This window comes from Capsicum annuum, chromosome 6, assembly GCF_002878395.1.
Source record: "Capsicum annuum cultivar UCD-10X-F1 chromosome 6, UCD10Xv1.1, whole genome shotgun sequence".
NCBI classification, from domain to species: domain Eukaryota; kingdom Viridiplantae; phylum Streptophyta; class Magnoliopsida; order Solanales; family Solanaceae; genus Capsicum; species Capsicum annuum.
This window is the reverse complement of record NC_061116.1, coordinates 220,695,232-220,767,320: the sequence shown is the minus strand read 5'-3', so window position 1 is coordinate 220,767,320 and position 72,089 is coordinate 220,695,232. Positions and strand designations below refer to the sequence as shown.

General features: G+C 37.0%; 3 protein-coding genes across 5 annotated transcripts; 2 read left to right on the top strand and 1 right to left on the bottom strand.

Annotated features, from left to right (window-relative positions):
- The first annotated feature begins 5,242 nt into the window (after positions 1-5,242).
- On the top strand, positions 5,243-8,541 carry LOC107874640 (heavy metal-associated isoprenylated plant protein 3-like). Its single transcript, XM_016721402.2, has 5 exons — positions 5,243-5,402; positions 5,491-5,692; positions 5,814-6,019; positions 7,415-7,502; positions 7,926-8,541. The coding sequence occupies exons 1-5, from the start codon at positions 5,394-5,396 to the stop codon at positions 8,246-8,248; spliced, it is 828 nt and encodes a 275-aa protein (XP_016576888.2). The 5' UTR covers positions 5,243-5,393; the 3' UTR covers positions 8,249-8,541.
- Positions 8,542-15,985: 7,444 nt separating this feature from the next.
- Positions 15,986-22,096, top strand: LOC107875590 (ABC transporter F family member 1). 3 transcript variants are annotated; one of them, XM_016722354.2, is made up of 6 exons: positions 15,986-16,233; positions 16,782-17,012; positions 18,844-18,917; positions 18,995-19,205; positions 19,305-19,539; positions 20,618-22,096. In XM_016722354.2, exons 2-6 carry the CDS (start codon positions 16,782-16,784, stop codon positions 21,673-21,675), a joined length of 1,809 nt encoding a protein of 602 aa, XP_016577840.1. In that variant the 5' UTR covers positions 15,986-16,233; the 3' UTR covers positions 21,676-22,096. The 3 variants fall into 3 exon arrangements, with proteins under 3 accessions (XP_016577840.1, XP_016577841.1, XP_016577842.1); XM_016722355.2 differs by lacking the exon at positions 15,986-16,233 and adding an exon at positions 16,258-16,470; XM_016722356.2 differs by lacking the exon at positions 15,986-16,233 and adding an exon at positions 16,564-16,591.
- Positions 22,097-25,951: 3,855 nt separating this feature from the next.
- Positions 25,952-26,305, bottom strand: LOC124899639 (auxin-induced protein X15-like). The gene has a single exon (XM_047414600.1). The coding sequence runs from the start codon at positions 26,303-26,305 to the stop codon at positions 25,952-25,954; it is 354 nt and encodes a 117-aa protein (XP_047270556.1).
- Between the last annotated feature and the right edge of the window lie 45,784 nt (positions 26,306-72,089).

Sequence of the window (72,089 nt, the reverse complement as noted above, 5' to 3'; positions counted from 1 at the left end):
CCTTGGTTTCTTCTTTCCGCTCTAATCCAATCTCTGAGGCAAACTAGAACATTCATTGCATTGCTTCCCAATGAGTGTCGGTTGTCTCTAAGCTGCTGTCGTCCCTGACTAAAGGCGCTCTCTGATGCAACGGTTGACATTGAAACATTCAAGATATCTCTAGCTAATCTTGAAAGCATAGACTATTGTGTTTCATTACTCCTCCACCAATCCAACGTGTTGATCCGTCATCTGCGATCCTCTGGTGCCATCCGAAGATAATATTTCAGCTCTTTCCGATAAGTTGATGTGTAAGTTCTCTCATCAACACTGTTCCAACAATTTAAATCATAAAATGAATCAGAAAAATCACTATGTGTCGGCCTTTTAGAAGATGATGGCTCCTCGGGAGGATGAGGAGCGACAGTTGGAGTGATATTTGTAGGTACGGCTAAATCAAATAAATCAGCATAGTGATTATATAATTTTTCTATGTAATCTTTTGTATCAGCCGTAGCCGTCCACAAATCAGGTTGTACTTGTTCAGAATCATGGTTAGTATTTATTTTTAAGTTAGTATAAATAAGAGTACCAAAGTGGCACATATTATTATATTCCATGCACGAATTTAGCATAGCACCAACCAAGTAAATAGGGGGAATCGAGAAAAAATATTTTTAAAATTTCGTAAACATGGCGCCAACAACTTCTTTATAACCTTCTTTATTTTATATTCTTTGAGCAAATCAGAAATATCGGCTATATATGCCAAAATATTACAAACAGTAGGATAATAAGCACCGAAAAATTCAACCGTAGCTACATAAATTTGATCTAAAAACTTAACAAGATCATTAATTATAACCCAATCAGAATTATGTAGATTGCAATCAGCAGAATCAGCAAATGAACCGCAATGTTGGTTAAAACTAGTGTAATAGGAATTCTATATTTATAACAAGTTCTTAAAAATTCATACGTAAAATTCCATCTAGTATCAATTTCCTCATGCATCAAAATCGGTGTAAGTCCATTTTCTTGACATTTAACTTTAAATTCTCTAATTCTCGATCTACGATTATTTCCTTGAATAAAACCAACGGCAAGACAATTTTTTTCAATATAAAGCTCAAAAATGTCAAGACCATCTTTTACAATTAAATTATATATATGACATGCACACTTAATATGAAAAATTTCAGGCAAGGGCGAAAATAGCGTAAATTTTAGTTTTTTTATAGCAGTCTTGCTGTTAGAAGCATTATCAAAAGCAATACATAAAATTTTATTTTCGATACCATAATATCCGGCAATTTTAACAATAGAATCAGTAATAAATTGTCCAGTATGTTTATGATCTTCATCATATAAAAAAACAAGAATACGTTTTTGCATCACGAAATTACTATCCATCCAATGACAAGTAACGGTTAAATAATCATTTTTATTTACAGTACGACCAAGATCAGAAGTTAGGACAATCTACATTGAATATTTTTTAACAATGTTGATAAATAAAAATAATATTGTGAATGGAGTCTAAAAATATCAGACTGACAAGTAGTTCTAGAAATACCATTAAACATAGGATTATAAATTGCTTGTATATAACAAATAAAGGCATCAGAAAAAGGAAAACTAAAAGGCAAACAACCCACAACTACCATTTTAACTATTTCTTCCCTGTCCCTCAATCTATTATACTTCTTCGCTACGTGACTGGTTGCTGGATCCATTCTAGTTTGTGTTGGCCTACCAACATCCCCACCACCTTGTGCAATATTTAACTCTCTTTTGTGATTTTCAGTTATATGTCTCATTAATTTACCCGTACCCCCTTGCTTGCCTCCATTTCTATGTTTATATATTTGTTGACAAATATTGCACTGCACCTCAATATCTGATATACGTTCAAAGGTTGCGACTTTAGAAACTTTCGCTCGTACTTTGTAAACGAAAAATTAAAAAATTAAAGTGAACACTTTAAGAAATTAAATATATTGAATATTTGGGAATTGAGAATTGAGAGTTGAGAGAGAATGAGATTTGAGAGAGTGAAAAATTGTGTGAAAAATGATTTGAAGTTGTAGGGTATTTATAGATTTTTTTTTGGAATTAAAAAATATTTTTAAAGTTATTTTTTTTTTTAATAAATGGGTCCAAACTAGCCGTTTGGACCCAAAAACGGCTATATAGCCGTTGGGCCAACGACTAGTTTGGCCCAAAATTTCATTTTTTTTTTTTTTTTTTAAAAAAAGATATCCGGGCCGATTAATCGGCAGGCTTGGACCGGACTTGATCTGGACCGGATTAGCTGGGCTCATTTTAAAAAATAACTGGCCGGAACCCAAAATTCTAAAGCCCTAAAGTTATCGAGCCGGATCAAACCGGACCGAATTAATTACGAGGGACGGATCGAACAGGGTCGGGTCAGGTCGCACCGGACCACTTGACACCCTTAAATCTAGTAATAAGATAAATGTGTTGCCCTTCGTTCTGTATTCAGATGAATAAAAAAGAATAGACATTTCTAGCTTGTTCTTTTTCTTTTTTACTCAACACGACGTCATGAAGTATTTTAATACTATCGGATCGATTGAGACACACTGTTGACTCTTAGTTGGTGAAAAGGATGTGCAAATATTTTTTTTTTTTCAATTTGATGTTACCCTTAAATTCACACGTATTAATTTAATTACCCTTAAATAAGATTATGCAGCTGTAAAAGCAAATTTAGTTGTGATACAAAACTACTAAACTAGTACCTTTTTTTAGGTTACATTATTGAAATATTACTTTTTTTTTTAAAAAAAAATTATCACTATTTCGTGGTAATTAACTTTATTAATGTAAGGAGTGTGTGTGCTTATGCGCTAAAGTTATCGAACCTAAAGTTGCTTCATATCACTATGTGTCAATTCAAATCGAAAGATATTGACACTTAAATACATGTTCCTTTTATTTGCCCAAAAGTGTTTCTATTCTTTTATCTTTGCATTTGTGGGGGATTGAAAGCATTTTTAATGGTTAGAATGCAAAGTCAAAGTTTAAAGTTTCTTTAAGCTTATCCAAAAAGAGGAGTCTAAATACATTGTTATCAAAAACCATTTACAAGATACATTGTGAGAAAAATGAAGTAACTTCTTAATTCTTTTGTAATTGTGTGTTTTCAATTCTCATTGAACGTAAGAATTGATTTGATGAGTTAATTCATTCCTTGAACGGATGAATTCATTTGGTGAGGAGTTAAAACATTCAATTCACCATCAACTACTCTTGTAACATCATTTGTTCTTCACCTATATAAACCACATTATTTGAGAACAAAAACACCACCAACAAAGTAAAAGAAAAGAAATATATCCTCCTCCTAAGTTCTCTACTTTTGGGCAATAGCTTTAAGCAACCTCCAAACTTCCAGCCACGAGTGCACGTATTTGGAAGTAGCTGTGGAACCTTGGGGAGCGACCGGCTAGAAGGATTTGCACCGGAGTCGGGCCGAAATCGCTTTCAAGGCAGTGGCTTGCCACGACACAACATTTGTGACGATTCTCTTACCATTACTAATTCAGTTCCAATATTAATATTGTATTAATTTTTCCAACAGGGCGTAACCGTGACTAACGAGGATCGATTCACATGTGGAGCCGCGACTTGGAGTGGTGGCCTGGACCCAAGAGAGGGTGCCAGACGTGATCAACTGGGCCCAACTGTGACTAACGAGGTCGTTGGTTCTCAAGCGAAGACGGTTGTTATGTACCAATTGTCCCACATTGGAAAAATAGGAAAATGCTAATGTTTTTATAGGTTAAATGAGTTCTCTCACCTATCAGGCTAGTCTTTTGAGTTGGGTTCTCCCATTTGATTTATAACATTGGTGCTTTCATTAAGAGTCCCACGCATGGGGCCGTGACTTGAAGTGGTAGCCTGGACCCAAGAGGGTGCCAGCCGTGACCAACGAGGTCTCCGTTGGTTCTCAAGTAGAGGCGATTGTTATATATACCAATTGTCCCACGGGGCCGTGAATTGGAGTGGTATCCTGAACTCAAGAGGGGTGCCAGCCTTGACCAACAAGGTCCGTTGGTACCAATTGTCCCACGAGGCCGTGCCTTGGAGTGGTGGCCCCGTTGGTTTTCAAGCGGAGGTGATTGTTATGTACCAATTGTCCCACATTGAAAAAATAGGGAGGCGAGGGAATGTGAAGAAATAGGGAAATGCTATAAGAGGTTTATATTATTATGTATCAATTGTCCCACATTGAAAAGATAGGAAATGTGAAGAAATAGGAAAATGCTAAGAGGTTATGTATCATGTGTCCCACATTGGAAGCTAGTCTTTTGGGTTGGACTCTCGCAGATATTTTTCTCATATCAAACACATAAAAACATCTTTTTCTCGTAATCATTTTAGGTGGGAACGGGCAAAGGTTGTGAATTACACCGGGAATCTAGGCGAGCAGATTAATTCGCACAAGATGAAAAATGATTTTATCATTTAATTCTTTCGGTCATCCGATGACATCTCGTTAGGGGAATTCATTTTTACACATTTTTAAGTTTAATAATTTGAATAAATGTGTAGTTTTCATAGTAATAAAACACCATTCAATATCATGTTTAATTAAAAAATCAGCTTTGTGTACTATCACTACTACAGAGAAGAGCAGGACATTTAGCTGCAAGGGTGGACAAGGCTAAGCCCGCACAAACGTTGCTCCTGAGTGTCCTTCTAGGGTGCAATCCAAAAGAAGTGGAAGTGCGAAAGGACTCGAGAACCCACTCCATATTCTTTCAAGGAATTTTAACACAATGATAAACCACCTTTACGTTAGAAGAGCAAAAAGCCCAGAGCATAGCAGAATCAACCAACGTAATTGAGTGTAAGCTTTGTTGCCCGAATACGACTGATGCTGACCACTCTAGGCGCTACCGCGGTAGCAACAGAGGCCAGGTGACAATTAAGAGGTTGACACCGAGCATTCTTATAGAGTCCACTATACTTTTATCGTATTGGTATATTACTGCTTCTTTTATAGTGCTATTATTAACTTGTCCTAACATGTATAACAATGTCCAATTAACAAGTAGTTATCTTATTTTAATGTTATTAATCTAATAAGTACTATATTAGTAATAAGTTTGGAGTAATAATTATCTTTTGCTGTTCAAAATCACTGTTTTATCCCTCTGAATATGGCATATAAACTGAAAATATAAATTCCAACTATGCCATATGTATGCCAAATGCCGGTACCATATATCATTACACCTATACACTCTCCGTACAATATCGTTCCACTGATCCACTCTCATCCGTACAGCTCCACCCCTCTTCCTCACTATACCTAGCACTACGCCCCACCCCCCTATAAATACACTTCCACCCCTTCTCAGTTTTCCAATTTGAGAGCTACAATGGGTAAGGTAAGGGTCATTTTCCATTTTGATAATTTCTCTCATTGTTTAGACAAATACGGCTAACTGTCATTGTGTGTTGTAATGGTGTTTGCAGAAAAAGAACAGGAAGAATGCTGAAGGCGAGTTGATGATGAAGAATGTTGAAGGCGAAATGATGAAGAGTGAAGAACAGCAGGTGGAGAATGAAGTAGGAGGAAAAACTGAAGAAGCTAACAACCGAAGTGTTGTTTTGAAACTGGATCTCCATTGCGAAGGCTGCGTTCGTCGAATAATCAAAGCCGTTCGAAGCTTTAAAGGTAAAATCCATCACTATTCCTTTCATTTTTTCCTAGAAATTCTTCCTTCTTTTCACCTAATTTTTGTATCTATGTTGCTCTGTTTTCACCCTTAATATTCTGGTTTATTATGGCTAAAAAGGTGTGGAGAAGGTGACTTGCGACGGTGATACGAACAAGGTGACAGCGATTGGAGAGGTTGATGCATTGAAGCTGAAGGAAAGAGTGGAGAAAAAGTTGAAAAGGCCAGTGCAACTTATCTATCCATTACAAAAGGATTGCAAAAAAGAGAAGCAAAAGAATGAAAAGGGTACCAATGGAGAAGACAAAAAGGCCAAAGAGAAAGAGGTAAAATTGTTATTGCTGCACATTCTGCTGTTTGCTTCGTTTTCATGCTCTTTTTCTTCCCGTCTTCTTTTGTCTTTTTATGCTTTTGCCACAGTTTTGCTTTTTATGGTGAATCTGTATCATTATTCAACTCACAGTATATTCAGTATTTGTCCAAACTTAACGTATATTTAGTATTTGCAGGGCCGACTCAATGATAAAGCCATTGAAGCCACTGCTTTAGGCCCCAACATACTAAAGGCCCCAAAATAACAATTCCTATGTATTAGCATTCTATTTTATATGATACTCCCTCAATCTCTAATTATTTATTATGTTTCTCTTTAACACTTTTCTTAAGAAATTATTAATTAAAAGGGTTCAATTATTTTATCATTATTTATGTATATTAATATATAATTTTTATTTATTGAATATTTATATTATTTATGTGTCATCTTTAGGTGTTTGTAGTCTTTAAGAACAATTACTGTTAAAGATACAATGAGAAAATATAATTAATTTTATATTGAATTTCAAAAATGACAAATAATTTGAGATAACTAATTTTAAAATTCGCGATATACAATTTGAGATAAAGAGAGTATATAATTGATGAAATTATTATTAATAAAAGATTTTAAACTTTATGCTTTTTTTACTTAGCTAGAGTTATTATAATGAGTAAGTAAATTAGGATGAGTTATCAACATAGATTGTGGTGCAGTAGATGGGGCTGCTCCACACTTAACCAGAGGTCGATGGTTCGACCTTGGGTACAGAGAAAATTCTGTTGGGAGCGCTGCCACCTTAATGGACCCTACAACGCGCGATCGGAATTAGTCGGAGCTCCGATGCGGGCATCGAACACCGGATGGAAAACCGAAAAAAAAAAATTAGGATGAATTTCCTTCTTTCTTATCTTTCAAACATTTAACTTGCCAATTCAATTTTCTGAGTGAGCTATTTCTCTTGACTTTATATGATTGATCCATGAATCAAAAATTAAGTTATTTTGTCTCTTTAGTATATGAATATTAGTATTGATAGTGGTGCATAAAATATCTCGTATTTATAGGTTCAACAAAGAGTCGTACCTCAAGAAATATGATGTATGAGGCTTATACTAATGCAAGCACTTAAGCATACTTTCATAATTTGAATCCATGACTTATACGTCACATAAAAACAACTTTACATTTTCTCCAAGATTCCCTTTTAGTATAACACAAAATAAGTTTAAGGCCTCTTTTTGTGGTTCGGCTTTAGGCCACCAACTCCATTGAGCCGCCCCTGAGTATTTGTCCAAACTTTACGTTCGATTACATCGTATTTTAGTGAAATTAAACATAACAATGGTGGTTTTCCGATGAATATGCTTGGACTATTACTTACTGTGATTAGTTATCCATGTAGCCTCCGGTTACCACTGCTGTGCTGAAAGTGCATCTACACTGTGAAGGATGTATCAAGAAGATTCAAAAGATTATCACTAACAACAAAGGTGAGATTGATTATTCAACATTCTTCTTCTGCTATACATCCATGTTTTACTAGTCCCTCCGTCTCAGTTTTACGTGACACCTTTTGGATTTTGGAGATTCAATCAAGTGTTTCGTCGGCTGTAATTTGTTCATATATCGTTTAAATATCTCGCAAGAGAATAACTAAGAACAAAGGTATAGATGGATTATTCAAATTAAGTCTTCGTGTTCTGTTGAATTTCACGTGACACCTTTTGGCTTTTTATATTCAATCTAGTCTTTCCTCTATTGTAATTTGTTCATATATTGTTCAAATATTTCATAAGACTTATCACTAAGAACAAAGGTAGAGATGGATTGCTCAACATTAGTTCCTCTTGTTCTGTCCATTTTAGCTTTGTTTTTTTTTTTCATCTGTGATGTATTATTCATGGCAATTGCAGGTTACAAGGAGATGAAAATGGACTTTGAAAAGGATTTAGTGACAGTGACAGGTGCAATGGACATGAAGGAATTGGTGGAGGCACTGAAGAAGCAGGGGAAGAAAGAGGTCCAAATTGTCCCACCAAAGAAGGAGAAGGAAGGTGGAGAGAAACAAGACGGAGGCGGCGGTGGGAAGAGAAAAGGGAAGGAGAAGGATGGGCAAGGCGGCGGAGATGGCGGTGACAAGCAGGTTCAGTATGAGCATCAGGATATGGAAGCAACTGCAGTTTATGTTACTCAGATGCTCAGTGATGAGAATACTAATGCTTGCAGTATTATGTGATTAGGTTGAGGAGAATATTCTGAATATTGAGACAGTTTTTTGGTTTAAGAATGAAAATTGTAAATAAGCAATAGGGGCTGGAGGTGAATGTTAGATTAATTATCTATGGTATTATATGCGATTAGCTTATGGGAGGCGAACTAATTATTGTTGAATTGGCTTAACTATGGACAGTGTCATTCCCTTTTTTTGCTAGTAAAACTTTTGTATGAAGATTAGTGGGTGTTATTGAGGCTAGTAGGAGACATATTTTTTATTTATCTTACTAATTGGAGTACTTGATTTTCTTGTCTGCTTATGGTGTCATTGGTGTATATTGGTCCTTCATTTGGCAGAAGTCCAGTTAATAGTTCATTTTCCATCTTATGAATGATACAAATTGGAATGAAGTCCAGTGTATGGTTCATTTTCTATCTTATGAATGATACAAATTAAAGTAGGCTGCCCATTTTCCCATGCAATTGGAGTGCCTATAGAGAATTTTATACTGATCATTTTCTTTCATTTAAATGGTTAAGTATCATGTTGAGCCGTTTCTTAGATATAGAATGCTTATAATTTCTCGGAATTCGAGAATTTTGAAAAGATCATTTTCATAATTTTCACTTCAAATCATTGACGAGTTAAAAAAACAATCGCAATGTGTGTATATACCACCCAAACGCAACAATTTTCGAATACCATCTCTGCCTTTCTTTTCAAGTTTCACAATTTTAAGTGCCCACCAAGTCTCATTAACCTTTGCTGCAGATGAAAACAAGAGATGTTATTATCAAGAAACAGAAGAGACAATAACTATCAATATTGCAGACATCAATTTGTTGGAGTTGCACCAAATCTTACAAAGAAAAAGTAAACCTGAGCAATTTTATACAAGAAATCTCTTTTAAGAGTGGAGACAATTTCTTGTGTGTAGACAGAAACTGGTAGACACTGCATGCAGATTATTGGTTCAGAGCCACACAAACTGCCAGACTCTATTTCAACTTTCCTTTGTCTATTTTTGTAAATTCATTTCCGCAATAGGAGGTGCAGTCCAATACTATTATATACTGAACATTTTATTTCATTCAAATATTGAATTCTTACTTAAAATATGCCTAAACACAACTCCAATTTTCAACTTTTATCCAAGTTTCACAATTTTTTCGTGCCCACCAAGTTTAGTTAACATTTGCTGCACATATAAACAGAAATGTTACTATCAAGAGACAAGAGAAGAGACTATAACTATCAATATATTGTAGACATCAATTTGTTGTAGTTGCAAAGAGGAAAAATAAGGCTGAACAAGTTTATACGAGAAAACATTTTTAGAGTGGAGGCAATTGCTTGGTGTGTAGACAAAAACATAGACACTGAAATGCAGAGTACTACAGGTTCAGAGCCATACAGATTGATGGATTATTTCCACTTTCCTTAGTCCCATTTTGTGCATTCTTTTCAGTGGTCCCTCTCTCTCAATGGGCCAAATATACAAGAATTGACACTTCATGTTGGTGATATTACAAATAAATTGCAATAATATTGCAGTGATATTACAACTGAAATACAATTGAAAATTACAAATGAATAAAGAAAAATAAATTTCTTCCTATATGGTTGAGGCGCGGATATCTTGTTCTTTTTAAGGAGATTTAAGCCCACTGCGGTAATTGTTTCTCCGGTCCAGCAGTAATACTCATTAACCTATCCCCTCCAGAATACAACAACCTATACACAATAACTCAATGCTCTGGACTAGAATTGAGTTCAAAGCTCTCAAAATAAAAACACCTCCCTTTAACTTATAAACTCTCTTATTTTTCTTATTTGTGAACTCTATATTAATCTTATATTGATCTTTTTTCCTCATTGAGAAGAGCTGAGAGCTCTCTATTTACAGGAAGAAGTATTGAGCCTATTAACGTATTTCTGCAATATTATTTCATTTGAAGTCAAGAGTTTTGTTGGCCAACCAAAGAAAGAAAACCAACCACTTTGAAAAGCATTGAATTTTTTCTAGTCAGCTTTTGGCAACACTGACAAAATGTTATCCCTCCACAGATTGTAGAAAAATGGAATGGAAATGGATCTGATAATACCAAGAAATAATAAATATTTTAATTTTTACAGTATAAAGTCTTAAAGAGACTTTTATAAAAAATTAATTTGGCATTAAAAAATATTTTTGGCATTAATAATAATATTAAAATATCATAAATCCATCAATCCCTCACTTATTTTAATATCATTAAGAGAGTTCACTTAGGTAAAGGAAGATTATTAAGCCTAATAAAGGTGTGCTCTGCATTGAACCTTTACTTAGTAAAACAGTAATTTTTACTCCAGAATCGTAGTGGTCTCAGACTTGAACTATGACTGCTTTGAGGAAATAAAAAGTTACTGCTTACACATAATAATTAAGGTGTTGAAATGAGCTTTATAGCCAGTACGTTATGGTCTTGTGCTATCCCGGTTTTAATGAGTGTCTTTAAAGAATGAGCCAAATTCTCAATAGGAAACGGCCTACTTCCATACTCACATAGGTGAAATCCGTCGAGAGTGCTCATGTAATTTAGCACCCCACTCATACGAGCTACAGATATTCATTAAGAGTTTAATAAAAACTCAACCTCACAATCATTACAAGTAAATGCACTTACATCATAGGGAGGGATAAATAAATAGTGCATTTTTCACAGCAAGTCATCAGGTAATTCGTTTTTCCCATTGAACCTGATTATAGGATCTCTAGTCCCCAGGTTGGGTTTCCTCACATATGACTGATGATTTAATAGGTTTCAATCCCATCCCCCTCGATGTACTTCAGACCTTTTCTCTTGCTAAGGCCTTAGTCAACGGATCTGCAAGATTATCACAAGATTTGACATAATCAGCATTAATGGTACCATTTGTCAAATATGATCTCACATTACTGTGCTTTCTCCGTATAGATCTGAATTTACCGTTGTAATAACGGTTTTGAACTCTACCAATTGCAGCGGTGCTATCACAATGTATTAATAGAGGAGGAATTGATTTTTCAAAATAAGGTATGTGAAATAATAAATCTCTTAACCAATTCGCTTCCTCACAAGCTGAAGCTAAAGCAATTAGTTCAGCCTCCATGGTAGAGTTAACAACTATTGTTTGCTTTTTATATTTCCAACAAATAGCACCACCTCCCAAAATAAAAACACAACCAGTAGTGGATAAGGAATCACCTGATAAAGTATTCCAATCCGCATCACAAAATCCTTCAAGTAATGCAGGATATTTAGTATAAAACAAACCACAATTTTCGTTCCAATTAAATATCTCATTACTCTGTTTATAGCATGCCAATGTTCATTACTTGACTTGCTAGTAAACCTGCTAAGTACTCCCACTACATAGACAATATCAGGCCTAGTGCAATCAGTCACATATCTCAACCTTCCAATTATGCTAGCATATTCCTTTTGATTTATTACTTCTGTTTCACTCTCAACAGGAAACAGGTGAACACTAGAATCAAATGGAGTTACAACATGCTTGCAATCAAGGAAATTATATTTTTCTAATATTTTCTCAACATACTGTGACTGGTCAAGGAAAATTCCATCACATGTTCTAGTAATTTTTATTCCTAGAATAAAATTTGCCTCACCAAGATCTTTCATCTCAAAATGGCTTCTAAGAATATTTTTAGTCTCATCAATAATGTTCATGTTAGAGCCAAAGATCAATAAATTATCAACATATAGGCAAATAATCACATGCGAATTATTCCAAGACTTATGATATATGCACTTATCACACTCATTTGTTTTAAACCCATTTTCAATCATGCACGAATCAAACTTTTCATGCCATTGCTTCGATGCCTGTTTTAAGCCATATAGGGATTTATTAAGTTTACACACTTTGCTTTCTTGGTCAGCCTCAACAAAACCTTCGGGTTGTTCCATGTAAATTTCTTCGTTTAGATCTCTGTTTAAAAAAGCAGTTTTTACATCCATTTGATGAATTTGTTAATAAAAAATTGCCGCAAAAGCAATTAATAGTCTAATGGATGTAATTCTCATTACCGGTGAAAAAGTATCAAAAAATTATAGGCCTTCTAATTGTTTAAAACCTTTAGCTACAAGCCTAGCTTTATATTTATCAATAGATCCATCCGGTTTGAATTTTTTACGTAAGACCTATTTACAACCAATTGTTTTACAATCCGGTGGTAAATCAACTAACTTCCAAGTTTTATTGGAAATTAGCGATTCCATTTTATCATTTACAGCCTCTTTCCAGAAAATAGCATCATGTAATGACAAAGTTTCTTTTAAAGTGATAGGGTCATCTCCAACGTTAAAAACATAATAATCAGGACCAAAATCTTTTTCTACTCTAGCTTGTTTACTTCTTCTTAACTCAAAATCATCATTTTCTTTATTATTAAAAATAGAAGTAGAAGAACTAAGTAGTGGCAAAATATTTTCTTTAGTCCCATGACCCCCACTATTTTTAGAATTAAAAGGTAATTTATCTTCATGAAAAATAGCATCACTCGATTCTATTATCACGCTATATTCAAGATTAAAAAATTTATAGGCTGTACTTTTTGAAGCATAACCAAGAAAAGCACCAGTAGTAACTTTCTCACCCAATTTAGAGATTTTAGGATCCATTAACCTTACATAGGCTAAGCAACCCCAAACTCTTACATATTCCAAATTTGGCTTATGACCTCTCCACAATTCAAAAGGCGTTAATTTCATCTTTTTATGAGGCACACGATTCAACACGTAACAAGCAGTTAAAAGAGAGCTTCACCCCAAAAACTTAAAGGTGCACACGACTCAATTAACATGACATTAGTCAACTCAACCAAAGTTCTATTCTTCCTTTCCGCTACACCGTTAGATGCAGGAGAATAAAGAAGAGTAGTTTCATGAATTATATCCAATGATCTTACAAAAGAATTAAATTCAAGTGACTCATATTCACGGCCTATATCACTTCTTATTCTTTTTATTTTTTTATTAAACTGATTTTCAACTTCATGGGGGTAAGTTTTAAAATTCTCAAAAGCATCACTTTTATTTTTCATTAAGTAAACATATGTAAACTTAGAACAATCATCAATGAAAGTGATAAAATATCTATTTCCTCCATGAGTTAAAATTTCACCAAGTTCACAAATATTAGTATGAACTAATTCTAATAAATCAGTTTTTGTTTCAACGCAGAAGTGAGACCTTTTTGTGATTTTAACTTTACTACAAACTTCACATTTTTCAAAATTCTTTTTGATCATTGGAATTAATCCTAAACTACTCATGATTCCCACGTAACGATCATTTATATGACACAAATGAGCATGTCAAAAATTAGTAGAAGAAAGCATATAAACAGAAGTAGATGTTTTATGCATTTCAACACTCAGCTTGAACATACCATCACATGCATACCCTTTTCCCATGAAAATATTATTTTTCACAATTAAATATTGGTGAGATTCAATAATCTGTTTGAAGATTAGACATCAAGTTTTTCTTCATGGAAGAAGTATAAAGTACATCTTTTAAGATTAATATGTAAATCTCAACTCGACATTCCCCACTCCAAGTACTTGACTTGTGTGTGAATCTCCAAGCATGATGGTTATGGGCTCCTCAAAATTTTTATAATTTTTGAATCAATCTTTGTCATAATAGACATGATGGTTTGCACCAGAGTTAGCCCACCATCTATCAACATTCACCACCATATTTATATGTGTTATCACTGCCACAAAAGGTTCTTCGATAACATTTGCCTGAGGTATAGGCCCACATTTTCGATATATGCAAGATCGAGCAATATGCCCATTGCCATAGACAAAGCATGATCCTTTTAGTTGTACATATTGATGTTTTGCTTGGTTATTATCACCATAATTATTATTGGGATGTCTACCATTATTTTTCTTGAATATTTTCTTCTTAGGCTTCAAAGTAGTATTTTTGTTATTTTCAAGGGTAGCATTATTTGAAGATAAATTTACCTTCGGTGTGATGTTGTTCCCTTCTGTTTGCATAAGTGCATCTTGACGTCTAGCCGCATATTTTTTAGCTCCCGCCTCCTCAGTGTCATACTTACTCTGCAAGACTTTCCACATCTTGAATTGAGTACCATTGAACCGGAATGACTTGTTGAGATATCCCATCTTGACATCCGCAATATTTTCAGTTGTTGCCATTGAATCTCCTTAAAATTGTTGGTGATATTACAAATAAATTGCAATAATATTGCAGTGATATTACAACTGAAATACAACTGAAAATTACAAATGAATAAAGAAAAATAAATTTCTTCTTATATGGATGAGGCGCGGATATCTCACTTTCTTTAAGGAGATTCAAGCCCACTGCGGTAATTGTTTCTCCGATCCAACAGTAATACTCATTGACCCGTTCCCTTCAGGATACAACAACCTATACACAATAACTCAATGCTCTAGACTAAATTAAGTTCAAAGCTCTCAAAATAAAAATACCTCCCTTTAACTAATAAACTCTCTTGTTTTGCTTATTTGTGAACTCTATATTAATCTTATATTGATCTTTTTTCCTCATTGAGAAGAGCTGAGAGCTCTCTCTCTTTTATAGGCAGAAGTATTGAGCCTATTAACGTATTTCTGCAGTATTATTTCATTTGAAGTCAAGATTTTTGTTAGCCAACCAAAGAAATAAAACCAACCACTTTTGAAAAGCATTAACCATTAATATTGAATTTTTTCTAGTCAGCTTGTGGCAACATTGACAAAATTTTATCCCTCCACAGATTGTAAAAAAATGGAATGGCAATGGATCTCATAATACAAATAAATAATAAATATTGTAATTTTCACAATATAAAATCTTAAAGAGACTTTTATAAAAAATTAATTTGACATTAAAAAATATTTTTGATATTTATAATAATATTAAAATGCCATAAATCCATCACTTCCTATTTTCTCTATGTTATTTTCTACTATTAGACACTTCCTAATTGTACAGGAATTTCATCTACAAAGTATAAAATTGAAAAATATCACTAATTATTTTCGAGAAATTAAATTCATAGTCTGAATTTTAACTATGATATCATAAATTAAATTTAAAACCATTATGTTAGGATATTAACTTTCCACTTCCAAAAGGAATATGATGATGCATTTGTAACACGATGATACATTTTTTTTTTTTCTAATTGTACAATGTTTCTTCATTTTAAATTAAAAAAAACAACTACATATTCAAATGATTGGACCCTTTTTTTATATTATATTTTCTTTTAACTAATGATTAGATTAAATCACTTGTTTACAGAAAAAAAATATTTTAAAAATCTTTTCAAAGTATTATTATGCACCGTATTCATCTAAAATTTTCATTAATAGGAAAGGCACGACAAAGAAGATGCATATGCAAATTCTGCTAACTATATTTCAGTTGATAATTGTGATAGTAAAGTAGGATGAATATAAAATAAAATTGAACAGATATTAATCATTAATCCTATCGAATATTTAGTTTTTCCTTTTTGTTCTACATGAAATGAAATATAGTAATCATTTTGTCTAGATATCAAATCGGATACAATTAACAAAATATCAATTTACTGAATCAAATTAAATGATTTTTTTGACGTGACGTTATTATGTCTTCTAGTTGAACACCTCCTTAGGTGGAAAGGTGGAAAATAGAAGTGTGACATTTTTAAGTTCCTAGTCAATTTACGCAACTTCATTTTATTTTATTTTTTAAAATAAGGTCGCACTTCTCAAAGCATCACCGATCAAAATTCTCCTGAACTTTAACCGTAAAACTGACACGTGTATCATCTTCTTCCACACTGTTCTTATAAATTCTCATCTAAAATCTCTTTGTACACTCAAAACCTTCATCCTCAGACCAATAAGCAGAGAAAAACAAAGGTTAATCATCATCTGATTATTGTATAATCGTTAGATCTTCTCATTAACATCTCCTAATTTCAAGGTATTTTTTTAGCTGCACGTATTATTGATTTTTTTTTTTTTTTTGTATATTTTGTACTTAATTAGAGATATGATTATTGTACAATCCTAGATTTTCTGATTAACATCTCCGAAGTTCAAGGTTTTTCATATTGAATTACACATGTTATTGAATTTTTTTCTCTATATTTTGTACTTAATTAGACATATGATTATTGTACCATCCTAGATTTTCTGATAACATCTCCCTAATTTCAAGGTAATGTTTTTTCCTATTGAATTGCACTATTACTGAAAAAGTTTCTATATGTTTTGTACTTATTAGATATCTGATTATTGTACTATGCTAGATTTTCTGATTAACATCTCCTAATTTCAAGATAACTTTTTTTTTTCCTATTGAATTACACATATTACTGTAAAAGTTTCTGTATATTTTGTGTTTAATTAGACATCTGATTATTGTACAATCCTAGATTTTCACGGTAATTTTCTTTAATTGCACATATTATTGAAGTATTTTCGGTATATTTTTTACATTTTGACTTGTTTTTTTCTGGAAATGGATAGATGGTGTCGGATGCGAGTAAGAAGAGAGAGGCACAGAAGAAGGCAGCTGCAGCTGCAAAGAGAGAAGGGAAATCTAAGGCGGCTGCGATGAAAGCAGCAGCGGCTGCAACAGCTGCTCCGGCAGAGAGTAACAGTGTTGATGAGTTAACAAATGGTGTAGGAGAAATTCAGTTGTCTGATCGGACTTGTACGGGTATTTTGTGTTCACATCCACTTTCCAGAGATATTCGGGTTAGTTTTTCCTGGAATTGAGGTTACTATAAACACAAGCAGTTGTTCCTGTTTTCAAAATAGTTATCACGCTTTTCTTCGCGAGAGTCAATTTGAATAATTTTCAAAGCTAAATTAGATTAGATCAATTACTCTGTTGTCGATATGACTGGACTGGTTGATGTTCTGTTTGGTGCAATGTTTTTGTTGTCCAATTCATTCTGGCCTATCACTATTATCATAGTTCATGAAGCCAGAGGAAGAAGTAGCAGCCAACTTGATGCCCTACATAAACATCAGTTTGTGTTGTTATCTTTGTTGTACTATTGCTATGTTGTTCACACTTCTCAATAATTTGGGAGTTCACTGCTGTTATAGATTTGCTCTTTCATTTTAAGAGTAGTACATGTGTTTGCCAAGTATATGTATTAGCATTAAAATTAGAGCCGTCAATATGGGCCAAGGCCTGGCTTGTAGTTTGATGGGGCGGGCTTCAATTTTTGCAGCCCATTCAAGAACAGGGCTTTTTAGTCCGGCTCGGATAAGTCCATGACCCGTAGGGCTTGAGGAATGTGGGTTGGGCTAGTCCGTGGGCCGGTCCGTCAGTCAAATAATAAATAATTTAAAAATAAAATAAAATACTGAAAAATAATAAAAGAGTTAAAAAACAATCAAGTCCAATGACCATCGACCTGTTCCATTAACAAAGAAAATGGAAACCGGAAAGTTTCCTACTTTCCTATTTAATAAATAATAAAATAATTAAATATCTACCACTAAAACATAAAGAGTACATTGTACTCTTCACTTTCCTAATTTCCTTAGTTCAGCTTGCCGCCTTCTCTTTATTATATCTCCCTCAACGTGCCATCGGCTTTCAACCATGATGTTTTCGATTGAGTAGTGCCACCGCTTCGTTTTCTTCCTACTTTGGGTGATTCCAGCTCTGGCTCCCTTTTGATTAACAAACTTTAATACTATGTGTTATTTTGTGATAAATATTTATGTTTATTAACAGTGTAAAATTAAATTATAAAATATTACTTTTTAAAAATTGGGCTCGCCCATGAGGCCCGCAGCCCACAGCGTAATAGCGCGGGCTTGGTGTTTTTTGGCCTGTCATTTAAATGGGCCAGCCTGGCCTCGCCCGTCAAACTCAAAGCCCATATGATATTTGATTTGGTATAAATATTTGGTGTGAACAAATATTTACCTTTAAGATAATAAAGTAATCACTAAGTGCTGGACGTGTGCCATAATAGAAGCTGTTATACTGGCCCACAAATATTTTTGATAATTATATCTTTTTTGGCAACTATTATGCATATATTTATATTTTTTGATATTAAAGGGTGTAGTTAGGAACAATTATCTATTTACTTGAAACTTTAAAGTGAAAATTATCATAATAGGTTTTTCGGACTTAAACAACAGCTAATTGGAGAAGAGTAATACCAAAATACTCTTATTGGTCATTTTCTTACTAGTTTCCAATGTAAATACACAAAGCACCCACTATAGTATATGTCTCTCTGCCCCTACTTACATCAGACAAAACCCTGGTATTTAAGTGGAGAAGGGGGCGTAGAGTGGGCCCATTATTTCCCGAGTTTCCAACAGTGCACCACTAGTCCTCGGAGATTTTTGAGTTAAAAAAACAGTGGTCTTGATTGGTGAAGTTGCATATGGTTGTCATTTCTCATGAACAAGAATCACCCTGTTTATGCTTTTGAACTCACTGTAAATAAAAAAGATTATTATGCAGGAAGTTTTCTCTATCATGCATTACTAGATGTCCAGTCAACTGCTGCGCCTCAATTAAGTATTATTTATTCTCGTACTTTATTTGCAGATAGAATCTTTATCACTTACTTTCCATGGACATGATCTTATAGTTGATTCTGAACTGGAGCTCAACTATGGAAGGTAAGGTTTGTCATCTCTTTGTATGACTGTTACCTTAGTATATCTGATGCTCAAATTCTGGGATTTTAATTTCACAGACGTTATGGTTTGCTTGGGCTTAATGGCTGCGGGAAGTCTACTCTTCTTTCTGCTATAGGATGCCGTGAACTTCCCATCCCAGATCATATGGATATCTTTCATCTAACACGGGAGATTGAAGCATCTGACATGTCCTCACTTCAAGCTGTTATTAGTTGCGATGAAGAGAGGTTGAGATTGGAAAAAGAAGTTGAAGTCTTGGCTGCACAGGTATTATGCCATGAAGGATGATATGGCATTCCATTCCATGGGCTTGATCTTTAATTCTTTTTGGGCTAATGCAATGACTCGTTTTGTGTCGATCCTTAGGATGATGGTGGCGGAGAGCAACTTGAACGCATCTATGAGCGTTTGGAAGCTTTGGACGCATCAACTGCTGAGAAGCGTGCAGCTGAAATCTTGTTTGGTCTTGGATTTAACAAGAAAATGCAAGAACAGAAAACACGAGATTTTTCTGGTGGCTGGAGGATGAGGATTGCTCTTGCTCGGGCCCTGTTCATGAATCCGACCATTTTGCTGCTTGATGAACCCACCAATCATCTTGGTAAACTTCTGTTGTATTTTTTTGCTAGGATGTAAGATGTTGGGTTGCGACATGCTTGGTCTGGTGAATCCATATATTGTTTTTTTTTTTTCAAAAAAAATAAATCAATCAAGGTTACTAATGGGGGAAGAAACTCCTGTATACAAGAGGAGCCCTCCCCACCCCCTCCAAAAAAAAAAAGGAGAACCTAGATTACTGAATGGTTCTCTGCAAAAGATTCCTATCCTTCAATACTAAGAGAAAATCCATGGGTGCACCAAAAGAAATTAATTCTACAAGGAACTTTATGCATTATTTAGGAACCTTAGTGGTACAATATTAATTTCATTTCCATCAAAAGCTCTGGTATCTCTCCCTCTCCAACTACCTGCACAAGAGCTAATGGAGAAATAGCCCATGTCCTGAATCTTCTCTTCCGTCTTCTAAACCCAACTGGACGAGTGAATTTCATTGTTAAATTTCATCCTGGACAAATGAATATGCTGGCAGCTGCCATTATAGTATTTAATATTAGACTAGACGTGTTATTTCACTCTTCTTACAGAATTTTTCCTGGTGTGTCTTTGCGTTTCGCTCTGCGAAGTAGTTATGTGAAGTTCGCTCTTACAAGAACAAAAACAACAACATACCCAGTGTAGTCCCACCTAGTGGGGTCTGGGGAGGGTAGAGTGTACGCTGACCAAACCACTACCTCGCGTGAAGTAGAGAGGCCGTTTCTAATAGACCCTCGGCTTAGACCCAATAACAGTATAGCAAACACAAAACATAAATGCATATAAACTTGTACAGGCAAAATAAACTAACAATGCTAGCCACAAGATACTACTAAAAACTATATATTCGAAACCATAGACAACACAACCCACGAACAAGAAACTTCAGACACAAATAAACCCCCTGCTGTTACCGACGCACTCCCACCCCCTAACCCTCTACCCTAATCGCTCTTAACTGAAAGGAAATACAGGGATCCTGAAATATGTTGTTGTCTCTTCACACCAATGGATCTAACAGACCAAATTCTTCATTCACAGATTTTAGATTTGACGTGCTTATGATATTCTTCTCCTGAATGCAGACCTAGAGGCTTGCGTGTGGTTAGAAGAAACTTTGAAGAAGTTTGACCGTATTCTGGTTGTTGTTTCACACTCGCAAGATTTTCTAAATGGTGTGTGTACTAACATCATCCATATGCAAAATAAGAAGTTGAAGCCCTACACTGGCAATTATGATCAATATGTCCAAACTCGTGTGGAGCTGGAAGAGAATCAGATGAAAATGTACAGATGGGAGCAGGAGCAGATTGCTTCAATGAAGGAGTACATTGCTCGTTTTGGACACGGATCGGCCAAACTAGCCCGTCAAGCACAAAGCAAAGAGAAAACACTGGCTAAGATGGAGCGTGGAGGGCTTACAGAAAAGGTGGTGAAGGACAAGGTCCTTGTCTTCCGGTTTCCTAATGTTGGCAAACTTCCTCCTCCTGTTCTGCAGTTTGTGGATGTGACATTTGGTTACACACCCGATAATCTCATTTACAAGAATCTAGATTTTGGTGTAGACCTTGATTCAAGGGTGGCTCTGGTGGGACCTAATGGAGCTGGAAAGAGCACACTACTTAAGCTGATGACAGGGGATTTAGTTCCCCTTGATGGCATGGTTAGGCGGCATAATCACCTGCGGATTGCACAGTTCCACCAGCACCTGGCTGAGAAGCTTGACATGGAATTATCTGCTCTTCAATTCATGATAAAAGAGTATCCTGGGAATGAGGAGGAGAAGATGAGGGCATCAATCGGGAGGTTTGGTCTTACTGGTAAAGCTCAAGTAATGCCTATGAAGAACTTGTCAGACGGTCAACGTAGCCGGGTAATATTTGCGTGGTTAGCTTTTAGGCAACCTCACATGCTGCTTCTGGATGAACCAACCAACCATCTCGATATTGAGACAATTGACTCACTTGCGGAGGCTTTGAATGAATGGGACGGTGGCATGGTTCTGGTTAGTCATGATTTCAGGCTCATAAACCAGGTTGCCCATGAGATATGGGTATGTGAAAATCAAACTGTGACACGGTGGGAGGGTGACATTATGGACTTCAAGCTACACTTGAAGGCGAGGGCCGGATTAGGTGATTGAAGCAGACATTCCAAGTTCTAATAGTACTAGCAAGTCATAATCTGGCTGCTTCTCCAGGCCTAACATTTAAGTCCGAAGAGAAAAACATCGGCATCAGGCTATCAGCAGCTACAGTTTTAGTGACACCGTGCCTAGTTTTGTATGCCATAAAGAAGAAGTGATTGTGGTTACCATATGACCGGCTTCATGTTTTCTTTGGTGCCATGTTTTTGTTGTCCAGAGGAAGAAGTAGCTGCTGCCTGCTAACTTGATGCATTACATAAACGTCACCTTTTGTTGTTGTCTATGTTGTATCTTGCTATATTTGTTCTTTAGAATTTTGGGATTTCACTGCAGGTATAGATTTACCTTTTCATTTTAAAGAGTGTACGTATGTTTGACAAGTATATATATTAGCACTAAAAATTTGCTTTGGTATAAATATTTGGTGTGAAAATATTTATCTTTTAGGTAATATCGTACTCACTACTCAGTGCTGGACGCGAGCCATGGTAGAAGCTGTGGTACAAAATATAAATTGGACAAGTAAAGGGAACAGAGCCATGAACAGAAAACTATTGAATTTGGAAAAAAGAAATTTGTAACTAATAAATTTACTTTGTAGGCGTTTGGTCGTGAATACAGGCGTTTGGTCATTCACAATATTTTTGATACGTTTTTACTTTATATCGGAATTGTGAGTGAGAAGAATGAAAGATTTGCGTGAGAGGGAATGATGTAGCTTTCATTGCAAAATGATAAAGCTAAAACTCCCTTTTCTGATTAAGAGATGGTAAGTTGAAAAGGCCAACTTCAATTATGAAACTACAATTCATGGGTCTCAACTCCCAAAACACATTGAAATTTATAAGGGTAAAATTCAGAAATAGCATACTTATCCCCTTAATTATGAGTTTCATAATAACAGTTTCATAATTACATAATATAATAAGTTGTATTTTGTATTTTTGCAATCTGTTGCTACAAAAATATAAATATATATGATTTTTATTGCTCTTATGATCGATATGTATTTTGTATTTTTGCAAACTGTTGCTACAAAAATATAAATACATACAAATACATATGCTACAAAATGTAATTTGATAAAACTGTTGTTATTTTTTATAATTTAATACTTAAGTATGCTACTTTATGTATTTTTTCCAATTTATAACAAACACGAATAATATGCGCTGACAGAACTATACCTCATATAGTATCAATTGTTAAACAAAGAAAGGAGGGGCAACTTTACCTTAAAAGCTAGGTAAAATAAATTTGTTGGCACTGTTAAAAATATGATACTCCTATGTTATTTGAGTTACCATTTTCACTAAGATTACCATAAAATTTACTGGCAACACCTTTTAGGAATATGAAGACGTCACTGTTAGAAATAATGTCTTTGAATCTTCAAAATAATAATTGTATCATAAAATAGGAGAGGAGAATCAAATAACGAGATAAGATAACATGTGATGAGGTCAATAAAAGAAGTGTTGAATTTTGAGTTCACATTTTAGATTTGATGTGACCAACAAGAGTAAATGCATCAACCAAATTTTAAACTAGGCATTATTTTTTATAGGAATGGGCAAAATAAAAATATCTCATAAATTGAATTATCTCATTTTATATATGTAATAACTAATTTCATTACTCTAGTATAAAGTGATTTAGGAGCTAATCGATACATATAACCATATAAAATAAAATAATCTCATATTTTATTTTGAAATTAATATTCTTATTCCACCAATCAAACTATCATCTATATTTCACTCCGGTCTAGAATTAAACATTTTAAAGTTGTGAATAGGACAAATTATGCGTTTTCTACTCAAAATCAAACGTGTACGGAAAATGCCTTTATATAAAATAATATTATATATGAAGTTTTGTCTAAAAAAAATGAATTTTCACCATTGTCTTCCTAGCTCTTTTTTCTTTTTCCTTTTTGTTTTTCAAATAGCCACATTTTAATATTTCGTCATTGTTTCTGTTCTTCTTTTCGATCGATCTAGCCATTGTCTTCCTCATTTTTTCAGTAGTCGTGTTTTCTGTGGGGTCAAGGGTAACTCATCTTCATGAGAGGCAATGCTAGGATTTGAAATTTTTGAGTTCGAAAGTCTAGCTCTTTTAAGTTAGTGAATTATAAATTAACTTATACATATATATTCAATAATTTTTTTTAAGACAAATACAAAATTTAAATAAACCTACTACATTCTATGGAACCCATAAACCTACTACATTTTTCTCTGCTTAACATGTCTTCGTTTTATTAATTATTTCATTACGTAATTAATATACGAACTTCACACGTTTGATTATTTTCTCCAATGATGGTTAATTAAGGATTTATTTTAGACATATGTTACAATTTCAAGTGTCCAATAAGTCGGAGCAACAATTTTAAATGTCTAAAATGAAAATGAAAATGAAATCAAATACTAATAGTCATAGGAACAATTACTCTTGTAGAAGTAAAAGGAATGGGTTTGTCAACAACCAAACACATAAGTGGATCCCCCTAGATATATTACACTGTACATTGTCTGTACCTTCAGCAGCCAAAGCCTGTCATATTAAATGAGAAAATATTACAATCTCAGTTTCTCATTCAAACATTTTCTCATTCACACTTCTCTGCATAAAAAATGAACTCAATAGCTTGTGGATCATCCACCTAACTTTGCCTACCAAGGTACAATAATTGAAAATTTAGGCATGCATGAGGCAATGCTATTCGTTACCCCGTTGTGGGATCATGATTAATTTAAATTCGTGCAAGACATTCTCTATCTGAACTTTTTCATTATTAAAACTCGAACCTGAGATCTCTAATTAAAGGTGAATGTCCATTCCACCACAACCCTTGGTTGTTGTGTTAGGGGAATTCCTTCGTTTTTTTGGTAAGTGTTTGGTACCATTTTGGGATCATGACTAATTTAGATTTTAGATTTGTATAATATAAGAATCAATTATGGTAGAAGAGTAGAAGCTCATTACTTTGAACCTAAAGGAGTTAATGCCATTTTCTCTTTCTCGTGCATAGTTTTAAAACTTCATTATTTCATGTAATCTTTTGACATGATCATCCATCTGGGTAAATATTGGAATATTGTTCAGAGAAACTGCTTTGCAATTTAACCCCCCAAAAGAAATATTTTCTTTACTCCATACAATAATAAGTCAACAATTGTGGGTGTGTACTAATTGTACCTTGTTCCACTTTTACCATTGTTCACGGTTCGTACGTTAATTCCACCTTTTTCCCTTTTAATGGCATCTAATAATCTAATGTTTATACTTTATATTATATACTTTGATAGGCCACGTATTATTAACGTATCAATTCAATATACAAAATCTTTTAGGCGTATACCGGACTTTGGAATTTTAAGTCAGTGCACAGAACCAATTTTGAGAGGAGGAACAATTTTGTTGAAATTTGTTTACATTAGCTATCAATTAAATATTTTTTTAAAAATGATTATATGGGTTAAATGGAAGCGTGGAAATAAGTCACCCCTTGAATTCTTTTAAGTAATTTCAAGTGACTTTTTATGTATTATCAGATAAGACAGATTATCTAACTTTTGAGTATATTAATCAATTTATTCAAATAGTAGTCATTATTCATTAATCTCAAAATATCGAAATACTCTAAATTCAATACTTATTTAGCATCCGCAACATACAACATCACGCAAATTTAAATTTCAATGGGAACAAATAAAACACCATTTCTTGTCAAACAAATTTGGAACAAACTTAAGTATATACAACACTAAAATGCACCAATGACACAATAAATAAAAGGGCATTAAAAAGGTGAGTAATAAATGAAGGATGAACTAAATAATGGAAATTTTATTTATTCCATAGCTAAACTCACTCCATTCATGTGGAGTAGCTTTTTTTATCTCTTTTTTTTTTTTCTTAGAGTACATCAAAATTGAACTAGAACTCTTTGTCCAATCTACTATAATTAAGACACTCACTGTACTACATTCACATGCATACATGATATACAAACTCAAAACCATGATCGAAACAAAGAAAAAGAAATTGGAACGTTGAGTTAGGTTTTGGAATGATCGACTCAAATATTGTTGTTACAATTGATATCAGAGCGGAATCATTCTAATTAACTTCGTTTTCCTCCTTTTCTTATTTTACTATTAATCAGAACCATTCAGTAACAGTGTCACGCAAGTAAAAAGAGTCAAGTCACTAATTAGATAAGCAGTCACAATAAAAAGAGTCAAGTTACTAATTAGATAAGCAGTCACGAGCCGAACTCCGTATATATTATAGCCAAAATCCTCTCCATCTCACTAGGACTGCATGGTAGTGTAAGTGCACCTTCATGATCAAAACCATATACCTCAGCAGCTTGTTCCAATAGCCTCAAGAATGAAGGGTGTGTTAAGCAACTCAATGGCACTACAAATCTCTTGAGCTCATCCTCGTCCGTCGCAATGACCGCGAAATGCCCTTCTTTCACATCCTCCGGCACGTCCCTCGACTCGTTTTCCGGCGGATCGTCCGTCGAAAATTTCTTCCCTAGTAGGAGACTCTTTCGTAATTTTTTCACTATCCCATACTTTTTATTCATTACATTTGTTCTACCCTTTGACATTATATTATGGTAGAGAAAGATAGTACTAATAAGTAATAGGTTACTAGTGGTATTTTTTTTTCCTTGCTTTCTTGGTTTTTGAAGGTTTTGATAGAGGGGTAAGTTTAGTCAAGTGTTATTTATAGTGTGAGAAGGCATTGAGGGCCAGAGATAAGGTTGGTACTTTGACATGCTTGGAGTGTCTTTGGTGTAAATATTGAGGGACAAAAGCATGTGAAATATAGGAAATGAAGTTCCAATTCATATCTAAAAACATCTTTTTTAATTAACGTCATATCTGCCTCTTTATCTTTCGATTACGTGTAATAATATGACTAATTTAAACATCCTTATTTAGCTTTATAATAGATTAATCACTATCAGTCTTGTCATTAAAGCACCTACAATTATAAAAACAATAATATACCTAATGTAATCCCAAAAATAGGGTCTAGGAGGGGGTGATGGTAGGCGCACACGTTACCCCTACCTTATGAGACGTACAAAGATTATTTCTAATAGACTCTCGGCTCAAGAACCTACAATTATAAAATCAACAACATAACTGGGTGTAACATCATAAATGGGGCCTAGAGAGAGTTGGGTGTATGCAGACCTTATACCCCTACTTTGTGAGAAGTACAGAGGTTATTTCCGGTAGACCCTTAGGCTCAAGAAAATCATTGTCAAGAAACTGCAATTTTAAAAAAGAAAAAGAAAAGGAAGAAGAAAGAAGAAGAAACTGTGGTTGTTAATTAAGCTAAAAAAAAATGGAATTAAGCACAACAAGGTGAGATATATATTTGCCACATGAATAATATAATGGGTCATTGTATGTATACAAGAAATTCTTTTAATTATCAAGTCATACTGTCATACCACAAGTAACTCTCCCTAAAATTAGGAGTTGTAATTTGAAATAAAGCATGTTATCTATTACAATGGGTAAACTTAATTAAGTTGATGCCATAAAAATTCTTTATACATATCCGTGAAGGTTAAGTTAAACTCTTTTGCACTCCAACATTGTTTGCAAGTAATATGTTTTAGTGCTCCAAAATTGAGTTTGCGTCCGAAATCCTAACTAAGGTCTTAGTATTTAGCTCATTCTCTAATTAATCTCTATGTCCAATGAGTTTGTTGTATGTTTTAGGGTAGAAAGACTAAATTAAGACATGCAATTTAACAGATTTCTTGAGAGAACTAAAATGATATATGATAATATGAACCTGTTTATGATTCATTTAATCATCAAAAGGTGAAGCACTTCGAATAGAAAGACAAGTCGTGTTGATGACTCGATACATGGTACTATTACAATTTACACATAAGTTAGTAGAAGGCTTAGCATGCACGAAATAGAAGGGCAGTATGTACTACTTGGAATTTACACAGATTATTTGTGAAAAAAAAAAAGTCAGTCTGATGCACTAAATCTCACACTATGCACAAGGTTCGGTAAAGGGCTAAACCACAAGAGTTTATTGAACTCAACCTCGCCTTACATTTCTGCAAGGGAGTGTTTCTACAGCTTGAACCCGTACGTGACCTCATGGTCACATGACACAATTTTATCAGTTACTCCGAAACTCTTCTTTTGCAATGTATTACCCCACTATACAACTATACATGAATAGCATCATGCATCTGAGACTCTTCTTTTGCAATGTATTACCCCACTTCAATTTTCTTATGCTACACACATTTATATTCCTTGCAATGGACGGTGAGTAAAACATTTATATTACTTATATATATGAAGCTTACGAGTTGCAGAGATGTAGATCCTACATGTAGTATAATATAATTACTTAAATAGTTATCTCTAGTCTCTATATACTTATATGCATGTCAGAGTTTTGTTGTATTCTAAGCTAAGGTACTGTTACAAACGCACGCTATCCATGTTACTATTAATTTCAGTTTACTATAGACGGGTTGTGATAGGGAGGAATAAAATTCCACGTTATTAATTAGAATTTTTGATCATGTTTGAGTTAATTTTGAATATGTAAAAGCTCATTTTGAGAGCATTTTTTCTTTAAATAAATCTTATGATTTAAATTAATCGAAATGTTAATATAAATACTGAATATTGAGAAAACCAAAAAAAATAAATTAATTCTGATTTGAAAAATCCAAAGATGTTGAGTGTGACATGTTATTTATGGAACGGTCGAAGTGCTAATATTTAAAGAAAAAGATGTTTCTAGACATCGTCACTTTTTGGGCAAATGTTTAATTAGAGTATCTTTTATCAGTACTAGAGAGAATAAAGTCCAATGTTTTTTTCTCTCTTAAAAATTACTAAAATTTAAACTTTTTCGGAATTTTTGGCCTAGTCCGTTTAGTGTCTCTCTCTCACTTTGGTTATGAATAAAACATTGTGATAAGGCATAAATCTCTCAAATTATATCTTTTAAATTCATTCTTCCTATAATTTTATGCTCTTTTTTACTGCGCGATTGTCTAGTAGAATATTTTTGTTCTTCTTTTGTGCTGATATGATAACTATGTCATAAGGAGAATCTTAGTAGCTTAGTTCGTTAGTTACCTAAACTTTCACCTTGTTGGTGAGGGTTCGATTTCTCACATTATAATCCCTTCCCCCATTTTCCTTTCCTTACCCCCAATAAAAAAAAAAAAAAAAAAAAAAGATAACTATGTCACCATAAAAGAAGCACAAAAATGGGAATAATTGGCAAAAAAGGCACCTTCCAAAACTAATTTGTCAAATGATTTTTTAGGTTTCGGGTGTAAAATATGGGGAAAAGTAAAAAAAGTGGGGTCCATACATGGGCCAAGGGGCCAATACATCATTTTTATAACTTTATAAATTTAATATAATACACCTAACACCCTTCACTTATTCCAATATATAAAAAAAAAAACTCTCTCTCTCTCCTCTTCAGTTCTCAACTCCCGCTTTTGAAACTTCTTCTCCCAAAAACGCCATTTTCGTTTCTTCTTATTCTCCAGCTGCTAAAGGATCGTTGTTGCTTCGCAAAGTTAGTTAAAATCAAGTTTCGATCATTTCTAGATCCATTTAAACGGTTTTCTTTGCTAATTGATTTGTAGCGATGTAGGAATTTTTTTTCTTTTCGAATTTGGTTGATTAAGTAGTTAAAAAAAAAAGAATTTTATAGGTAATGAGTTTGATTTTGAAGCAATGTTTGGGGTTTTATGCAGTATTTTTGATAGATTTTTTCGTCGATCATGGTGTTGAAATTTGAAACTTTTGTTTACGAGTTTTGATTTAGTTCTGGTTTTGTTTAGCAAGGAAGTGTTGAATGGTGGGATAATTACTATTTGAAGAGTTATTTTGGCATTTTGATTTGAACAGTAACTTGTTTCTATCCGTAGACCCATGGTCTATGAAATGAGAATGCCCTAGATTGAAATCAATTTTTAGAAGTATGAAATTCTTTTAAAATATAATTAGTGAAAATTGAAAGATTAATAGCTAATTAGTTTGATTAGGTGCACTAGTTTGATTTTTAGCAATTGTTGTGTTTTGATACTGCATGTTAGATTTTGGTTCAGTTATCGTATGTTTGTGTAGTGAACTGTTTAATGGTGGGATATTTCTTAATTTTTTTTTTTTTGGGGGGGGGGGTTCATTTGAACATTTAGTTATTTTTGTTGATAGACTTGTGGCTTATGAACTGAAAATGGGAGATTTATTCTACAGGTGTACATTGTATTGAAAATGGCTAAAAAAAGCATCCTTCCTAAATGCAAAGACGGTACTGCTTCTAATTCTGCTGGTAGCAGTAGAAAAAGAAAAGTTGAGGCAGTTGAAAATGTCTCAAAAGGGAAGAAAACTGAAGAGGCAGTAGAAAAAGAAAAGCAGAGACAGTTGAATGTTAATATTGTTAATGTGTTGTTGAATGATGAGTAGTTAGGATATGGCAATTTTTTTTATTTCACAAATATGAAGGTTGAACGATCTGGTGGTAGAATATGACAAACATTCTTTTATTTTATGAAATTTGTTATGATTCTATACTAAATTTGTTTCTATCAAACTAATTTATGGCATGAAATTTGACTATGCAGGGTGTCATAATTGGTACAATGTATGCTTGATATCATAGAATGCATACTTAATCTTTCGTATACAGCTATCATTACCATGCTGCTCGAGTTTTAGTTGACGTGTTGTTTGATCGACTATGATTTTATCAAAAATAGTATTAACATTATAGAAAAATAGAAGTATTATTATTTATTTAATATTACTACATCCATGTTACAATTTTCCAAAGAACGAATACTAGCATTATAGCACATAATATCATTTTTAGGCCATTCTCTCTTTCTTCGGCCAAAATTAATTTTTGTTTCAGTTGATCCCTCTCTATTTGCGTGTCATGTAGCAATACTTTAAAGTGATCCTTCTGTTCTTTGGCTTCTTTGAACAAAGTCATGAGAAAATCTTTATTTTTTTCGCATTGTTGGAGCCTTTGTAGTAGATTAAATTTTGTCAAGCCTTGAAAATTTGATGTCTCGAGTCCCGGACTTAACGTTGATGGAATGGTTGGAGGTGATAGCTTAACAAGCCATTTAAAAAACGAGGATGTTTCATTATCCTAGAAAAAAAAATAATTACATAACGATTAACTTAACTTTATAAAAAAGACACACAGAACTCACCTTCGCAATTGCACAATTATAAAATTAGCGACCTGAATTTGAATCCGTGCGTGACGTCCTCAAGACAGCCGCATTCCCACAATGACAAATTAGAGTATTTTTAGAATTGAATGTTTGAGATGCTCGAGACATTGTAGAATATTTTTTAAAAAAATAAAGTGAATGAAATAAAATAATAAGGGAAAATAATAAGGGATGGACATCTTATATATGAAGTAAAAATGAAGTGTTAACACTAATGGATTACAAAAGTAGCCATTTATTATTGTTGAAATAGTAAATTTTTTTTGGAACTGGTGGTGACACTTAATAGACTGTCGTAGATTATGTCAACCATCAACAAGATACCAAAAAGTCTACCGTAGACACTCGTAATCGATGGACCCTCAATAATATGTTAAATAAAAAATATTACAGTAAAAAATATATTTGTGCTTTGAGGTTCCTTCGATTCGGTTGAGGTTCCTTCGTTCGGTTGGTCTATTGGATGTTGTTTAAAAGTGAATAAATAAATTAAAAATAAATGTAGTGTGAGTTTGTACACATATGAAGGAGTGTAAACAAGTCACATAAACATATTAGAGCTTATACAAATTAGGAGTGGTGAATTAAAGAGTGTGTGGATGAGTATTGGTCGAACAAACAATATCCTAAGAGTATTGGTTGTCAAAGTACAAGTATGTTTTGAGGATGATGATTGTTCAATCACTGTCCATTCCACATACTCTTTTGATTTGGGGGTGGTGATTGAAGAGTGGTGATTGAAGGAGTATGTGGAATGAGTATGTTTGCAACAAATTTTCGTAGACACGGAAAATTAACTGCAAGCAAAAAAAATATAAAAATAAAAAAGAAATAATGATTTTATATAAACAAAATTTGTTGGTACAATTTCGTTATTCTGTCGATTCTTTTCTCCTAAGTTTTTTCGTGATTCGAGGGCCTTCGCAGCATGATTCTCGAATGTGGGATGATTTGAGCCTCCTAGAAATGCATTTGGATCTCCAGAAATTGTCTGACAGGACTTCGTCTTGTCAAGTGGATCTTCGGGCAGAACTCCGTTAGTCGATTCGTTGAAGAGCTGTGTAGTCAATGCAGAAGCTTCCTCCAATACTTGTCGAATCCCCCTTTAGCATGTCATGTTACCCCCTATTTATAGTTGTAGGTGGTAGGCCTAGTTGCTTGTGATTGGCCGAAACATGTCACTTTGACACTTGGCGACTTTTGACTGGTTCTTGAATTTGAATGAGATTTCCACATCATTTGTACATGTGACGGCGTTTGATTGGTCTTGGATTTGACTGGGATGCCACGTCACTTGATGAGTTTGGGCTTCCACGTGTAATGGACCTTGAAGTCCTTGATGAGGAATAAAATGGGCTTATTATTCTTATAGCCCAAAATGATTTTAGACCCAATAAAATATGGATCAAATCCAAATTTTGTATGAATTTGACCCAATAAATATTACGTGCCTACAGATGCCCCCTACTTCAAGGCTCGTCAAGGTGTTTGATTTGTCGAACCTGTTAGAGACGAGATTTGAAGTATTTTTTAAGCCCCCTTTTTTTTGGCTTCTTGAGCATTTTGTCAAAATACGACTCCTCAAAGTCATGATTATTCGGGTAGAATAACGTGAATTCAGTGTAAATTCTGTTTAAGACTAAATATATCCAAATCATGTAGGATTCGGCTATTAGTCCTATATCGAATCTTAATAGAATTGATTAATGATGTTATCCCACTTCAAAAAGGATTAGGAATTTAACTTATTGTGGACACTTAAACGTCCCAGTCCTTGTAAAAGACAACTTTGTTCGGCAGATTCCTTTTTGAAATCAAATTGGGGCCTTTCAGAGTCTATAAAAGGACATCAACACCCCTTTAATTATTGTAATTCAGCATGAGCAGAAATTCGACTCACGTTCTTTTCCTTTTTTTGAGCTTTCAAAACTTTGGCGCGTCTGTGGAAGAAGCTTCATAACTCATCGTGGAGGTGTCTGAATCACGAAAGGCTTGTAGTGTTGGAAAGTATACTCTCAAGGATACGTTATACGCGAAAACCACGCTCATATTATTACCAGATATGTCCAGGTATCGTTTCAAAGTCAGACCTTCAGTTCTGTTTCGTCACTATTTACTTGTTTTGTGCAGTCTCACGAAAACTCTCATATCTTGACTTAAGAACATTAAAATCAGGAGACGTTTTTTATGTTGGAAACTAGATTCGTAGATCTACATCTCAAGAGGAAACCACAGTCAGATTGCATCCGAATCGTCCCAGATATTGCTCCAAATACGGCCTTCCAATCCTGATTCGCTTGTTATTTCAGCTTTGCGCAGCCTCACGATAAAGTCCATATCTCGACGTGGAAGTATCGAAATTAGGTGCCGTTTTTTGCATTGGAAAGTATACTCACAGATATACGTTACTCGTGAAATCCAGTAGCATGAAACATCTATATTTTCTCAGGTAAATTTTTGAAGTTTCAGTCTAAATCTTGTGATACTCCTTTTCCTTTTAGCAGACTTACCGTTTGATTTAATATCTTTGGCAGGCCTTCAAACACAGAAAGGCTATATTTAGTGTTTTGAAATTATGGTGAACTTTCGGGACCAAATGACACCGTATCCTCTACTTGAAATAGAAAATGATGAACGATATTCTCCGGCTAGCATCCTTACCCTAAAAGTTCATCCTCCGGTAATAGGTGTCTTCCCGCTTGACAAAGGATCGCCTGACATGTCTTTTCATCTAGAAAAATGGTCGACATAAGAAGAAATTGACGTCCTTGACTCCACAAAGGTCATCAATACTACTGCTTTTGTGCTGCATTCATCTACACATGACAAGGAATCTACTGCTAGATATCCCAAAGGCTCGAATAAGGGCCTTGCTACATGGAATTATCTCCGATCAGGCTTTGGCGAGTTTTGTTATGTTACTTGCTATTGGGAGTGGGTAGAAGATGTCCTTAGCTGTAGCAAGGAGGCACTGGAGCGAACTAAGATTTATGATGCTGTTTTTGCTTCTTTATTCACTTATGACATCAACGAGAATGTTTTGCAGGCCTTTTGTGAACTTTGGCATTCCTCGACCAATACAATTTGTGTCGGTATTGGTGTGTTTTATATTTCATTATGGGACATGCGTATGATTGGAGGCCTTCCAGTCACGGAACTTTCTTTGATGAAGCCGTCCCTTCGGCCAAAGAATTGTCACAAGCAGACCATCAAGGGAAGCCCTTTTTGCCTAAAACTTGTGCTTACTTATTTTCAGCATTCTATCGGCTTTTGAATGATGCGTCATCTAAGGAGGTTTCTGTTCGTGATTGGGTGAATTTTTGGTTCAAAGGACCAAAGCGGTACAAGGATCCTTCACCACGGGGCCCTAAACATCCAACTAAACCAAAGTCAAATCACAGTCCGAATGGCTACATTGATATGTCATTTTTACCGCGAACGGAAAAAGAGAACGTTCCTTTCGTCGAGTTAGGTGTGCAAGAGTCTCTTAGAGAAGAGACGAACTTGGCTGCTTTTCTTGCTTGCCGAATTTGCAAGTTTGTTCTTCCATTTAAGAAACTTGACCACATCCGTCCTAGCGTCTTTAAGATTGCAAGTCTAATGGCTCATGGGGAGAGGTTTGAACTAGCAATTCCCGTTTTGGCTAGTATCTACAGAGGCTTGACAGAGATCACAACTTCAACAAACTTAGGTGCAGGCGACATAATTTTTCCTATACAATATATCTATGGATGGATTGGTGCGTATTTTAACTCCTACTATCAAGAACGTCATTACAATAGTGATCGCATGTGTAGGATTGTTGGGGATAGGATGTCTAGAAGCTTTGATCTTTCAGGTGCAAGATAGTTATTTCAAAATATCGATATCTACAGTCTCCCCACCTTGGCCATGCTACAACCCAAGGAGTTGTTTATAGCAGTCAATGGAGAATTGTATAGTTCTTGGAACGATTATTTCATTAGTCTTCATTCGAGCTATGTTACTCTACGGTGTGATGATCACTTTGTCATGGAACTTTACAGTCCCCATAGATTCAGTCGACAGTTTGGATTTGTTCAAGACTTTCCTGGAAACTTCATCAAACGATCGTATAATGACACACTTGAAGAATTGGTACGACTTTGGGACTCTTCCACCCGTCTTAGCAGTTCTTCAACCATTAGTATACCACCACGTCCTGAAAGGCCTCTAACAACCAATAGGTACGCAAATTGGTGGTATATTGGTCGACCAAACCTTGTTGGAAAAAATAAAATTATCTTGAAAGTTCCCCTTCATCCCTTGGAACAAGGTAAGTCTTCCACTTCCTCTCTTGTTAAGTCAAAGACGAGCCCATTGTCTTCTAATTCTTCCCCTTCTAGGGGTAAGTCGGTGAAAACTGGAAAAGAATCAAGTCGTCCTTCATTGAAATTGAATGACACTTCTTCTGTAGCTTCGAATAAGACTCGCAAGCGAAACAACGATTCTTCTTTACTTGAGACTAATAGTGGAAAGATGCCAACCAAAACTCCACTCGACGATAAGATTCCGCCTATCCGCATAGTTAATGAAGTTGTAGATGCTAATGATGACATTAGCTCAACGGAAGGAGACCAAGACCAACATTGGAAGAGCAAAAGAAAAAAGGCAAAAGACCAATCTAGCGAGTTAGTTGATTTGGACAATGCTACCATAGATAGCGAGACATGTTCTATTAATGACCCTAGCTCCACTATGCCATTGACTGAACTCGCAGAACAAGTAAGATTACTTTCTTTCTCTCTCTTTTTTATTTAAGAAAAATAATAATACCCTGCTAAATTTATTTATCTTTTTGAAGCTGAATCTCCAAGGCATTTCTACCGATACGCTTAATGGCATTTTTGATGGCGTTCCGAGTCCAAGTTACCTTGGAGGTTCTGGTTGTCCAAGCTAAGTCGCCTAAAGTTCATGCGCCTTCATTGTGTTTATCGTCATTTGTGGCCCCAAATTTTGAACCACAAGAGACGATCTTTACTTTTAAGAAGTCCTACATTCTTCAGATGTGTGGTGCATTGCATAAATGGCTAACCATGTTCTCCGCTGAATCTTCGGACGACTTTTCAAAGTTGAAAAATGGTGTGAACATGCTTATGGAGGAACGCAAAGGAATTAACGCCATCAATACGTCTATTTTAGAGGGCTTTGTTAATACTTTTATAAAAACATATGAGGAGTACGACGCTATGAAATCATCTTCATCACTAAAAATAACTAAAGAGCACCATAAAAAATTTCTCTCCGACGTGCAACAAAACCTTGTTAATGCAAAAGAGAAAAACACTAAGGAGAGAGGGCGCATGGAGGATCTCCAATCACATCTTGCTAAGTTTGATGAAGAACTGAAGCTCTTATCTGCGAAGAGGGAGAAGGCTATTTCATGCATAAAAGAGCAGAAAGAACGGTTGTCTAAAAGCCAAGAAAAGAACATCACTTTTGAGGGCGAGCTTCATGCGATTAGGGAGAAACATCCATTATCCGAGACGAAGTGGAGACACTATCCAAACTGAAAGAGGCGGCTGAGGCGAATCGTCAGCAAATTCTGGCATTTCAACCTTTTCCATAGTTTAGATACTTGCTTAGGATTTTTTTTTTATTGCTTATTATGATGTAGTGACATTTTTGCCTTCGGTGCAATAAAAGTGACCTTTAGCTTTCATTCTAATATTGTTTTGTCTGTTTCCTTTTTTTTTTTTTTATAATCAAGCTAGATAAATTTTCCCCCAATCACGAATAAAATGTGAGCTCTGTTGACAACGTGTATCAAAATCAAACTTCTTTCCAATTAACCGGAATTAATTTTTATTTTGAAGTTAGCCATGAATCTGTCCAATTTCATAGTTCTGCACGGGTTTGGTAGAAAATTCATAATTCGACGTACAAACCTTTGAATTATAAACCGTCTTTTTTGAAAATATAACACTAATATCTACCACATATGTAAAAATCATGACCATATCCTTTATGGATTTGTACAGATTCGTCATTGAAGTCAGCTCAGTTCGAAACGTGAGGGTCTCTTTCGCAGCTTTGAGTGGCTATGGTAGAAAATTCATAACTCGACACAGAAGTCCTTGAATTATGAGCAGTATTTTTTGTTGCGAAGATAACACCAAGATATGCCACATATTTAAAAATCGTGACCATATCCTTTACGGATTCGTACAGATTCGTCATTGAAGTCAGCTTAGTTCGAAACGTGAGGGTCTCTTTCGCAGCTTTGAGTGACTATGGTAGAAAATTCATAACTCGATGCAGAAGTTCTTAAATTACGAGCCGTCTTTTTTGTTACGAATATAACACCAATATCTTCCACATATGTAAAAATCATGATCATATACTTCACGAATTTATCCAGATATATCATCGAAGTCTGCTTTACTTTACTTGTTCCTTCACTTTTGTGCCTCTGTGGTAAACTAAGCGAAGAAACGTTCAATTCATGCGACATCGATGTCACTCCAAAGTATTATTGTCATGCTCAAGTAATGACAAATCATTTTCCTTTACTCATTTTTTTTTGAACTCATATGACTAAACTTAGAGTAAAAGCATACTCTAAGCTGCCTAAGTACCTCGGGAGGATCAAGTCATAACGTAGTTCAGGACGATGAGTTAATTTTTTTTTAGAGCCGTTCACAGTTTATACTCATGCGGGACAGGAGTGCAGACGACCTTAATGGAAAGTACTGCTTCAGGAACTTGCCATTGATGGGACCAACTCTTACACCATCTTGATCGACGATCTTATAAGCGCCACTTGAATATGCTTCTTTCACAACATATGGCCCATCCCACTTAGATGTAAACTTGTCACCGATGCATTTGTTGAGGATTATAGGTCTTCGAACAGCTAAGACCAAGTCACCTACCTGAAATTATCGTGGTCGTACTCTCTTGTTGAAAACTCTAGCAAGTCGAGCTTGATAACACTCCAACTTCTGTTGTGCTTCTAATCTCTTTTCATCCAATGCCTCTAACTCTGGCAGACGAAGTTGAGCATTACGTTCAGTTGTAAGACCTTCTTGGATCGCTAGTCGTAGTGATGGAATTTGTTGTTCTAGTGGAAGAACTGCTTCCACGCCATATACCAACGAATACGGAGTCGCTTGGGTAGCAGTTCTGCAGGTCGTACGATATGCCCACAAAACTTCTCCGATCTTCTCATGCTAGTCTTTTTTATTTTTTGCAACCACCTTCTTCAACAGGTTACCAAGTGTTTTATTAAAAGCTTTGGCAGGTGCATTGTACATTGAAGACTTATGCTGCTTAAAATTAAACTTCTCACACAAAGTCCTCATGAGCTTATTGTTGAAGGGTGTTCCATTATCAGTAACTATGTATCTTGGTATGTCATACCTAAAGATGATGTTTGATTTGATAAAATCAAAAATATTTTCCTTTTTTACCTCTTTTAGCGGCACAACTTCGGCCCATCTCGAGAAATAATCGGTAGCTGCTAAGATGTATATTTGCCCTTTTGACGACTTTGGGAGAGGTCAACAACATCAAGTCCCCACGCATCAAAAGGCCATGATGCTATAGTTGGATGAAGATGCTATGGAGTCTGATGTATATAATTAGCATGAAATTGACATGCTTGACACCTTTTGGCATGTTCTGGACGGTCCATCACCATTGTTGGCCAGAGTAGCCCATCCTTTTGATACGAAAATGAAGTTTAGGCCCTGATTGGTGTGCTCCACATGTACCAGAATGTGCTTCCTCCATTGTTTGTTAAGCTTCTTCTTTGTTAATACACCGCAAGAGTAACCCCTTGTAAGAACGATGAAATAAAATCCCCTCATGAAAGATGAATTATGTAGCCCTTCTCCTAATATCTGCTCTTTTCCGCGACTTCTCGGGAAGCCTTCCATGTTCGAGATACTCAATTAGTGGTTTTATCCAATCTTCTTCTTCAACAACTCGAACAAATGTATGGAGGCATTTGTCTAATTGAAGATCCAGGCAACCGGGAATAACCCATCGATGACTTACTTGCACCTTTGTTGACTCATTTTCTTCGAGTGCCATCGTCATAGCTATGTTTGCCAGAGCATCCACCATGCAATTTTCTTCTCTTGGGACGTAGTTTAAGAACACTTGATCAAACCTTTCAAGCAGACGAGTAGTGTATCGATGATATGGTATAAGGTCTTTCTTCTTCACCTCATAACTGCCTAAGAGTTGATTTATGATCAACTTAGAGTCACCATAGATATCCAATTACGTAATCTTCATATCTGATGCCATTTCAAGTCCAATAATTAGAGCTCGGTACTCTACAGCGTTATTGGAACATGTTTCACCCAGAACAAATGAAAATGGCAAGATTAGTCTTTCTGGTGATATCAACACGACACCTGTCCCTGCACCATCTTGACGTGCTGATCCATCGAAGAGCATTGTCCATGTCGGTATTTCTTCAGTAAATAATACATCTTCATCAGGAAACTCATCCGAAATCTCCCACTCAGTAGGCAGGGAGTGATCAGCGAGGAAATTAGCAAGTGTTTTCCCTTTTACAGCCTTTTGAGGCATGTATATGATCTCATATTGGTTAAATAATATAGACCATCTAGCTAAACGTCCTGAGAGAACTTGCCGAGTCATCACAAACTTCACGGGATCAGCTCGAGAAATTAGCTTGATGGTGTATGCTTCAAAATAATGCCTTAATTTCTTTATTGCATAAAGCAAAGCCAAACACATCTTTTCAATGGGCGTATAATTTAACTCAGCTCCTATCAAAGTTTGACTTAGATAGTACAGTGCTTGTTCTCTCTTAGCTTCATTATCTTGAGCCATAAGTGCTCCAAGTGATTGCTCTTGTGATGCAATGTAGAGTATCAACTGCCTACCAGGAGTTGGTGCCGCCAATACAGGTGGATTCAACAAGTATATTTTGATGCTTTCAAAAGAATTTTGACATGATTGATCCCAGTGGAAAGGGGCATCTTTCTTCATTAGATGGCTGAAAAGTTGACATCGTCCAGCCAAGTTAGCGATAAACCTCTGAATGAATGTCAAATTTCCTTGCAGACTGCGGAGGTCTCTTAAGTTCCTTGGTTGTGGCATTTTCTAAATGACATCAATCTTTGTGGGATCAACTTCAATTCCGCGGTGACGCACAATAAAGCCAAGAAACTTTCCCGAAGTAACTCCAAATACGCATTTGAGTGGATTCATTTTCAAGTCAAATTTTCTTAACCTCTCAAAAACAATACGAAGATCATCAAGATGGCCGTCCCTGCACTTTGTCTTCACCACCAAGTCATCGACGTAGCATTCCACTTTCTTATGCAACATGTCATCGAAAATATTTTGCATTGTACGTTGGTATGTGGCACCCACATTCTTTAGACCAAATAGCATCACATTGTAGCAGTATATCCCTTTTGGAGTTTGGAAAGCAGTACATTCTTCGTCTCTTGGGGACATTCTGATTTGGTTATATCCGGAAAACCCATCCATAAATGACATAGCTTCATGTCTAGTCGTCGCATCAACCACGAGCCCTATGATTGGTATCGAAAAATCATCCTTTGGACACGCTTTGTTCAAGTCTCGAAAATCAACGCACACACGTATTTGGCCATTTTTCTTTTTGACAGGTACAATATTTGAGATCCATGATGGGTATTTCACCTCTCAAATAAATCCGAATTCGATGAGCTTATTGACCTCTACTTTAATTTGTGTTACTAGCTCAGGGCGAAACACTCATTGCGACTGCTTTATAGGACGTGCCCCCTTTTTTATCCCCAAATAAAGAATAGCTACCTTAGGACAAAGGCCAAGCATTTCTTTGTATGACCAGGCAAAGACATCTTTGTACTTAACTAATAACTTGAAGTAGTCCCTCTCTTCTTGCGGTGTAAGAAGTGTACTAACAAAGGCTGGGTGCGGATTCTCCAATGTACCAAGGTTTATCTCCTTGAGTTCATCTACAGTCGATTGTACTCCATCCTCTAGTTGAGGGGGTGCTTCTTGAACATCATCATCCATTTCATCATGGCACAGATTGTCCTCTACCGTTATATAATATGATGCACTGGCTTCCTCTGGATTCTCTTTTGTTTCTCCAAGCTGTTGGTTGGTAAAAATAATAGTTTTTTTTCTTACCTTCAACGGGCCATTTATGGTAATTGACAAAATAGACTTTGTTTTTATGCGCGATGGGAAAGCACTATGAATTTCCTTATCATCAATGACCTCAGAGAAATATTATTGTTCGTGCCCCAACAACATTTTTCTAGATTATGGCTTTTCCATGGTTCCCAAGCGAAGAAAAACAGAGGCATTCGCGGTGGTGATACATCCTTCTACACCGTTAGAAACTCCACTTCCATATTTGCCTCATAATCTATCAAATACAGAGACACGAGGTGCTGATTTTCCTATGCGATTAAACACGAAGGTCTGTTATGGTATTTTCTCATCCTCACCCTTCTTTTTCCCTTCTACTGAGATATAGTGAGATGAAGTTGTTTCCTTCACCTTCTTAGTTGAAATTTGAAGAGGCTCTGGCAATTTTAATCCTCGCCCAAACTTAGGAGTGGCGACGTAATGTCCTTGCTTCCTCAACTTCATTTGTGACCCTGTAAGGCCGTGTATTTTTCTGCCAGTGACTTCATCCTTGAGATCTCCTAGTCTTGTCGGATTTGAGAAGTCATAACCTGATTTTTCAAGTAATGTGAAATCCTTTTGATCAAAGTGACCTTTTATCTTTTCAACTAAGGTGTCATTTCTTGAGGACTCAGGAGTAATAGGTTGGATTTGTACAACTGGTACAGTCATACTCTTCTTCAAATCTTGCAATATTTCATGGCTTATTTCTTTTCTTGGATGGAGAACCTGTTGAGTACATGCTTCTAGCAAGGGTTGTCCTTCTCGTCGACGCTCACGTGGAATGTAGAGAAAGACTAAATGCTCATTATCTGTCTTTGCTTTTATGTCTCCTTCAGATAATAAGAACTTAATGGTGATTCCTTCAGTTCTTTCCTTAGACATCTTAGCAAAACCCGCTTGTACTCCTACTTCTTCTTTTGAATTGACCCCGGTTGGGTTAGAGGGTGTTGGTTTCTTCACATCTAACTCACAAGGTTCCAAGTAGAATTTTGCATCTGCAAAGTACGACTCTGTTTCTGTGAAAGGATGAATATATGCATCAACTTTGACTACCTCACCATCCTTCATATACTTCATGCACTGATGTAAAGTAGATGTCACCACTCCATTCTTATGCAACCAGGGGCGTCCAAGCAACAAGTTGTATGATTTCTTGGTGTCTATGACGTGAATCAAAATGTTTGATTTCATATTGCCAATGGATAATTCAACGGAGATTTTTTCCATGACTTGCTGCCCTCCTTGATTGAAGCCTTGGATTATTATATTGCTTTTGAAAATTTCATCAATAGAGATTCCAAGCCTTTTGAGCACTGTCTTTGGCATGATATTAACCGCTGAACCATCATCGATCAGTATGCGATTGAGATGTTGTTCTCGAATGGCTCCTACGACAAATAAAGGCCTATCATGCAGTTTGGATCCTAAAAACAAGTCATCATCGGTAAAGAAAATTATAGCAAAACACTGTGAAACTGTTGGCTTAACATGACATTCTTGTGCTATTGTCAGATGTTGCTCTTGTTTGCTTTCCTTGGGTTCTTCTATCCTGGAAATTACATGCGTCACCTTGACTTGGCTATCTTGAAGGGATTTTTTCAAAAAAAATTCATGCAACGTGATAGGCCTTCGGGCCTTCTATGATAAGAAACCAATAATCCTCTTGCTAGCATTAAACTTGACACTTTTTTATGGTCGTAGCTGATCCATATTATGCCACATCACTTTCAGCTCAGGAAGTCGTATTCTTAGAACCGCTCGATGTCTTCTTTTCTTATGAGAAACGAGAGTCCAACCGTCATCCTCCTCATTCTCAGAATTGTTTTCTACCTCTATTGCAACTTCAGAAGTTCTTCTTGGGGCATCAACTTCAACCGGCATAAAGCTCCCAAATTGCAATAAAATGGTGCTTCGCCTAGTCTGCGACATGGAGAATTTTTGTCGATCGACAATACTAGCATGATTTGCATCCATGGTTTCATCTATGTCGATGATGATTTTTCCTTCACTTACTAGTGTCACGATTTTCTCCTTCAAAATGAAGCATTTTCCCGTCGGGTGGCCAATGACGCGATGAAACTTGCAGTATTTAGGATCATTAACCCTATTAATTTCCTCAGGCCTCTTTGATTCTGGAAGATCAATGGCTTTTCTGGCCAATAATTCATCAAGGTTTTTCCTCCCTTGGTTGTTGCTTCAATGTTTTATCTTCCTTCACTTTTTGCTTTATCGTGACCTTTACGGAAGTTTCTTTCACCGCCATGGATTCTTTAGTATGGATCTTTGGGATCGTAGCCTTCTTGAACTCCTTCTTTTCTTTAGTAAGATCAACAAAAGGAGACGCCTTCCCATGACTTGCGATGCTTAACTCCATGTCATGTGCTCATGTAGCTAGTTCTTCAAATGTTCACGGTTTGATTCCTTGCAGTATGTAAAGAAGGCCCCAATGCATTCCTTGAGTGCACATTTCTACAGCGAATATTTTAGAAAGGCGATCTTTGCAGTCCAAACTCAATGACCTCCAACGTTTGATGTAATCCACCACAGGCTCATCTTTTCTTTGCTTAGTGCCAGTCAACTCTATCATACTCACAGTTCGTCGAGTGCTGTAAAATTGATTGAGAAATTCATTTTTGAGCTGCTCCCAACTATTAATTGACTCATGCTCCAAGTTGATATATCAGTCAAATGCATTCCCTTTTAATAAACGAACAAACTGCTTCACTAGGAGATCGCCGTTTGTTCCAGAATTGCTGCAAGTTTTGACAAAATAAGTGATGTATTACCTCGGGTTTCCCTTGCCATCAAATTGCTGCAACTTTGGTGGTTTGTAGTTCATTGGCATGGATAGACAGTCAATTTTCCTTGTGTAAGACTTGGAGTAATACAACGAACTTTGTGGTGCTCCGCCATATTGAGCCCTGATAAAATTAGTTATCATGTCTTGTAATTGCTGAACAGACATGACCCCAACCAAAGTAGTCTGTTTCTCTTTTTCAGATCGAGTCTTGCTAGACGACTCGTCGACACTCTTATTTTGCTGAGTAAAGTCGGGGGGATAAGCAGGATCATGGCTCGATTCTCCAGGGGAGAAGGACTCCAACTTTTTCATCAGTTGAGCGATTTGAAGATCTTTATCCTCAACAGATTTCTTTAAAACTTCAATGGTTTGTTCCATTATTGCGAACTTCTCATCCATATCAGTTACGTCGGCCATCAAGGCATTGACCTTTGTTGAAACTGGAGCATCAGTCAAATCTTCAGATCCACTCAAATTGATGCCAGTCTAAGAGAGTTCATCACATAGCAAGGATGTCAAGTTGCCCCCAGGAGTTACGATTCCAGCCGCCGTATGAGATTTGCTCTTTTTTGCCTTCTTCAAAGAAGTGAAGTATTCAGATTCGTCCCAACCACTAGTCTTCAACTTGCGCTGAGTGAGTGGACCAACATGGCTGAGCTCATCAGATATGGCAGTAGCAGAGTTCTTGCATTAGACAACTTTAGTATTTTCGAAGTCTATAGCAGTGGTTGATTTCGCAGAAAGAAGAGATGGAGAGTAGAACTGGTCTCACTGGGCGTGCCAAAATTTATTTGCAACAAATTTTCATAGATGCGGAAAATTAACTGCAAGCAAAAAAGTATAAAAATAAAAAAGAAATAATTATTTTATATAAATAAAATTTGTGGGTACAATTTTGTTATTCTCTCGATTCTTCTCTCCTAAGTTTTTCCGTGATTTGAGGGCCTTCGCAGCATGATTCTTGAATGTAGGATGATTTGAGCCTCCTAGAAATGCGTTTGGATCTCCAGAAATTGTCTGACAGGACTTCGTCTTGTCAAGTGGACCTTCGGGCAGAACTCCGTTAGTCGATTCGTTGAAGAGCTGTGTAGTCAATGCAGAAGCGTCCTCCAATACTTGCCGAATTCCCCTTTAGAATGTCACGTTACCCCCTATTTATAGTTGTAGGTGGTAGGCCTAGTTGTTTGTGATTGACCGAAACATGTCACTTTGACACTTGGCAACTTTTGACTGGTTCTTGAATTTGAATGAGATTTTCACATCATTTGTACATATGGCGGCGTCTCATTGGTCTTGGATTTGACTGGGATGCCACGTCACTTGATAAGTTTGGGCTTCCAAGTGTAATGGACCTTGAAGTCCTTGATGAGGAATAAAATGGGCTTATTATTCTTATAGCCCAAAATGATTTTAGACCAAATAAAATATGGATCAAATTCAAATTTTGTATGAATTTGACCCAATAAATTTTACGTGTCTACAGAGTACTCATCAAATACAATCAACATCCTCATAATATACTTGTGCTTCTACAAGCATTACTCTTAGGATATTATTTGTTTCGACCAATACCCACCCACACACTCCTTAATTCACCATCCCTAATTTGTATAAACTCTAATATGATTATGTGACTTATTTACACTCCTTCATATGTGTACAAACCCACACTATATTTATTTTTAATTTTTTATTCATTTTTAAACAACATCCAAGTGTTGGTCTATAGAAGTGTACATAGAACTTTGTGGTCTAAGAATAATCAGGAGACCAATCTATGCACTCCTGAAGGTGTAAGTCTACGGTAGAGCATGCGGATCGATAGACCCTCAAAGAACAAGTATATTTTTATATGGATTTGACATGGGTCAACATCGATGACAGTCTATTAAGTGTCACCAACAAGTCTAGATTGTTTGTTTAACCACCCTCAAATTGATTATGTATTTAAACCTTTTTAATTTAATTATTTTAATTCAACACCCCCAAATTATGTGATTATGTTTTTAAACTTTTTAAAATTAACTTATTCTTTAAACAGACCTAAAACACACGATTTATCTATTTAAATCTTTTTAAGTTTAATTATTTTCTTTCACCAGCCCCAAAACATGTTATTATCTTTTTAAATCTTTTTAAATTTCATTATATTTTTTCACCAGCCCCAAATCATGTGATTATTTCTTGAAATCTTTTTTAATTAATTTTTTTTCAAACTACAAGCTACTCATGGGTCATCGATTCATAAAGTCTACCATCAACTACTATGTTTGGTCAATGCGAGATTGAGTCTAAGATCGACGATAGACTATTTATGTGATTTGTATTTATAGATGCATTCACTACAGATGCAAACACAAAAAATAACAATAACCAAAAAGAGGGAAACGAAATTTGAAAATAGAAATACTTATATTAAAATTTATTCATTGCACAATCATAGAAATTTTACATGGAAAACATTGACACAGCGGTCAGAACAACCAAAATAAGCAAAAAATGAAAAAGTTTTCTTCTAACAACAATCCGACCAAGAAAACTTCTTCTGCAAGATGTCGTACTTTTTTGCCCGCAACAACCAGTCACAACCACGAGATAAGCATTTTGCCTCCATGAAATTGGTGCAGCTCTTCTCCATATAATAATCAAAAGACTGTCTCGTCGCTGCTGCATCTAGTAGCATTTTCAGCTTTTTCTTGTAGACATGTAATTTTGTCCCTCCCCGAATATAATTTCTACTCATTTTTTACCTCTCCTTGTCCTACCCCACGTGTCCCTACCTTCCTAACACTATCATTCTATTTCTTTCTTTTTCTACTCCTTTTTGACCAAACAACAACAACAAAAAAAGAATACATTACACGCTCCACTAAAAGATTTCATCTCCATTTTTCATTTCGTTTTCTCCCATTTTTCACAAATCCACGTACACCCACCTTAAGACTCCTATTTTATTTTCAAGACAAACATAACACTTTACACAAATTCGACCAACAATATTATCTCTTTCTCCACTAACCAAAACAGGGTCATCAGGATGCTTCCCATTGTTATCTTTCTTTTCTTTTTTTGAATATATATTTCTTTCTTTTCATGATAAAAAGGAGACATACTACACATACTCAAGGATATAGACCATATACACAATTGAAAACAGAGTGCCATATCAACACACGATTCCCTATTCATTTGTTAAGGGCCTCTTATTCCATTTTTATGGAAAAACATACAAAACACTACTCTATCATTTTTCCATTTTTATCATCATACACACTATAACACCCACAGACACCATATAGACCATCACCACCACCATCACATATACTTCACTGATCCTACAACTTCCCGCACAAAACCACCATCGGCACATTGAAGACCCATGGAAAACACCATTAATACACACGAAAAATCCACAAATACATACACGATAACACATTAAAACACTAATCAATCATCCTTACCTGTCAGATTCTCACCCAAAATCGCACGCAAACACATAATCACTGAAAAACACACGTACAAACACACTCAGTAAGAAGAAACGACGGTTATTGATGGAATCCAGTGTGAACAGTAGCCATGAATAGTGACCCATGAATAGTACCATGAACAGTAACAGTGAATACGGGTTATTATTTCTCATTGTCGAGTTGGGTCGTCGGTGTTAAGGTTCGGCTCGAGGTTTTCGGGTGCGTACTCTCTTTATTCGAATAACATTGAGTTTGAAAGCTTCAAATTGAGGTCCAATTCTACTCTCTTTATCTTTTTATTTTATTGTTTATTATCTTATGTGTTTGATTAAATATCGTGTATTATTTGGATTATTGTTGGTAGTGAGTAGGATTTTGTTTTGATTCATGGTTGGTTCCCTTGAATATGGATCTTATGATGAAATGTTAGCTCGTTTGAGAATTAAAATTGATTGTTTGGGGCGGGAATCAAAAAATGATAAAAGTGAGTATTATGGTATTTTAGTTCATTATTGATGTTGTACGTGATATGTCGTCGAGTGGGTAGGCACATAGTAGATTCGGGTAGGAAAATTCAGAGTTGGTGGATTGATGGCATGTTTGAAATATGTGTTGGAATGATTTTGTTTTATCGCATTTAATTCAATTGTACTCATTTGGCTGGGAAATGCCCCGAGGTACTTGTATTATTTTATCTGGGGAATACCCCGAAGTGTTTTGTACTCAAGGTACGTTCGTGATGAAGGCCCGAGGCATCGGGTGAGGCATTGGAGCTTAGTCTAGGAATAGTTTAGAATAGGATTTACATTTTTGTATTTTTCTATTTTAGGGACCATATAACTCGAACTGGACACTATTTTTGATTCGTTCTATTTTTGTTTGTTGGTTTGACTGTTTTACATTCTTTTGTGTGGTTTATACATTATTAGTGCCAAAATTAGCCGATATACTCCACCAAGCGACTGTGGTCGAACCACGAGATCGAGGGGTGCCTAACACCTTCCCCTCGATCAATAGAATTCCTTAGCCAGAATCTCTATTCGCGGATCAGTTTAAAAGAGTCAAATCGTTTTTGAAAAAGTGTTTTTCAAAGGCGACTTGACACACCAGATTTATGCCAAGTGGCGACTCTGAATTTAATTGAAAAAAAATAAATCTTTTTCGAAACAAATTATATCTTTTGTCACTAATAATAAAAACCCTTTCAAAAACTTAAAAATATCTTCTTTGGAGTACGAAAAAGGGGTGTGACAGCTCTGGCGACTCTGCTGGGGATCTTTTTCCAGAATTCGAGCTTATTTTTGAAGTCTTATCGGCTTTATTTGGTATTATGGGTGTATAAACATTGTTTGTGATTATTGTTTTGTATTATTGTTATCATTATTCAGTGTCTACGTGCTATGTGTTTACAGTTTTATTCTATGTGTTACCGCTTTACATTTGGCATCATGTGCATAACCCGAGTCATTCTTTCTGCAACAAGTTCGTAGTGCACGTTGTGTACACGACCTTTAGTTGAGTCATCCTTATCTTAGGAGGGGGAGCCGTCGGCTGGTATGGAGTGGGTGGAAAGCTAAAGCAGCCACTATCGAACATACGCTCCCCTGAACAGCCTTGTTAGTAAACCCAGCGTAGGTCAGCCTTTAGGTCATGCTTATTTGCATCATATCGAAACCTAGTGGGGCCCACTTGATCCTTTTTAGGAGACTCACCTCTAAAGCATCCCGACGTGCTAAATGTTGCATCTTTGAGGGTAACGTGGTCATTTGATGGATTGATTTAAGGAAAAACATGTGTTAGAAGTAAAGTGCGTAGACAGGAAATGTAGAAAAAAAATAGAGAAGTAAGAATAAAAAAAAAGGGAAGAAAGAAAAGGAAAAAAAAGAGAGGGTTTCGTAGGTTATTTTTAGAGTTCCTTAAGACTTTTGTTTTTTTTACAACCCAAAAATTTAGAAAGATTTTTTTTATCACCTTTTGCACTCATTTGTCAAAAATAAAACATCAAAAATATTTTTCTTTATCTGTGTTAGCATGAATTCATAATTTAAAATTTTCAAAAAAAAAAAAGATTTTATTTAGGAATTTTTTTTATATAAAAGAAATTAAAAAATAATAATAAAAATAGAAGTAGTGTCCAATTCAAAATCGAAAATCCAAAAAGATTTTTCTTTGATAATCATAGGTTTCACTTTGTATAGAGATGGTAAACTGAAAAATTCAAAAGGATTTTTGTCAATTCTTTTGATAATTTATTATTTTATTTTCTTCTTAAAGTTTCAAGAAAACGAAAAAAAAAAAGAGCTTCGTAGTTGTTTATGGATTTTATTTTTCATAATCCAAAAATCAAAAAGAGTTTTACATTTTGTATTCATTAAAAAGAAAAAAAAATGACAAAAGTTTTTCTTTTATTGCTTTAGTAAAGATTGACAATTCGAAAAAAAAGAAAAAAAAAATTCAATAGGAGCATTGTACATTTTTATATAATGAAAATATCAAAAAGATTTTTTTTTTCTTTTCTTTCATAGTTGGTGTTAGTTTCTAACTAATAACCCAAAAAAAGATTTTATTTTCATCGCCTGTCTTTAGTTGTGTCTCTCAAATTCTGGATTTAGTTTGCCATTTAATCCTTAATTGTTCAATCTGGACGAACTACGCATACCTGATTCTCGTCCTTAGGGGCGGGATACGTAGGCAACCCTCGGCGGGTCCGGTAACCCTTTGTTTTGATCCTTGTTTTAGTCTTATTCTAAGGTTTGTCTCCTTTTAGTCCAGTATCGCTAGATGATTCTAGCCAAGTAGGTTGATGTCTCTTAGCGGTATTAGTCGATGAATTTAAGTTGTAAAGTGGACCGTCTCTTCGACGTATGTCTGCGTCAAAAATCCCAAGGGTTGGGAATCTTTCCTGTCTTATCGAATGTCTAAATTAATGTCCTATGTATTGTCACAGGATGGATTTGGCCACGAAATCTAAAGTCCGGATGGTGGGCAAGGTGCCTAAAAAGTTAATCAAATGGTGGGGCATGTTTAACTATGCTGAACAACGGGAGTTAAAGAAGAAGCTCGGCACTCTCATTTCTCTTTTGTCTATCACACCCCGCCCAAACCTAATCGAGGCTGCATTGAACTTTTGGGATCCGACTTGTCTAGTTTTTAGGTTTGGAAGTTATGAAATGACGCCTACCCTGGTGGAAATATCCAGTTTCTTTAGATTGCCCTACATTAAAAAAATGATGATTCGGGCGCGATATCATTCTCCCAATAGGTTTATCCACTGTTATGGATTGAAAGTTAATGAACAACTAGGGTGCCTTAACCAATCTTGGGTCTCTTTCGATTACTTGTATGCTCGGTTTGTCCTCCCAGACGGTTTTGATTGTTTTTGGGATGAATTTTATACAACTAAGAAGAATTGGGAGAAACGTCGCCTTGAGGTATTCACCTTTGTTTGGTTAGGCACTTTGGTATTCCCTTTGGAAGATAGGCGTCTTAATACTCGGTTGCAAACTGTAACGATGGTCTTATTTAACAAGGATAAGGGAGACGAGATCACTATCGCACCCATGATCTTAGTGGAGATATACAAAGCTTTGACCGAGGTAAAAAGGGGTATGCAATTTTTTGAGGGGAGCAACCTAGTATTACAACTATGGATGATGGAACATTTGCACGCCCCTTCTTTGCTTAAATTAGATGTAATCGACCATTGTCTACCCAGTCGAGTGGATACCATAGAAGACAAAATGCGCTTTGCTAAATTTTCATTGCTTGTAGGAGTCGATGCTTGGATTGAGTTTCTTGAATCAAGAATAGATGACAATATCCTATGGACCTATCTATGGCTCCGGCCGAAAGTAATCTTGGTTAGATCTAGCATGTACCCTGTTCTAGTTTTGTTGGGGCTTAATTGTACCCGACCATACACTCCTCTTAGGGTAATTCGTCACTTGGGTAGAGTGCAAGATGTTCCACAAATAGTGGACTTTCAATAGGATATGGAGTACTTTAGGGACCAATCCAGGGGTGAGATCAAGTATGAGCAATTCTGGAGTAATGCAACATGGCAGGGCATGGATACTCTTAGGACAGGTTTAGATAATCCCGAATATACTCAAGGATATGGAATCTGGTTACAATCTATTCCTCGGGGTGTCAGCATACCATTACCAGTGCAGCTTAGAGGGAGGATACAAGATGAATGCATAGTTGGTAACCGTCGGGGTGAAGGGGCGGGGGCCAAAGTAGAGACACTAATAGTTCAGTTATTAGGTTTGCTCAAAACTATGAAGGGGTGTCAAAACAGTCTTTTGCAGTGTACTCCTCATAAGGCGGGAATACGTTCCAGAGGCATCTTCCCAAATATCGAAGGGTCCTTACAAGATATTCTACGTAGTTTGAATGGGAGAAAGAGAACTTCACAGGCAGGTCCATCTCAGCCAGGGTCATCACGCAGAGCACCAGTTTGAAAGAGTATTTCCTATCTTTTGTTTAGTTTGAGTCCTTTACTTTCTACCATTGCAGTGTTGTGTCTTTTTTAAGTCGATGTCAAGTTTGTTTTAATGTTATCTTTATAAGGAATGTTATGCTTGTTGCCCTGTGGGTCTAAAAGTGTGGTTTAGTTTTCATTGATTAGTTTTAAGGTTGTCTTAAATTTGAAAGTATGTTTGAGTCATCTCTTATATGGAATGTAGTGATTTTCCATCGTTATTTCTTTTGTTTAATTTTTCACCAAAAAAAAAGAACGAAAAATGAAAAATAAAAAAGTCTAAAAAAAAAAAATCAATCTTCAACTTTGTGATATTTATGCATGCGCCTCCCCGAACTATGAAAGATCTGATTCATGTACAACATGATACGTAGGCAACCTATTTTTGGGTTCGATCTAATCATTTTATTTTTCTCCAACTTTTCTCTTTTAAAGAAAATCAAAAGCTATAAAGAATGATAAAAATAAATGAGATAGCGAGAGAAGAAAAGAAAGAAAGAGCAATGAGAGAAGAAAAGAGGAAGAGAAGAGATTGATGCAAAAAGTGAGGATGAAAAGCAGAAAGAGCGAGCCGTGATAATGTAATGAGGAAATCGGTATGATGTTAAAATAACCTCATTACTCTCAAAGGCCGGTATAAATGTGCATAAACCTAGGATATGTACAATGTGATTTCTATACTTGTTGCTTGACCTAATCCTAACGGGTTTTGCCTTTGATGAGCATGTTCTTTTAGATAAAAGTGGTTGGCTTGTAGAACTCTATCTAGTCATCCTTACTTCACTAGATCCAAGACAAAGCTTTCCATGGCTAACAGGGAGATCGAAGCTTCACTCGTTGATCCAGATCAGGATCCCAAGGAAGAAAGTTCAGAACGCAATGATAAGGTAGTAAGGCTCAGGCAACAATTGATAGATTTGCACCGAGCATGGGTTAGTGGCATGCCTCCTCCTCCGCTTCCTGAAGATCTTGGGAATATCTCTAACTGCCCACCGCTCTCTCAGGTGTAATTCTTTGCTCCCATTGAGTCACCTGAACACGCGCCAGGATTCACTCCCCGACAATATTATCCTGGCACTTCTAGTGTGCCCTTGACAGTTCCCCAACCAAAGCCCGCTGCTCAGCCGGCGCCACCGGCAGCGCCTGTGTTCGTGGCTCCGCCACCACCTAAAGCTCCCACCTATGTTGTACGTCTGATAATGGTACTTCCCCGATCTACTAGTGAGCCAGTATTGAAGGTTTCAGATAATTAGTATTATACCCCGGAGCCTACTTTGAGGATTAATGAACCGTATGGGTACACCTTGCCACTGGTGTTTCCATTTGATACGGAGAAACCTATTGCAACAAAGGAACAAGAAGTCATAGCAAGGAAATTGAAGGGTCTATAACAAGCCATGAGAAATTTACAGGGAATCAGAGGTTATAAAAGTGTTTCCTATAAAAATCTTTGCGTGTTCCCAGACGTTAACCTTTCCCTCGGTTTTAAAATGCCTAAATTCGAGAAGTATGCTGGGCATGATGATCCTGTGGCGCACTTGAGACATTATTGCAACCAATTAAGGGTTGCAGGGGGGAGGGAAGAGTTGCTCATGGCTTTCTTTGGAGAGAGTCTTATCGGTCTGGCTTCAGCATAGTTTGTCGATCTGGATATTGACAAGTGGAACAGCTGGGATGACTTAGCTACTGAGTTTGTACAACATTTTTAGTACAACATCGATTTGAATCCTGATGAAAAATCCCTGCTTAACATGAAGAATAAAAGTACTAAAGGCTTTCGGGAATACGCGATAAGGTCGCGCGAATAGGCCGCAAGGGTAAAGCCTCCGATGAAGGAGAGTAAGCTGGTGGAGGTCCTCGTTCAGGCACAAGATGAGACCTATTTTCAATACTTGCTTCCGGCGATGGGTAAGCCATTTATTGAAGTCCTCAAAATGGGAGAAATGATAGAGAAAAGTATCAAGATCAGACAAATCGTAAGTTTTGCCGCCTTAAAGGCCACTACCCAAGTAATTCAAAGTGGTTCTGGAGCTTTTGGAGGGAAAAAGAAGAAAGAGGAAGTAGCGACTGTTGTAGATGGCTTACACAATTATCCAAAAAGACCGCCTCGCCCTTATTCCCAGTTCCAAGCCCAAGTTTTTGCCCGAGCTCCATATATTCCCTCCCACCATCACTACCCTCCACAAAACCCGCTATATTCTATTCCACCAACTCAATACCCAGTATATAGTGCACAACCATACGCCCAAACCTCTTCTTACCCACAATGGTGTGCGTCATCATCTCAACATCGTCCCTTAGCTCCACAAAATTACCAGAATCTTTCCAGATCTAGTTTTCAACCTAGGCCCGAGTTTAAGAGATGGAAATTAGTCAAAATGAGTTCACACCTCTCGGGGAGTCATATGCTAACTTATTTGATAGATTGAGGAAGTTGAAGGTTTTGAGCCCAATTCAAGGAAGGCTTTCAAATCCACCACCAAGAAATCTAGATTATTCTTTAAGGTGTGCATATTATTCCGACATGCCGGGGCATGATACAAAAAAATATTGGTATTTGAAGTAATTCAGGATCTGACCGACACGAATCAGATGATTGTGCAAGCCCCAGAGGTCCCAAATATCAACCAAAATCCATTGTCGGACCATGCTGAAACGAATATGTTGGAGTTGATATACAAAGGTAAAGAGTCCATGACGTCTCATATGCCAATAGTTAGGATCCCAACTAATGATGAAAAGTCAGTCAATATCGCGGATTCCATGAAGTCTTTGATCCCAAAGGAGACGACGGAAGAAGAAACTCAAAGAGATAAAAATAAACCTGTGCTAACTGTTAAAGGAGGGGAAAAATTTATTGTACCGAGTCAGGGTATGTCGAAGTTAATAGTAATGGGAGCCCCAAGCAAACCTATTTTGACTGTGAAAGGGGTACTTGCGGATCCTATTATTATTAAGCCAGTGACACAGCTCCCGTTGATCGACCCCAGAAAAGTCCCTTGGAATTATAAGCAAACCGTGATGACTTACCGAGGAAAGAAAATCATTGATGAGGTGAATGAAGTTGGAGGTTTGACTCATTCAGGAAGGTGTTTTGTTCCAGAAGGTTTAAGGAAGTCTAAACCAGTGGGGGTGGCCACTCAACTATCAAAAAGCCCGTCACTGAGGAAGAAGTCAAAGAGTCTTTCAAAAGGATGAAATTTCCTGAATACTCAATCATAGATCAGTTGAGGAAGACTCCAGCTCAAATCTCCCTTCTTTCTCTAATGCTGCATTCTGATGAACATCGTAATGCTATGCTGAAAGTGTTGAATGAGGCATATGTCCCTAGAGAAGTTACGGTGAGTCAGTTAGAGAAAATTGTTGGGAAGATCTTTGAGGTAAACAGGATTAGCTTTTCGTATGATGAATTGCCTGTGGAAGGCATGGGGCATAATCGGGGTTTTTACATTACTGTGAAGTGTGAATACTTCTATGTCACCCGTGTCATGATTGATGGAGGTTCCAGTGCAAATATTTTTCCACTGTCTACTTTGCAAAAGTTGAATATCAGTATCGAAAGGATTTGGCCCAATAATGTCTATGTCAGAGCTTTCGATGGAGCAAAAACGGACTCAATTGGCAAAATAGAGCTAATGTTGACTATAGGGCCTGTTGAATTCGCCGTAGAGTTCCAAGTATTGAACATCGACGCCTCTTAAATATGATATTGGGAAGATCCTGGATTCACAAGGTTGGGGCGTTCGCATCTACATTGCACCAGATGATCACGTTCGAACGTGATAAGGAAGGGGTGATCATTCATGGTGAAGAGGATTTGTCTGTCTATAGAGAATCGCCCATGCCTTTTGTCGAGGCAAATAATGCAAAATTGACATTGGTTTATTAGTCTTTTGATGCAGTATCTGTAGAGCATATCGGTGAAGGACATGTTATTCCAAGGCCGCAGTTATCTCTTACTTCCATCATGATGGTTAATGAGATGTTGAAATATAGTTTTGAGCCAGGAAAGGGCTTAGGAGTAACATTGCATGTTATAGTTCTTCCATTATGTCAAAGGGAGAACCTTGGTGGTTTTGGTTTAGATTTCAAACCTACAGTAAAAGATTGGAAAAAGTCCAGGAAGCAAAAGAAAGAAACATGGTCATTCCCCCACCCAGTGCCACTAGTCAGTGAGTCATTTGTCAAAGGCAATATTATCAAACATATACAAGAGGTGGAAGCTGAGTTAGTTGATGGTTTCCAAAATCTGTTCGTTGAAGTTGACATGATTGAAGCAGGAAAAGGTATCGGTATGGCGGATGTGAAGTTCATAGGTCCTGATGTCCAGCTCAACAACTGGGAAGTCACTCCTCTCCCAGTCAGGAGGGAGTTTTGGTAGTTTGTTTTGTTTTTCTTTCTGCTTTTCTGAGTTATTTCGAGATTGTAATTCAGAATTTAACTTGTTTATATTCTATTGTCATTTGTGTTTAAACCCTCCTATCTTCATGTATTTCTTTGTAATAAAATGCAATTGCCCCCTTTGTTTTTACTCTAATATGTTTTATTTGTTTTTTTTACTTTATACAGTTCTTTTCATACTGATTCTAGTGATATGACATGCATGCGGAATTTCCTGCCTGATCCTAAAATCCAATCTAATAAAGAGGTAATAAATCAAGGGGTGGGATATGATGAGGAAGAAGCATTGGAAGAAATAAGCAAAGAGTTCCAACAATTTGAAGCCAAGTCGAATCCCAATTTGGATGAAACTGAGTCAATTAATCTTGGCGGTCAAGAACAGGTTAGGGAAACTAAAATAAGTGTACATTCTTCACCAAAATTAAAAGAAGGGATGATACAAGCATTAATTGATTACAAAGATATTTTTGCATGGTCCTATGATGATATGTTAGGTTTGAGCACCGAATTTGTGGTACACAAGCTGCCGACTGACCCTGCGATGCCCCCTGTAAAACAGAAGTTGAGAAAATTCAAAACTGATGTTAGCATGAAAATTAAAGAGGAAATTATGAAACGGATCGAAGCGAAGGTCATTCGAGTTGCTCGCTATCCTAATTGGTTGTTCAATGTCGTTCCTGTCCCAAAGAAAGGAAGCAAGGTTCGAGTATGTGTCGATTATCGTGATTTGAATAGGGCTAGTCCAGAGGATGATTTTCCACTACCCAACATTCATATTCTGTTAGATAATTGTGCTAAACATGAGATTGCTTCTTTTATGGATTGTTATGCGGGATACCACCAAATAGTTATGGATGTTGATGATGCAGAGAAGGCATCTTTCATCACGCCGTGGGGAACTTATTGTTATCAAGTGATGCCGTTTGGTTTGAAGAATGCTGGAGCAACATATATGAGAGCTATGACCACTATGTTTCATGATATGATGCATAAGGAGATTGAAGTCTATATAGATGATGTGATTATTAAATCAAAGAGTCAGGCTGACCATGTTAAAGATTTAAGAAAGTTCTTTGAAAGGATTCGCATGTATAATCTCAAGCTCAACCCGACAAAATGTGTATTCGGAGTTCCATCTGGAAAGTTACTGGGGTTTGTAGTCAGCCGTCGGGGTATTGAATTGGATCCTTCTAAGATCAAAGTCATTCAGGATATGCCGTCACCTAAGAATAAAACAGAGGTGATGAGTTTGCTTGGTAGGATGAACTACATCAGTAGATTCATTGGTCAGCTCACAACCACTTGTGAGCCCATTTTCAAATTGCTGAAGAAGAGTGCCGTTGTTAAATGGACAAAGGAATGTCAGGAGGCGTTCGACAAAATCAAAAGATATCTATCGAATCCTCCTGTGTTGGTACCTCCCGATCCTGGCAGGCCTATGATCTTGTACTTATCGGTTATGGATAATTCATTTGGTTGTGTATTGGGTCACCATGACATCACAGAGAAAAAGGAGCAAGCCATCTATTATCTCAGCAAGAAATTCACGATGTATGAATCCAAGTACACTCTCATTGAAAGAACATGTTGTGGGCTAACTTGGGTAGCACAGAAGTTGAAGCATTACCTTTCATCCTACACTACTTACCTCATCTCCCGCATGGATCCTTTGAAGTATATCTTTTAAAAGCCCATGCCAACGGGTCGATTGGCGAAGTGGCAAATATTACTTACCGAGTTTGACATTGTATATGTGACTCGAACCGCCATGAAAGACCAAGCCTTGCCAGATCATCTTGCTGAGAATCCCATTGATGAAGAGTACGAGCCTTTAAAGACATATTTTCCTGATGAGATGGTATTATGTGTCGGTGAAGTCATCATAAATGCTGATCTAGGCTGGAAGTTGTTCTTTGATGGAGCTGTGAACATGAAAGAAGTCAGAATAAGTGCAGTTCTTATCTCTGAATCAGGGCAATATTTCTCGATAATAGCACAACTTTGATTTTATTGTACCAATAATATGGCAGAATACGAAGCTTGCATTCTGGGTTTGAGGCTAGCTGTTGATAGGGGAGTCCAGGAACTCTTAGTGTTGGGGGATTCATATTTATTCGTCCACCAGATTCAAGGCGATTGGGAGACACCAGATTTAAAGCTCATACCGTATCGACAATGATTGCACGATCTATGTCAACGATTTGTGTCAGTAAAGTTTAAGCATATTCCAAGAATTTGCAATGACATTGCTGATGCTTTAGCCACTTTGTCTTCAATGCTCCACCATCCGGATAAAGCCTATATCGATCCAGTACATATACAAAGACGTGATCAACATGCTTATTGCAATGCAGTTGAAGAAGAGCTCGATGGAGAACCTTGGTTCTTTGATATCAAGCGGTACATCCAGTCAGGAGAATACCCAACACATGCCACCAGTGATCAAAAGAGGACTATTAGGCATCTAGTTAATGGATTTTTCTTAAGTGAGGGAATCTTATACAAGAGAACCCCAGATCTTAGACTTTTGAGGTATGTGGATGCAAAAGAAGCCTCAACTATCATGGTTGAAATACACTTCGGAGTATGTGGGCTGCATATGAACGGTTATGTCTTGTCAAAGAAGATACTTCGAGCAGGTTATTATTGGCTTACTATGGAGAGAGATTCTATTCGTTTTGTTAGGAAATGTCATCAATGTCAAGTACACGATGATATGATACATTCTCTTTCTGCTGAGTTACACGCAATGTATGCTCCATAGCCTTTCATAGCTTAGGGGATGGACGTAATTGGGCCGATTAAGACGAAAGCGTCAAACGGGCATAGGTTCATTTTGGTGGCCATCGATTACTTTACCAAGTGGATAGAAGCTGCAACTTTCAAGTCAGTAACAAAGAAGGCAGTGGTAGATTTTGTTTATGCCAACATTATTTGTAGATTTGGAATTCCCAAGATGATCGCTATGGATAATGATGCTAATATTAATAGTCGTTTGATGCAAGAAGTATGTCAACAATTTAAGATCGCACATCGAAATTCCACTCCGTATCGTCCAAAGGCAAATAGTGTCGTGGAAGCTGCCAATAAGAATATCAATAAGATACTACAAAAAATGATACAAGGGTCTAGACAATGGCATAAGAAGTTGCCATTTGCATTACTAGGCTACTGTACTACTATTCGCACTTCAACAGGGGCAACCCTATATTTACTGGTGTACGGGACAGAAGCGATCATTCTTGTAGAAGTTAAAATTCCCTCTCTTCGAGTCATTGCGGAAGCAGAGATTGATGATGATGAGTGAATCAAAACAAGATTGGAACAGTTGAGTTTGATTGATGAAAAAAAGGCTGACATCGGTATGTCATGGTCAATTGTATCAGAAGAGAATGACTCGAGCATACAATAAAAAGGCACGTCCCAAGTGCTTTGAAGTTGGTCAGTTGGTATTGAAGTGTATCCTTCCTCATCAAGTTAAAGCGAAAGGCAAGTTCTCCCCAAATTGGCAAATTCCCTTTATTGTGAAGAAAGTCTTGTCCAATGGAGCCTTATATTTGACAGACATTGAAGGCAAAATGGCAGAGATGGCTATCAATGCAGATGCAGTCAAAAGATATTATGTATGATATTTTGTATCCCTTGTTGGTTCTTTTGCATGTTTAGTACTGACGTTTTAAAGATTGATATGATGAAGGCACTTCATTCTACAACCCAAACATTGTCTCATCCTTTGTTTACCCCATTTGAGCTTAGTTCTATTTTCTTTCATATCCCTCTTTTGGAATCAAAACAGAGTCAAAAAAAATAAAATGTCAAAAAAAAGAATAAAAAGAGTATAAAAAAAGAAAAAAAAAAGAGAAAAATTAAAATAAAGAACAAGATGATGGAACTGCGTGCGACCTGATTCTCCTCTCTCGAGAGTGAGATACGTAAGCTTCCCTATTCAGGACTCGGTCCAACCAAATAAAGATTTTAGAGATACCCAATCAACAAAACTGGGGCATGAGTTAATTCTTGTAGTTTGAGTCGATTCTAAAAGGAGTAAGTCCTACTCCACCTCAAGTGTGGTTAGGGCCTCATGTCATCATTTTCTTCTAACCCTGTCCAAAAGCCAAGTGACAACCAAAGAAAGACCTTCAAATCAATTTTTAAGAATGTTAAGGCTAAGCATGAAAATGGATGTGATGACGTATTTTGGGAACTACTTGTCTTCCTCGGCATAAGAAAACGGGAGAGAAATGAACATGAGAGAGTTTTATTGGTGAAAAACCCTCGCGTGCACCATAAGGCAATAGTGAGTTGAGAGAAATAAAAATGAGAGAGTCTTATTGGTGAAAACCCTTACGGGCATCATAAGGTGATGATGAGTTGAGAGAAATAGGAAATAAGAGAGTCTTATTGGTGAAAACCCCACGGACACCGTAAGACGATAGGGAGTTTGAGGAAAATAAAAAGGAAAGAGGCTTGATGATGAAAATCTAGCAAGATGCCGTCAATTGATTGAGGGTAAGATTCCAATGGGTTGAAGAAGCAACTCAGAGGTAAAGGCACGAACTCAACAACAAATAGGAAGTTGGGTTAGGAAGATCAGGCAGCTTAATCCAAAATGCATGTCATACTCATTGAAGTTGGTTGCCGTATTCAGATAAGTTTTCTTTTTTTTTTTGTTAATAAGGAACATTGCCCTTTCTTTTTATTTACAGATTCATATTTTATATTTTTATGTCATTTATCAAAAATAAAATTCATCATCATTTCTTTACATTTTGAGTCAAGTCTGTGTCAAAACAAGTAGCTTCCTACCAGTCTTCCAATTGTATGAGGAAATTTCAAGGACCAACACATGAAAGAGACATGATCACAATTCAAAACAAAGCAAATAAAGTTCATCAACCGACAGGTTCTTGAATGCGCAAAAATATTCTGGTTTCTAAAGGTGCCTCTCAGAGGAAGGGTAAAATAAATCTTCATTGCTTAAGTCAAAGCCCATCCCCTTAATCCGAGTGTGGGTAAATACTGCGACAAGATGGGGGAAAATATGGGTAATCTCAAGCAAAGATGAAGGAAACAAGCGTTGCAATGGATGTCTGGAAAGCCAAGCGCTGCAAACCGCCACTAAGTTTTCAACTGACAAATTTTTCGTTGATGAAACAGGGGCAAAGTTCCATTCATCAAGCTCGGCTTTCATTGGAAAACACACCCAGGAATTTACTTTATGTTCAGGACCCTCCTAGAAAATGGGACATTAGTTTCAAAAAAAAATGAATAAAATCTTTCTTTGTCATAATATTTGTTTGGGAAAATTTTAGTTCTAATTTTTATTTTGATTTCAAGAGACCGCCTGAAGAATAGGGAGATGCAAATTGAAAGTCAGGAGCCCGCCCGAAGAATAGGGTGATGGAAATTGAAAGTTGATAAAACTGCAAGTCAGGAGCCCGCCTGAAGAATAGGGTGATGAAATTGAAAGTTGATGAAACTGCAAGTCAGGAGCCCGCCTGAAGAATAGGGTGATAAAATTAAAAGTTGATGAAATTGCAAGTCGGGAGCTCACCCAAAGAATAGAGTGATGAAATAACAAGTCAGGAGACCTCCTAAAGAATAAGGTGATGGAATTGAAAGTTGATAAAACTGCAAGTCAGGAGACCGTCTGAAGAATTGGGTGATGAAATTGAAAGTTGATGAAATTGCAAGTCGGGAGCTCGCCTGAAAAATAGAGTGATGAAATAGCAAGTCAGGAGCCCGCCTAAAGAATAGGGTGATGAAATTGAAAGTTGATGAAATACAAGTCAGGAGACCGCCTGAAGAATAGGGTGATGGAATTGAAAATTGATGAAACTGCAAGTCAGGAACCCGCCTGAAGAATAGGGTGATGGAATTGAAAGTTGATGAAACTGCAAGTCAGGAGCCCGCCTGAAGAATAGGGTGATGAAATTGAAAGTTGATAAAATTGCAAGTCGGGAGCTCGCCCGAAGAATAGAGTGATAAAATAGCAAGTCAGGAGCCCGCCTGAAGAATAGGGTGGTGAAATTGAAAGTTGATAAAATACAAGTCAGGAGCCCGCCTGAAGAACAGGTTGAAGAAGTTGAAAGTTAAGCAACAAGTTGGAGAAATTGCAAGTCAAGAGTCAAGGAAGCTGCATAGATAGGATTTTTGTAATTTTCAATATGTTTTTAACTTGTAATTTTCTTTTGATGTAATGACAGAGCTGCGGACCAGAACCTCGATGGAACCTCACTCGACTCCCCAACTCGGTATAGTCCTTCTCTTTTCAACCCTTTGAGATACCTGTAACTTGATGCCCTCATAACTTGGGATAGGTAGGATGCTCAAAATCAAAACTCGGTTGCCCTGCTTCCTTCTGTTTTCTTCTTTTGAATAATAGTCAGGACAAAATTTTATCTCGTTGTCTACTTCTTTGTATGAAAACACTCTGTGTTTACATCCAAAAGGGCATGATGTAGACACATAATTTTGTCCCTCCCCGAAAATAATTTCTACTCATTTCTTACCTCTCCTTGTCCTACCCCACGTGTCCCTACCTCCCTAACACTATCATTCTATTTCTTTCTTTTTCTACTCCTTTTTGACCAAACAACAAAAAAAAAATACATTACACGCTCCACTAAAAGATTTCATCTCCATTTTTCATTTCCTTTTCTCCCATTTTTCACAAATCCACGTACACCCACCTTAAGACTCCTATTTTATTTTCAAGACAAACATAACACTTTACACAAATTCGACCAACAACATTATCTCTTTCTCCATTAACCAAAACAGGGTCATCATGATGCTTCCCATTGTTATCTTTCTTTTCTTTTTTTTAATATATATTTTCTTTCTTTTCATGATAAAAAGGATACATACTACACATACTCAAGGATATAGACCATATACACAATTGAAAACAGAGTGCCATATCAACACACGATTCCCTATTCATTTGTTAAGGACCTCATATTTCATTTTTACGGAAAAACATACAAAACACTACTCTATCATTTTTCCATTTTTATCATCATACACACTATAACACCCACAGACACCATATAGACCATCACCACCACCATCACATATACTTCACTGATCCTACAACTTCCCGCACAGAACCACCATCGGCCACATTCAAGACCCATGGAAAACACCATTAATACACACGAAAAATCCATAAATACATACACGATAACACATTAAAACAATAATCAATCATCCTTACCTCTCAGATTCACACCCAAAATCACACGCATACACATAATCACTGAAAAACACACGTACACACACACTCAGTAAGAAGAAACGACGGTTATTGACGGAATCCGGTGTGAACAGTAGCCGTGAATAGTGACCCATGAATAGTACCATGAGTGACCCATGAATAGTACCATGAACAGTAACAGTGAATACGGGTTATTATTTCTCATTGTCGAGTTGGTTCGTCGGTATTAAGGTTCGGCTCGAGGTTTCTGGGTGCGGACTCTCTTTATTCGAATAACATTGAGTTTGAAAGTTTCAAATTGAGGTCCAATTCTACTCTCTTTATCTTTTTATTTTATTGTTTATTATCTTTGGTGTTTGATTGAATATCGTGTATTGTTTGGATTATTGTTGGTAGTGAGTAGGGTTTTGTTTTGATTCGTGGTTGGTTCCCTTGAATTTGGATCTTATGATGAAATGTTAGCTCGTTTGAGAATTAAAATTAATTGTTTGGGGCGGGAATCAAAAAAATGATAAAAGTGAGTATTATGGTATTTTAGTTCATTATTGATGTTGTACGTGATATGTCGTCGAGCGGGTAGGCACATAGTAGATTTGGGTAGGCAAATTTAGAGTTGGTGGATTGATGGCATGTTCGAAATATGTGTTGGAATGATTTTGTTTTATCACGTTCAATTCAATTGTACTCATTTGGCCAGGGAATGCCCCGAGGTACTTGTATTATTTTATCCGGGAATACCCCAAAGTATTTTGTACTCAAAGGACGTTCGTGATGAAGGCCCGAGGCATCGGGTGAGGCATTGGAGCTTAGTCTACGAATAGTTTAGAATAGGATTTACATTTTCGTATTTTTCTATTTTGGGGACTAAATAACTCGAACTAGACACTATTTTTGATTCATTCTGTTTTTGTTTGTTGGTTTGACTGTTTTACGTGCTTTTGTGTGGTTTATACATTATTAGTGCCAAAATTAGCCGATATACTCCACCAAGCGACTGTGGTCGAACCACAGGATCGATGGGTGCCTAACACCTTCCCCTCGATCAACAGAATTTCTTAGTCAGAATCTCTGTTCGTTGATCAGTTTAAAAGAGTCAAATCATTTTTGAAAAAGGAATTTTCAAAGGTGACTTGGCACACCAGATTTATGCCAAGTGGCGACTCTGAATTAATTGAAAAAAATAAATCCTTTTCGAAACAAATTATATCTTTTGTCACTAATAGTAAAAACCCTTTCAAAAACTTTAAAATATCTTTTTTTGAGTACGAAAAAGGGGTGCGACATTTCTTATCGGCGAATGTTTGACCACAATAGAAATTGGTTCCATCGGTGAACGAGTGTCCTAGTTGTGATCCCATTCCACAGTCTTCTTCATCATCTTGAGAGTCCGATGAAAAATCTTCCATATGCATAGAATCATCTTCCATATTAATTGGATGATCACCATCGTTCTTATAATCATTCAAATCATCGTCGATCAAATCGTCGTTGACTGTCGGGCGTCGAGGTGGGGGTGGTGATGAATTCAACAATCCTTCAAAGGACCTCTCAACCACATTTATCCTCAAAATAGGCCTAAAGCCATCTGCATCGGCATCCATTATGTAGTTAGCACACGAACATCGTTATTTATGATCGTATGATTCACTTTTTCCCTCGAATGCATTAAATAACTAATCACCACATCGCTCGGCGCATAATCTAGATCCCCGCGCTGCATTACACTTGCAGCGAATTCGTCGTACGAACTATTGCGGCGAACAGAAATGGAAATTGTCACCTTGGTAAATGATCTCCATTTTCAACATTTGGGAGTCTCCACCCATTCTCCCATGAAATCACCAGAAACCAGAATAAATTCTGCAATAGACATTCTAGAATTAAGCTTTGATCGACGGTAGATGATGCTTAGGGTCTATGTCGGGATGTATGCACGGTCGATGACTGACGATGACGGGTCGATGGCTGCGCAAATATCCGTACAAAACTTGAAATTGCAAATATTGCTTCTAATCAATGATTGTTGGGTTTATAGAATAGAGAAATGAACTTGGAGTCGCCTAAGCTACTGTAATATACTTTCTAAAGTGGTTTTTTGTAATGTGAGTGATTTAAAGCTTTTTAACAATGGTGGAAAGTGTGCTTGAGAAGATAGGAAACAAATGGGGTAACAATGGATGCAATGGACAAATCGGAGCTTTTTGGAGGGAAAAATAACAACAACAACAAACCCAGTGTATTCCCACCTAGTGGGGTCTGGGGGGGTAAGATGTACGCAGTCCATACCTCTACCTCTGATGAAGTAGAAAGGTTGTTTCCGATAGACCCCCGGCTCAAGGCACAAGATACCACACAAACACATAGTAAAGCACAGAAGCAGATTACATAATATAAATACGGCACCCATAAGTAATATAAAATAGAGGAAAGCAGAGGAAAGCACACAGATTCGTAATAAAACATGGAACACGAAACACGGAATCATAACAGGAATAAACCCCTACCAAGTAATTCCCTACACTAGCGACCCAAACTGGCCTTAATCCTCTGCCGTAATTCGCGCCCTCCAGACTTTCCTATCTAGGGTCATGTCCTCGGGGAGCTGTAACTATTCCATGTCCCGCCTAATCACCTCACCCCAGTACTTCTTCGGCCTACCCCTACCCCACTTAAAACCATCCAACGCTAGCCTCTCACACCTACGGACCGGGGCATCCATGCCCCTCCTCTTCACATGTCCGAACCATCTCAGTCGTGCTTCCCGCATCTTTCACTCCACTGAAGTCACACCAACCTTCTCCCGGATAGTCTCATTCCGAACTCTATCCCCTCTAGTCAGTCCACACATCCAGCGCAACATCCGCATTTCTGCCACCTTCATTTTTTGGATGTGGGAGTTCTTAACTGGCCAACACTCCGCTCCATACAACAAGGCCGGACGGACTACCACCCTGTAGAATTTGCCTTTAAGCTTGGGCGACACCTTCTTATCATACAGCACCCCCGACGCGAGTTTCTACTTCATCCATCCCGCCCCAATACGGTGCGAGACATCCTCATCAATCTCACCGTTACTCTGGATCACGGACCCAAGATACTTGAACTTATCCCTCTTACATACCTCCTGTGCTTCCAGCTTCACTACTACCTCATTCTCCCGCCTCACGTCATTAAACTTGCATTCCACATACTCTGTCTTGCTTCTGCTCACCCTGAACCCTTTAGACTCAAGAGTTTGCCTCCACACCTCTAATTTGTCATTCACACCCCCTCGAGTCTCATCTATCAGCACTACATCGTCTGCAAAAAGCATACACCACGGCACCTCCCCTTGAATGCGTCGCGTCAACACATCCATCACCAACGCAAACAAAAAGGGACTAAGAGTAGATCCCTGATGCAATCCTGTCAGGACAGTGAAATGCTCTGAGTCTTCTCCCGCCGTCCTCACCTGGGTTTTCGCTCCATCATACATATCCTTAATTACTCTGGTATATGCCAGCGGTACTCCACTCACCTCCAAGCATCTCCAAAGCACCTCCCTGCGGACTTTGTCGTATGCCTTCTCCAGGTCGATAAACACCATGTGCAGATCCTTCTTCCTCTCCCTGTACTGCTCCACCAACCTCCGCACCAGGTGGATTGCCTCCGTCGTCGAGCGGCCGGACATAAATCCAAACTGGTTTTCCGAAATAGACACTATCCGTCTCAGCCTTACCTCGACCACTCTCTCCCAGATCTTCATAGAGTGACTCAATAACTTAATCCCCCTATAGTTATTGCAACTCTGAATGTCCCCCTTATTCTTATAGAGAGGGACCATGGTACTCCACCTCCACGCCTCGGGCATCTTTGCCGTCCTAAAGATTTCATTAAACAATCTAGTCAACCACCTTACACCAGCCTCTCCAACGAACTTCCAAAACTCCACCGGTATCTCATCCGGCCCCGTCGCCCTACCCCTTCGCATCTTGCGGACTGCCTGTATAACCTCTTCTACCTTAAAACGTCTACAATAGCTAAAATCCCGACACTCCTCTGAGTGCTCCAGTTCCCCTAACACAATAGCTCTATCCCCTTCGTCATTCAAGAGCCTATGAAAATACGACTGCCATCTCTTCTTAATGTGGCCGTCCTCCACCAACACTCTACCGTCCTCCCCCTTAATGCACCTCACCTGATCGAGGTCACGACCCTTCCTCTTCCTAGCCTTAGAGAGTTTAAACAACTTTTTCTCCCCTCCTTTCCCCTATAACCCTGCATACAAGCTCTCAAAAGCGGCCGTCTTAGCTGTCGTGACTGCTGACTTCGCCTCCTTCCTCGCTAGCTTGTACTCTTTCCTGTTTACCCGCTTCTCCTCTTCGTCCTTACTTTCCACCAACTTAGCATACACCCCTTTCTTGGTTCCCACTTTCTTCTCCACCTCTTCATTCCACCACCAATCCCCCCGATGGTGCCCGGCCCGGCCCCTAGAAACACCCAACACCTCACTTGCATTCTCCCTGATGCACCTTGCCGCCCTATCCCACATACTATCCACGTCCCCTCTACACTCCCACACCCTCATTCCCGCCAACCTCTTCCCTATCTCCCACGCATTCACTGGCGTCAGGCCGCCCCACTTAATTCTCGGTCTACACTCCTTAGTCCTCCTCTTTCTATTCTTCTTTATACCCAAATCCATAACCAAGAGCCTATGCTGGGTCGAAAGATTCTCACTCGGGATGACTTTACAGTCCTTACACAACGCCCTATCCCCTTTCCTAAGCAATAAAAAGTCAATCTGAGTCCTGGCTACCGCGCTTCGAAAGGTGATCAGGTGCTCGTCCTTCTTCGGGAAGCCCGAGTTCGCCACCACCAGCCCAAAGGCCCTCGCAAACTCCAGTAGGGTCGCCCCCTCTTCATTTCTCTCCCCAAAACCAAAACCACCATACACGTCACCAAAGCCTCCCGGTAGCGCCCTGATGTGCCCGTTGAAATCCCCTGCTACAACAATCTTCTCCGAACTAGGCACGCCTCTCACCACCTCCTCCAAAGCCTCCCAAAACCGCATTTTCTCCTCCCCCTCCGATCCCACTTGCGGCGCATAAGCACTACACACGCTCAGGGTAAACCCCCGAATGACCAACTTAATAGTCATCAACCTATCGTTGATCCTCTTCACCTCTACTACCTAACCTCTAAGCTCTTCATCTACTAAGATGCCAACTCCATTCCTACGCCTGTCGCTCCCAGAGTACCACAGCTTGTAACTATCCATATCCCTAGCCTTAGACCCTACCCACTTGGTCTCTTGGACACACGCAAAGTTGATCCTTCTCTTCCTAAGAATCTTCACAAGCTCTATGGACTTACCCTGAAGGGTCCCTATATTCCAAGACCCAACCCTCAGCCTACCGTCACGCCCTCCACTACCCCTCCCCCCCCTCCCACTCCCGCCCTCTCCTCATCCCCCGCCCCCACCACGGCCCTACTCCCCAACCCCCTCGGACATAACCCTATCCACCCATTACCGCCCACAGCCACAACTACACGAAAGTATAGGAAAATATACAGATATACACGGTGGTAGTATCAAAGCAGCAGCAAGGAAATACAAGGCTCACACAAATTCAAAGGAATACTCCCGAAACAAAACTATACTCAATTAGGGGGCAAACACCACCGGACTCAACACCCACCGCCCCAAATACAGGTTCCCAGCCAATAACCCAATCTAAAGCAGTGAAAGAAACGACCACAGCAACAGCAACAACAGACAACAGACAATGTCCACAAATTCCACGCAAGTCAAGGTACAGGGGCTACTACTAGCATAATACTAAGAATGGAATATGAAATAATGAAATAAAATGGAATATGAAATAACGAAAATAACAAAGGTTAGAAGTCACCGGATTACGCTTGGAGCTGCGGCTGCTGGAGACGGAGCGGCGGGTGGCGGCTAAAGACCGGGCGACGGCTGGCTGTCTGAAGGCCGAGGTGGGGGGGAGGGCTGGTGTACCCCGCTGGGGGGGGGGGGACAGGACGGGCAGGGAAGGGGGGGGGGGGGGGGGGGGAGGGGGGGCGTGGTATGCACAGCGGGGGGGGGGGGAAACGGCTTGGAACCGGCGGTCGGCGCCGGAGGGTGGCGGGGAGCGGCGAAGGGGGTCGGCGCCGGGGACCGGAGGTCGGGGCCGGCGGTCGGGTCGGGTCAGCGCCGAAGGTCAGTGACGGCGGTCACCGGCGCGAGAGAGGGGGAGAGAGGGTAGGGAGAGAGAAAGAGGGAGAGAGAGCCGTTAGAGAGAGAGAGAGAGCCGTTAGGGCGGCGCCGGAGGTCGGCGCCGGTGGCCGAAGGTCGGGTCGGGTCGGCGCCGACGGTCGGCGACGGCGACGGGGCCCGGTGACCGGTGCGAGCAAGAGAGAGGGTAGGGAGGAAGAGAGAGAGCCGTTAGGAAGAGAGCAAAGCAATCATAGTTTCACTACCACCTTCTATTTTTAGCTTTTGGGATTTTCTTTTTTTTAATATTTTTGAAAAACCTAGATATTTTTGTATATATAATGGTGGATGATGGAGTGGGTTGAAGTGTACTATTAGAAACTTGTGGGTGAATTTATTAAGTTGGAAGCATTGAGTTAAAGTGAATTATTATAAAAGTTGTGGCTGAAATTGTTAAGTTGAAAAAGTTGGTGGTGAGGTGGAATTAAGTGGGTATATGAATAATTTTTTTCAAACTTTTACGTATTTGGTAAAATAATTTTGAAAAAGAATCTTTTTGGCATACTTACCACACAAAAATTACAGGAAATGAACTTAAAAAGGCTAATAAAATTCTCATTGTGTCATAGCAACTGGATATAATTTAAAGGTACTTGTTTCTTATCTACCCTTCTCTTGGTAGCTTGTTAACAATAGAGTAGTACTTCTTAACTAGCATCCTTTATAATAATGTCTTATTATAATGATAAGTTGTTTTAGAATAGATTTTCATATTAGGCTATATTATACTTATCTTCCTTTTAATAGCAATCTTATGGTAATAGTTAAAAAATATATTCAGATAAATGACATCATCATAAAAGATTCAGCTGAGATTTTAATTAAGTTAATACATTCATGATTAAGGTAAAAACTTTTTACACTATTAAATTATTTATATATATTATTATAGAAAATAATTTATTTTATTTTTAAATTATTGGAACAAAAAGTAGTACTTTTTCTTGGAAAAATATGCAGTGACAAGTCAAATGAAATATGTAGTAGATCCAAAGTAGGGAAAAGAACAAAAAGCGATGAAAGAAAGAAGGGGGTCCAAATTATTCATGTGTAGTTCCATCACCATAAATAACCCTTCTAACTTGTATATGCTCCCTCGTCATTCACCTGTAGTAATTCGATTGGACATAAAATTTAAAAAAGAATTTTTTTATTATTAAATTTTATGGTAGTAATTAAAGATATATATAATCATTTACATCTTGAGATCTAAAAGAAAGAGATACTCCTATTAAAGCGGGCAAAAGTGTTTAGAGAATAATTGTGATTACATATTATTATAAATTTTTAAATGTACATATAATTTGATAAAGATTCGAAAATTTAATAAATCAATAATAGCAATAACTAGTTATTATTTAATATAATCCTCTTACGCGATACAAACAATCTCTTCATGTTGAGCATTAGTTTTTTTTCTTTTTACAAAATTTGAAATTACATTTTTTCGCAAAATGTAAATTTATGGATCAAATTTAAATTTAGTTTTACGAATTGAAAATTACAAACTTAAAATAAAATAATCCTACCTTTTAATAGCATTTGGGCGGTTAATGGAGCGGAATGTAAATTCGTTGGCGATACGTCTCGCTAGTTGAAATCAAAATTTTAAATCAATATTTTAAATTAAAATTGAAGTTTTGTCCACATAACATAAACAACACTAATTTCAAATTAAAACTTCAAATTTACACTTTTAATTACATGACCAAATGCCTACCTAATAGATGGATAGAAGAACTCTTTTTGTACATGTATTTATGATGAATATACACATGGTATAATGCACCACTGAGTTTATTGACTTGCAAAATTGAATTTTTGTGTGTTGGATCATGAAGAAACCAAGTACGCACGTACGTTAAGGGCATGTTAAAGATATAATCAAATAAATAAAATGAGATCTCTTCCAAAGTTTTAAAAACATATTTTATTTACTTAATTATATTTTAAGTAATAAAAACTTTATTTTTATTTGTTTGATTATGTCTTCAACTGTACCATAAATCTCTTAAAGTTGTTTTCAAATAATTTCTCAACAACAATAAGATCCAATATAACTCCATAATATGGGTTTTGAAGAGGATAGAATATACGGTAACCTTTATTCTAATTCAGGTACAAAGTCTGTTTTAAATAGACCCTCAGCTCAAACAAAACAATCCTAAGCAATTCAGGAAAAAAAAGATATAAAAATATAAGAAACACTTGATAGTATCAAAACAACAGATTGTAACAAAACAAAATGATTTATAATTTTACTTGAATAAGCAAAACTTATGGTGACATACACTGATTATTGATTTATGTAAGTATAATCATAACAAAATAAAATTATCTA

What these genes read in the sequence shown, in the direction of transcription:
- LOC107874640 (XM_016721402.2), top strand. An exon ending in AGCCGTTCGAAGCTTTAAAG is followed by an intron (nt 5,693 to 5,813) that starts GTAAAATCCATC and finishes ATGGCTAAAAAG; the next exon opens with GTGTGGAGAAGGTGACTTGC. An exon ending in GATTATCACTAACAACAAAG is followed by an intron (nt 7,503 to 7,925) that starts GTGAGATTGATT and finishes TGGCAATTGCAG; the next exon opens with GTTACAAGGAGATGAAAATG.
- LOC107875590 (XM_016722354.2), top strand. Translation starts at nt 16,782, where the DNA reads ATGGTGTCGGATGCGAGTAAGAAGAGAGAGGCACAGAAGAAGGCAGCT. An exon ending in CACTTTCCAGAGATATTCGG is followed by an intron (nt 17,013 to 18,843) that starts GTTAGTTTTTCC and finishes CTTTATTTGCAG; the next exon opens with ATAGAATCTTTATCACTTAC. An exon ending in TGAACCCACCAATCATCTTG is followed by an intron (nt 19,540 to 20,617) that starts GTAAACTTCTGT and finishes TCCTGAATGCAG; the next exon opens with ACCTAGAGGCTTGCGTGTGG.
- LOC124899639 (XM_047414600.1), bottom strand. Translation starts at nt 26,305, where the DNA reads ATGTCAAAGGGTAGAACAAATGTAATGAATAAAAAGTATGGGATAGTG.